This window comes from Mobula birostris, chromosome X (genome assembly GCF_030028105.1).
Source record: "Mobula birostris isolate sMobBir1 chromosome X, sMobBir1.hap1, whole genome shotgun sequence".
NCBI classification, from domain to species: domain Eukaryota; kingdom Metazoa; phylum Chordata; class Chondrichthyes; order Myliobatiformes; family Myliobatidae; genus Mobula; species Mobula birostris.
Window position 1 is genome coordinate 46,492,087 of NC_092402.1, and position 60,948 is coordinate 46,553,034.

At 42.3% G+C, this 60,948-nt stretch overlaps 1 protein-coding gene across 6 annotated transcripts; it reads left to right on the forward strand.

The window, feature by feature from the left end:
- Positions 1-13,618: 13,618 nt before the first annotated feature.
- On the forward strand, positions 13,619-60,212 carry LOC140191400 (gasdermin-A3-like). 6 transcript variants are annotated; one of them, XM_072248791.1, is made up of 11 exons: positions 13,619-13,682; positions 31,431-31,604; positions 38,400-38,616; positions 40,035-40,227; positions 44,822-44,975; positions 46,553-46,661; positions 47,824-47,886; positions 49,164-49,294; positions 51,846-52,020; positions 53,525-53,598; positions 59,470-60,212. In XM_072248791.1, the coding sequence occupies exons 3-11, from the start codon at positions 38,406-38,408 to the stop codon at positions 59,686-59,688; spliced, it is 1,329 nt and encodes a 442-aa protein (XP_072104892.1). In that variant the 5' UTR covers positions 13,619-13,682; positions 31,431-31,604; positions 38,400-38,405; the 3' UTR covers positions 59,689-60,212. The 6 variants fall into 6 exon arrangements, with proteins under 6 accessions (XP_072104892.1, XP_072104893.1, XP_072104891.1 ...); XM_072248790.1 differs by lacking the exon at positions 13,619-13,682 and adding an exon at positions 23,631-23,647; XM_072248792.1 differs by lacking the exon at positions 31,431-31,604 and having other exon boundaries at positions 13,623-13,682.
- The last annotated feature ends 736 nt before the right edge of the window (positions 60,213-60,948 follow it).

The following is a 60,948-nucleotide window of genomic DNA, read 5'->3' on the forward strand; positions in this document are numbered from 1 at the left end:
GTAGCATGCCTATAATTTTTAATTACTTACCCAGTTACAGCGCGGAATAGACTCTTCCAGCCCTTCAAGCTGCGCTGCCCAGCAACCCTCGATTTAACCCGAGCCTAATTACGGGACAATTTACAATGACCTATTAACCTACTAACCATTACGTCTTTGGACTGTGAGAGGAAACCAGGGCACCCAGAGGAAACCCACACAGTGTTGGGGAGAATGTACAGACTCCTTACAGGCAGTGGCAGGAATTGAACCCAGGTAACTGGTGCTGTAAAACGTTGTGCTAACTACTACACATTTGTCTTTGGAATATGGGAGGAAATTGGAGCACCCAGAGGAAACCCACGAGGTCATACAAACATCCGACAGACAGCAGAGGGAGATGAACCTCAATTTCTGGCACTGAGCATTACACTAACCACTATGCTACCCTGCCACCCACCAGTTAACAAATCTGTAATATACCAGGTCACTGCTCAGAATAATGTATACCCTTTTACCTAAGGCTTTGAATGTTACACATAACTTGGAAAGTGGTGGAATCAACTTCCATTGGAACTTTCAAAAGAAAGGAGATTGCTGAGTAAGTTGGAGACTTTATGTGTCAGTTTTAAAAAGCAAGTGGGACCTATTGGGACTTGTCTGCAGAGTGCTAGCATGCTTGGGTTAGTAGTTACTTAGCAAGGGCCAATAAAAAGAAGTGAAGTTTAAGTGGAGCAGCCATTGTGGGAGTGGCCATTGGTGGAGTAGGCAGTGTTAGAGTGGTCAGAATTTGTCTCAACCCGCTTGGGCGAGAACAGGTGCAGGCTGGAACTTAACTTTGAGAAGTTAGAGGTATAACAAGCGTAGGCAAGATGGAAGTTTCGGCTGCTCCTGTGAGATGTGGGATTTCAGGATACCTAACAGTTTCCCTGATGACTACATCTGCAGGAAGTGCATCCAGCTTCAGCTCCTAACTGACAAGGTCAGGGAACTGGAACTGGAGCTGGAGCTGGCTGTACTCAGGACCATTCGCGAGGCTGAAAACCTCATAGATGAGTCTTTTACTGAGGTGCTCACACCCAGAGTGCAGGTTTCAGATAGTAGGTGGCTGACTACCGGAAGTAAAGGGAGTAAGCAGTCAGTGAAGGGTTCCCCCATGGCTATTTCCCTCAGCAACAAGTATAACCCTTTGGATACTGCTGGGCACAGCAGCAGCAGCCAGGCCAGTGGCGCTGTGGCCAGCTCCGAAGCTGCTCTGAGGCTCAGCAGAGAAGGGTAAAGTCAGGAAGAGCGATAATGATAGGAGACTCGATAGCTAAAGGGATGGACAGCAGATTCTGTAGCCACAAGAGAGATGCTGGGATGGTTTGCTGCCTCCCAGGTGCTAGGGTCAAGGATGTCTCAGAGTAGCTGCAGAAGGAAGGTGAGCAGCCAAAGGTCATTGTGCACATTGGCACTAATGACATAGGTAGAAAGGGGGAAGAGGTCCTGCACAGTGAATATGGGGAATTAGAGAAGAGGCTGAAGAACAGGACCTGCAAGGTAGTGATCTCTGGATTACTCCCAGTACAACGTGCTAGTCAGGACAGGAATAGGATGATGGTACAGATGATAGAGTGGCTGAGGAAGTGGTGCATGGGGCAATGTTTCAGATTTCTGGATCTTTTGGGATCTCTTCTGGGGAAGGTATGACATGTACAGAAAGGGTGGGTTACACCTGAACCCAAGGGGGACCAATATCCTAGCGAGAAAGTTTGCTGTTGGGGAGGGTTTAAACAAAGTTGGCAGAGGGAATGGGAATGAGAGTGATAGGGCTAAGGCTGGTGCAGTTGGTATACAAGCCAATGCAGTGTGTAGTGAGACTGTGAGGAAGGACAGGCAAATGATAGAGCAAAATTGCAGTTTGCGAGAAGAGTTAAAGTGTAACATGGGGGCAAAATGGAAAAGAGTGATGAATACAGGACTGAAGGTGTCATATTTCAATGCACGCAGTATATGGAATAAGGTAGATGATCTCGTATTGCAGCTGGAGATTGGCAGGTATGATGTTGTGGGCATCACTGCGTTGTGGCTGAAAGAAGATTATAGCTGGGAGCTGAAGATCAAAGGATGTACATTGTAACATACGAGGATATATGGTGTATTGCTGTAATCCACATCCCGGCTGCTGTTTGGAGGCCTGTATACAACTGCCGTTAGGGTCCTTTTACCCTTGCCATTTCTTAACTCAACCCATAGAGACTCTACACCTTCTGATCCTATGTCATCCCTTTCTAATGATTTAATATTATTTCTTATACACAGGGCCACACCACCCCCTCTGCCTACTAACCTATCTTTCCAATACACCATATATCCTTGTATGTTCAGTTCCCAATGGCACCTATCACTTAGCCAAGTTTCGGAGATGGCCACATCATACTTGCCAATCTGTAGCTGAATTTGAAAATCGTCCATTTTATTTCTTATGCTGTGTGCATTTAGATATAACATTTTCAGTCCAGTACTTGCTTCTTTCTGTTTTAACTGCACCACGCCTCTATTGCCCTGTAACTCATCCCACTGACTGTGATTATACCTCATCTCCTGCCCATCCTTTCTATCATTTCTGTTGCACGCTATTTTTAATTTATTTCTGTTTTCCTCTTCCTCAGCCCTATCACTCCGGTTCCCATTCCCCTACCAAATTAGTTTAAACCCTCCCGAACAGCTCTATTAAACTTGCCTGCTAGGATATTGGACCCCTTTGGGTTCAGGTGTAACCCGTCCTTTTTGTACAGGTCGTACCTCCCCCAGAAGAGGCCCCAGTGATCCAGGAACCCAAATCCCTGCGCCCTACATCAGTCTCCCAGCCATGCATTACTATGCCTGATCATGCTATTCTTGCGCTCGTTAGCATGTGGCGCAGGCAGCAATCCTGAGATTACTGCCCTGGAGGTCCCGCTTTTCAGATTCCAACCTAACTCCCTGAATTCTTTTTTCAGGACTTCCTCCCTTTTTCTACCTATGTCATTGGTACCAACATGTACCAAGACTTCTGGCTATTCGCCCTCTCCCTTCAGAATACTCTGCACCTGATCCAAGACATCCTGTACTCTGGCACCTGGGAGGCAACACACCATGCGGTTATCTCTACCAGGCTGACAGAATCTCCTGTCTGTTCCCCTGACTATGGAATCCCCTATGACTACCGCATTCCTCACTTTCTTCTCTCCCTTCGGCACCACGGAACCAGGCTCAGTGGCAGAGACCTGATCGCCGTGGTCGTCCTCTGTCAGGTCACTCCTCTCAACAGCATCCAAAACAAGATAACAATTACTGAGGGGGATAGCCACAGGGGTGCCCTCTACTGTCTGAGCTCTTTCCATCCCTTCCCTGACAGTCGCCCACTTATCTAACTCCCGCAGACTCGGGGTGACTAACTCCTTGTAGCTCCTATCTATCTCCTGCTCACTTTCCCTAATAAGCTGCAGGTCATCAGCTACAGCTCCAGATTCCCAACACAGTCTCTCAGAAGCTGCAGTTCGGTGCACCTGGCACAAATGTGGCCATCTGGCAGACTGGAAGATTCCCAGGATTCTCACATCTGATACCCAGAGCAATGTACTAACCCTACAGACATGCTCTCTATTCCTCCAAAAAAAAATGCAAGGGAAACAAAATGAAGTTCGCTCAACCACTTACCTCAGCAAAGCCCTACCACTCCGCCTCGGGGCACTCCATCAATGACCGCTCCGCTAGGCGGTGTCTCCCTTTTATGCCTGAAGAATAGGGTTGAGAAGGATAATAATTCAACCATGGTGGAGCAGACTTGATGGGCCAAGTGGCCTAATTTTTCTCTTATGTCTTCTGTTCTCATGGTATCAAACTGGACTAACTAGAATGAGAGTTTTGCAGTAATTGTGCAAACTTGAAGCTGAGAATTCTGTGTGAGGTGGGGACAATTCCTTTTTGTAAGCAATCACATTAGTGCAACTTGTAAATTCTGAGCTCCCAGCTCGATACGTTGAAGAAACCTGATTTGTAGATCTATGTAGAGAAAGCTAGAAACTTGGGTTTAAATTTGATAGTTCTTTTTTATCGATTTTCTGCTGTTCAATGTGTTGAAATATCAATTCAAAACAACATTCGAAGATTCAAAGGTTCATTTATTATTAAAATATGTATGCAGATTACAGCTCTGAAATTCTTCTTCTCCAGATAGCCACAAAACAAGGAAAAACCATGGAAGTCAGCTCAGAGAGAAACAGCAAACCCACCCCCACTGCAAAAAAAGAATGGCAACACAATCATCAACCCCCAAGCCCCTCTCCCCCCGCATGAAACGCAACAAGAGCATCAGCCTCCAAATCCCCCTCCCCCACACAAAAATACAAGAAAGAAAGGGGGAAAACACAAAATATAAAAACTATAATACTGAAAAAATGTTCAAATTCATAAGTACAGAAGACATCAGTAACATCCTCTAACACCATTGACAGAGAGAGACCCAGAGGCCTACCCTCTGGGCTCAGTGATAGTCACACAGAGGGGAGCCCCTCTCTGTCAGCAGATTGATACCACTAGCAATCAGAAGGCAGGCTGTTGGCGCTCGCCTTCCTCATTTGCCTTGATGTTTCAATCTCCCTCATTGCTTTAATCAGAGAATTGGTGAAATGGAGTCAAACATCAGCTCACTCCCGTCGTCCCACAGCCTTTTCACCTCGAGGCTTGTGCTTGCTGCCTCCCAGAATCCTCTCAGAGACAGCCAAGGGCTGGATCATCCAAATGATCATCAAACTGCAAATCACAGCCTCCAACAGTTCCAGAAACACATTCAAGATGAAAAACAAAAGAAGTGAGATAAATAGTTTTGTGGTCTATCTGCTCTGATACGTTATACACATTATATATATTATGTATTATATTCAGGTGCCATCTACCTCATAATGTCCTTGCACCTTATTGTCTGCCTGCACTGCACATTCTCTGTAACTGTAACACTTTATTCTGCACTCTGTTATTGTTTTTCCCCTGTACTCCCTCAGTATACTGATGTGAAATGATCTCTATGGATGACATGCAGAACAAAAGTTTTTCACTTTGTGCAAAGCACATTTATTGTCAAAGAATGTAGAAATTATACATCTGAATAGTTATCTGCTATGGGCAGTCACCATGAAAGAAGCCTGAATTACCCAATTTTAAAAAAGACCAAAAACTACTGCACAGAGAAAGAGAGAGAGAGAAAAAACAGACATCATGCAAACAATGGAAGCAAGCCAACAGCATCGCAAACCAGACTAAGTCCTAGATCTGCAGCCGGAACAGGCCCAAGGCTCGGTCCCAGTCATCACACCAGCAGGGCAGAAACGCACAGCAGAGCTTCAGTTCAGAGCTTCGGTGCCGCAGAGAAAGGAATAAATATATGACGATGGTAAACCAATTACCAGTCACACTTACCACTTCATGTCTCGATGCCAGATCCTCCATGATTTACATCATCAGGTTCTCCCAAAATTCACAAAACTATATTCCCTTAATATGCCCTCAAAACACAGATTGAGTGGCACAGTGACACAGCTAGAAGAGCTATCGTTGCATAGCTCCGGTGATCCTGGTCCACTTCTGATTATTTGTACTATCTGTGTGGAGTTTGCATGATCCCCTGTGACCATATAGGTTTCCTCTGGATTCTCTGGTTTCTTTCCATATTCAGGTTGGTGGGCTATTTGACCACTGTAATTATCCCTAGTGTGTAGGTGCGGGGTAGAATATGGGCAGAGTTGATGGAAGCATGGGGAGAATAAATAAAATGGGATTCATGTAGATCATAAGACCACCATGAATAGGAGCAGAATTAGGCCATTCAGCCCATTGAGTCTGATCTAACATTCTATCATGGCTGATTTATTTTCCCGCTCAACCCCATTTTCCTGTTTTCCCCCCATAACCTTTGATGCCTTTACTAATCAAGAACCCACCAATCCTGCTTTAAACATATGCAATGACTTGGCCTCCACAGCCATTTGTGGCAACGTATTCCACAATTTCACTACCCTCTGACAAAATAAATTCCTCCTTATCCCTGTTCTAAAGGGACGTCCTTCTATTCTGAGTCTGTGCCCTCTAGTCCTAGACTCACCCACTATAGAAAACATCCTCTCCATGCCCACTCTATCTAGGCCTTTCAATATTTTGTATATTTCAATGAGTTCCCTCCTCATTCTTCTAATCTCCAGTAAGTACAGGCCGGAGCCATCAAATGCTGCTCATCCATTAACCCTTGGATTCTTGGGATCATTCTCATAAACCTCCTTTGGACTCTCTCCAATACCAGCATATCCTTTCTTTGATATGAAAATTGGCTGATGATAGGTCCTGACACAATGGGCCAAAGGGCCTGTTTCTATGCTGTATGACTTAGTCTTGATTATCACAGAATCAGCACACTTGTGACAGACTAGTGTGCTATCAGATTGATTATACGACTTATCCAGAGCCTGTTCTATTGATCTAAAGATGCGAGTTCACATTCCACAACAAGGTTTTAAAATTTAAGTTCGAGTACTTAAATAAACTTAAAACTTTAAAAGTGACAGCCATCTGCAAATATGACCATAAAACTACTAGATGTTATTCACTAATGTCTCTCAGGAAAGGAAAACTGCCATTCTTAGGTATACTGCCTGTGATGGGCTCTTAACCACAATCTAATGGACAAGAAATAGCAATGAGAGAAGATATTATTCCATGCAAAATTGCCCTCTGGTGATTTATAGTGTGACATCCCATCAGCCTTGCTTGGCTGACGTGTCAAACCTTCGGGATTACTTGGTGAATTTCAGACTTCAACCTCATCAATATTGCAGGGCTCATGGACAGGAATTCTGCAGTGGAATACAGTCCTTCCTGAGAAGCGAACAAGAAGCCGTGGTGAGATCCAAAAGAGGTTGGATTACAGGAGCCAAGGACACATCTCTTTCAGGAGAAGGATATATTCTGAAAGACCTCTTCGCCACCTGGGACCATGGCACACATTTAATCTCAGCACTGAGCCCAAGTCTTAAGTACTTCAACAAGCTGTTAATGGCGACAGAGAAGCAGAGGTCAGACTAATTTGAATCAAACCTGCCAACAGCTGTTTCGTTCAGTATGTGGAAAACATTCTGCCATCTGTCGCTGTCCAGGACTTTCTGCCTCAATTAAAGTTTGATTCCCCACCTCTCGATGCAGTTTTCGAATTGTCCCTTCTCCAGAGCAGGAGATTAAAACTATTTGTTAACCCTTTGTATACAGGATTATTTTCAAACGGCAATGCCTCGAGAAGGCAGCATCATCCATCATTAAGGAGTTGCATCACTCAGGACAAGCCCTCTTGTCATTGCTACCATCAGTGAGGAGGTACAGGAGCTTGAAGAGCCACATTCAATGTTTTAGGAACAGCTTCTTCCCCTCCACCATCAGATTTATAATGGACAATGAACCAACCCATGAATACTACCTCATTATTTTTGCTCTCTTTCACACTACTTATTTAATTTAAATACACACACACACACACACACACACACACACACACATATATAATTATAATTTATTGCTTCTTCATGTATTGCACTGTACTGCTGTTGCAGAACAACAGATTTGTCATTCTCTGGGTTCAGTATGCCCTTCATCAGTAATCCTTTATACTGAGTGGGTATAGTCATCATACAGTTAGAATCACAGGGTACCATCTCTCTTGCTGTATTCATACCAATCACTGGCTAGTGAACCTTGCATCAGTAAATAGAAATAAAAACCTGCAGATGCTGGAAATCCAAAATAAAACAGAAATTGCTTGACTGACCGTATCTGTAGAGAGAGAAGCAAAGTTAACAGACAAAGAGTTTTTAATTTTGGTTCTCGCACTAGTGTTGACAATGTTACATAATTTTGTTTTAATTCAGTCACAGAATGCCTTTGGAAGAACATATCGCCTGTCTACAATAGGACAGCATGGTAACATAATGGTTAGCGCAACATTGTACAGCACACCAGCTCTAACATCGGGGTTCAATTCCCACTGCTGTCTGTAAGGAGTTTGTACGTACTCCCTGTGGCTGTGTGAGTTTCCTCCGGGTGCTCCAGTTTCCTCCCTCATTCCACATGCGTATGGTTTGGGGTTAGTGAGTTGTGGGCATGCTATGTTGTCACTGGAAATAGGGCCACACTTGTGGGCTGCCTCCAGCACAACCTTTGGACTGTGTTTGTCATTGATTGTCATACATGTGACAAATAAAGCTAATCTTTAAAATCTTTTTTCCTTAATTGTGCAGCCTTTTACAACCCTTTCAGGAATTAATGATAAAACCGTGGATGATCAACAGGCCAGCAATGAAGTTGCGTTGGGATCTTGAAGGGTTCGGGGCTGGAGGAGTTTCCAACGACTGGGAGCACGATACTGGGGAAGAATTTTCAAATGAGAGTGAGGAAAGTCAAAGTCAGATGAAGTAAGGTTTAGTGTCTGTGGTGGCTCTGATCTGGGAGAATGCATGGTTCTCTCTGTTCAGAGGAAAAGGACTAAAACAGAAAATGCTCGAAACTCTCAGCACGTCAGGCAGCATCTGTGGAAAGAGAAAAAGAGGACGTTTCTGATCAAACGTCCTGTTTCAGAACTAACAAAGAGCCCTTGAGTTTAAACATTTCCTGTTTCCCTTTTCACAGATGCTACCTGACCTGCTGAGTGTTTCCAGCATTTTCTGTTTTTATTTCAGATTTCCATCACCTGCAGTTTCTATAGTCCCAGAATAAGGACACCATTCTCAACCCTCACTGTCAAATGCAGTAAAAATGCTGACAGAAGGCAGCTTCAAAATTCGCAGAAGCAACTAAAGAGAGTTCAAACAGAGAACAGCCCATCATCTTGAGCTAATTTCAGCTGCCTTATTATTTGAGACAGCTGCAATGTATTCATTTGAAGCAATCAATGGTACTTCTGATTGTTTTTTTAAAAAAAAGGTCCCACTTTGGAATAAGTAATTTGTAAAACAGCAGGGAATGGATCTTATAATAGTTCTTTATAATCACTGGGATGTTGGAAGCACTTCAGGAATAATGCATAACAGTGGACAATCAGGAAAATAAACTTTTTTTAAAGTTGTTCTTAATTTTATTTGTTGACATTATATTTGGCAGGTCATTACGAACAATGTCAGTACTGTGTGCTATCTGGGCTCACTGGCATTGGTGAACCACTGTGATAGGATGGGTTTTGTCTACATGGAACGGTTTCTGACAGATTTTGTTTTTATGTTGAGCGCCAACTTATTTTGCCACAGTCCTGCTTCTCAGTCACCAGATGAAGCACTGAGAGAGATAGTAAATGTATGTCTTTGCTTCAAGTTCCAAGTTCAAAGTAAATTTATCATCAAAATACATTCTGTATGTCACCATATAGGTACTACCTTGAGATTCATTTTCTTGCAGTAAAGTGTGTCCCTTACTGCACTAGAAGGCTTGTTAAAAGTCTATAGTTTCAATGAAGCATGTTAATGAAACAGTGTTAAAGGTATATTGCCTACTGAAAGCTCGTTAAAGGAGATATGTCAAAAACATATATGTTTATTATTCAACGCTACTTGAATCATAAGATGTAGTGGCAGAAGTAGGCCTTTCAACCCAATGAGTCTGCTCTGCCATTCAGTCATGGCTGATTTATTTCAATCCCATTGTCCTGCCTTCTTCCGGTAACCCTTAACCACCTCCAGCCCTTACCATTCAGAAACCCATCAATTTGTGCCTTAAGTACACCTAATGTCTTGGCCTCCTCAGCCTTCGGTGACAATGACATTGGGTAGGACAGTGCCACTGTTAGTACAAACTCTGTATCACCAGAGGCCTGGGTTTGATCCTGACCTTCTGATTTTGATTGGTTTACAGAGTGGCACAGTAGTGTAGCAGGTAGCATAACGTTTTGCAGTGCCAGCAGTCGTGATTGGGGTTCAATCCTCACAACTGTCTGAAACTGGGTTTCCTCCGGGCACTCTGGTTTCCTCCCACATTCCATAGTAAGTTGTGGGCATGCCACGTTGGTATGTTGGTACCGGAAGTATGGCAACGTTTGCAAGCTTCCCCAACACATCCTCAGACTGTGTTGGTTGTTGACACAAGTTATGTATTTCACTATATGTTTCGCAGTACATGTAACAAATAAACCTATTCTTTAATTAATCTATAATCAATGAATTCTATAGCTTTGCCATTCTCTGGCTGAAAAATTCCTCCTCAGCTCAGTTTTAAACCTTTATTCTGAGGCTGTGCCATTGAATCATAGACTCTCCTACTAAAGGAGGTGCCCTCTACATGTCAATTCTATCCAGGTCTTTCAGTATCTTTCAAAGGATCCAGATGTCATTGGCAAGGCTAAAATTTGGTTGCCATCTCTCAATTCCACTAAAGTGCAGGTCTTGGTAACCTATTTCAGAAGGCATTTAGGTCAAGCACGCTCGTGAGTCTAGAGTCACTGGTAGATGTGATCAGGTAAGTTTGCAAATTTCTTCCCACGAAGGACATTAAAAGAATCTTGTGGGTTTGAGGACTACCTGCTAATTTTGTGGTTACCTTAAGCAACAGTTTGTTTTTTTTTAACTTTGGATCATGTGTCTTACAGGAAGTTTGCAAAAAAATGTTAAAGGCATCACAAGACAGGAATTCAAGACATTTTAATAGATTCAGACAGCACAGAAATGGGCCCTTTGGCCCAACTGGTCCATGCTGACCCAAGCTAATTCCATTGGCCCTTTTTTGGCCCATATCCTAAAACCTTCCTGTCCATGTACCTATCCAACTGTCTTGTAAGTATTATTGTACCTGCCACAACCACTTCCTCTAGCAGCACATTCCTTTTATGTATCATGCTCCATTTATACTGTTTATACAAATAAAATTGCCTCTCAGATTCCTAGTAGATCTTTCCCCTCTCGCATTAAACTTATGCTCTGTAGTTCTTGATTCCCTAACCCTAGGATAAAGACTGAGTGCATTCAGCCTACTGGGGTCCTTCATGATATTATACATCTCTATAAGATCCCCTCTCAATCGTCTATACTACAAGAATAAAGTCCAGACTGTCCAAACTCTCCCTATAACCCCGTCCCTTGAGGTCTGGCAACATCTATGTAAATCTTTCCTATAGCAGGGTGACCAAAACTCAATATAGTGCTTGATGTGGCCTCACCAGTATCTTGTACAATTGCAACATAATATTATTTCAGTTTAGACTGACCACAAGGGATGGAGAGTGCTGTAGCTGTCGCAGCCAGACCCCAGCCTCCTTACTGCTGCTACCACACAAAGTGACTGTTTTCTCACAGTTTAATGCAGACAACTGTGAGTTGTTGCACTTTGGGAGGACAAACCTAGGCAGGACTTACACAGTGAATGGTAGGATACTGAGGAATGTGGTAGAACAGAGCAATCTAGGAATACAGATCCATGCTTCCTTGAAAGTGGCATCACAGTTAGATAGGGCATTGCCCTTCATAAATCAAAATATATAGAGTAGTGGAGATAGGATACTATGTTGAAGTTGTATAAACATTGGTGAGGCAAAATTTGGAGTAGTGTGTGCAGTTCTGGTCACCTACTTACAGGAAAGAGATAAGATCAATAATATTAACGCACATAATGCTGGAGGAACTCAGCAGGCCAGGCAGCATCTAGGAAAAGAGTACAGTTGACACTTCCTTCAGCATCTTGTGTGTGTTCCTCCGATTTCCAGCATCTGCAGATTTTCTCTTTTAATGAGATCAATAAGATCAAAAGAGTTCAGAGAAAAATGTTGCTGGGACTTGAAGACCTGAGTTATAGGCAAAGGTTGAACAGGTCAGAACTTTATTCCCTGGAATATAGCATCGCTTTAAGTGAGAAGCAAAAGAATTAAAAGGAATTGAGGGGCAACTTCTTCCATGCAGAGGGTGGAATGTGAAATGTTCTGTCAAATGAAGTGGCAGAGGTGGTTACAATCGCATCATTTAAAAAAGGGTATATTGTCATCGTGGCTATCCCTCGAGGTCGAGGATGATGGTCTTCGTTCTGAAGAAGTGGCCCACAGAGCGAAGATGCCTGTGCGTGTATTTGTTTAATGTGTACTTGATGTTGCACTCCAAGAAGCACACGATACTTCACAAATCAACCAACTGATTCCAATGGCATGGAAACCACGACGATTGGAGCTGATGGATTTGTTGCAGCCTTCATCCGCCTTCACAGCCGTTGAGTTCAAAGTAACTTCATCCGCCTGTTCCACCGTTGAGGTCTTGGTTGGATTGTTCTTTGTCAGGGACCTCACCCTCGACCTTACCGCCATGGGTGACCCTCCCAGGAGCATAGCTCCAGACGGCATTGCTCTCGGGATCTCAGGACCACACAAGCTTCTCCACCACGACAAGGTGACAATCCACAGAGAAGAGAGGTATATGGACAGGTAAGGCTTAGAAGAAATGAAAAATGGGTCAACACAGGCAAATGGGACTAGCTCAGGTAAGGCAACTTGATCAGCATGGACGATTTGGGCCAAAGGGCCTGTTTCTGTGTGGTATGAGTCTAGCACACTATTCTGGAGATTTTTTTTGTCCTAAAGTTGAAATTAATAACTCAAGAGAGGTGAAACAAAAGAACTTTTTACCAGTGGCATTACATTGTTCTAATATGAGGAAAATGAGAAAATGTTTTATTGCATGGTGTTTGTAAAAGGTTGTAATTCCATTATTTGCTCATAACCCTTGCTGTTTGTCAGTCTTTGTGTGCAGTTTTTCATAAATTCCAGTGTATTTCTTTGTTTTACTGTGATTGTCTGCTAGCAAATGAATCTCAAGGTAGTATATGGTGACATATACGATAATAAATGTATTTTGAACTTTGTTAAAGTGAATGTGTGGAAATTGAAGTAAAACATTTGGGTCTTTTCTAGTCTCCTCTAGCCAAGTAATCTGAAGTGTCCATTCCCTGGGCTAACAAGATGAGGGGGATAGAGGAATAGAACCATAGAGGAACATCACGGCACTGAATGAGGCAATTCGGTCCATCAAATCTGTGCTGATCCAGTCAGAGCATTCTTATCAAACCCTTTCTCCTCCTCTTTCTTTGTAACTCTGTAAATAACTCTGTGTAAATAGTGCTTATTCAATGTACTGAATGCATTGATTAATTTTGCTTTAACCACCCTGACTCTTTAGGGGTGGCACGGTAGTATAGCACAGTTACAGCACCAGCCACCCAGGATCAATTCCCACCGCTGTCTGTAAGGAGTTTGTACTTCTCCTCGTGACCACGTGGGTTTCCTCCCACATTCTAAAGCCCGTACTTGGGAGGTGTGGGTTCATTGGGCCGGTAGGGCCTGTTACCATGCTATATCTCTAAATAAAAAAAAAAACTATATATATAAAACAAAATTGCAATAGCTTTGGAAGGGAAAAAGCATGGGACTATAAGATTCTTTTTCAAAGTTATGACACTTTGAAAAGTGTCAAATTACCTTTAGGGCCAAATTACTCTTTTTCTATTCTGTACAGTTCATATTATCGAAGCCATTGAACTAAAAGTTGCAATCTCCAGTCTGAATTTACACCTACCTTGCGTAAGTCATCTTAACCACTTCCGGTGGAACTTCTGTCTCTTTATATGTGTTGAAAAGAATGTAAATTTTTATCTAAGAATTAGAATGCTTGTCTCCTGTCAAGGTAAGCCTCAACGTCTCTGTTTTAGTGTGATTTGTCCTTCAAATTCTGGCTTTGTTCAAGCAGTTTTTAACATTTTATGATAGATTCTTTTATAATAAAATGATGAATTGTTCTCAGACTGGGAGGGCTGCCCTGCCTGGATGATTAAATGGCTGTAATTTGTTGATTACTGGTAGTTTATATAGAGTTACTTCTGTTCTTTATCACAATATGTTAACCCTGATTTAAAACAGAGTCTGTGCTAAACTGCAGCCAGCCCCTAAGGAAGAAAAGCAGAACGATTAGCAGCATGGTTTGTAAATAGAACATAGAACATGGAACATAGAATAGTACAGCACAGTACAGGCCCTTCGGCCCACAATGTTGTGCCGACCCTTAAACCCTGCCTCCCATATAACCCCCCACCTTAAATTCCTCCATATACCTGTCTAGTAGTCTCTTAAATTTCACTAGTGTATCTGCCTCCACCACTGACTCAGGCAGTGCATTCCATGCACCAACCACTCTCTGAGTCAAAAACCTTCCTCTAATATCCCCCTGGAACTTCCCGCCCCTTACCTTAAAGCTACGTCCTCTTGTTTTGAGCAGTGGTGCCCTGGGGAAGAGGCGCTGGCTGCCCACTCTATCTATTCCTCTTAATATCTTGTACACCTCTATTACGTCTCCTCTCATCCTCCTTCTCTCCAAAGAGTAAAGCCCTAGTTCCCTTAATCTCTGATCATAATGCATATTCTCTAAACCAGGCAGCATCCTGGTAAATCTCCTCTGTACCCTTTCCAATGCTTCCACATCCTTCCTATAGTGAGGCGACCAGAACTGGACACAGTACTCCAAGTGTGGCCTAACCAGAGTTTTCTACAGCTGCATCATTACATCACGACTCTTAAACTCTATCCTTCGACTTATGAAAGCTAACACCCCATAAGCTTTCTTAACTACCCTATCTACCTGCGAGGCAACTTTCAGGGATCTGTGGACATGTACCCCCAGATCCCCCTGCTCCTCCACACTACCAAGTATCCTGCCATTTACTTTGTACTCTGCCTTGGAGTTTGTCCTTCCAAAGTGTACCACCTCACACTTCTCTGGGTTGAACTCCATCTGCCACTTCTCAGCCCACTTCTGCATCCTATCAATGTCTCTCTGCAATCTTCGACAATCCTCTACACTATGCACAACACCACCAACCTTTGTGTCATCTGCAAACTTGCCAACCCACCCTTCTACCCCCACATCCAGGTCGTTAATAAAAATCACGAAAAGTAAGGTCCCAGAACCGATCCTTGTGGGACACCACTAGTCACAACCCTCCACACCGAATGTACTCCCTCCACCACGACCCTCTGCTTTCTGCAGGCAAGCCAATTCTGAATCCACCTGGCCAAACTTCCCTGGATCTCATGCATTCTGACTTTCTGAATAAGCCTACCACGTGGAACCTTGTCAAATGCCTTACTAAAATCCATATAGATCACATCCACTGCGCTACCCTCATCTATATGCCTGGTCACCTCCTCAAAGACCTCTATCAGGCTTGTTAGACATGATCTGCCCTTCACAAAGCCATGCTGACTGTCCCTGATCAGACCATGATTCTCTAAATGCCTATAGATCCTATCTCTAACAATCTTTTCCAACAGCTTTCCCACCACAGACGTAAGGCTCACTGGTCTATAATTACACAGACTATCCCTACTACCTTTTTTGAACAAGGGGACAACATTCACCTCCCTCCAGTCCTCCGTACCATTCCCATGGACAACGAGGACATAAAGATCCTAGCCAGGGGCTCAGCAATCTCTTCCCTCGCCTCATAGAGCAGCCTGGGGAATATTCCGTCAGGCCCCAGGGACCTATCTGTCCTAATATATTTTAACAACTCCAACACCTCCTCTCCCTTAATATGAACATGCTCTAGAACATCAACCTCACTCATATTGTCCTCACCATCAAGTTCCCTCTCATTGGTGAATACCGAAGAAAAGTATTCATTGAGGACCTCGCTCACTTCCACAGCCTCCAGGCACATCTTCCCACCTTTATCTCTAATCGGTCCTACCTTCACTCCTGTCATCCTTTTGTTCTTCACATAATTGAAGAATGACTTGGAATTTTCCTTTACCCTACTCGCCAAGGCCTTCTCATGCCCCCTTCTTGCTCTCCTCAGCCCCTTTTTAAGCTCCTTTCTTGCTACCCTATATTCCTCAATAGACCCATCTGATCCTTGCTTCCTAAACCTCATGTATGCTGCCTTCTTCTACCTGACTAGATTTTCCACCTCCCTTTGCACCTATGGTTCCTTCACCCTACCATTCTTTATCTTCCTCACTGGGACAAATTTATCCCTAACATCCTGCAAGAGATCCCCAAACATCGACCACATGTCCATAGTACATTTCCCACAAAAAACATCATCCCAATTGACACCCGCAAGTTCTAGCCTTATAGCCTCATAATTTGCCCTTCTCCAATCAAAAATTTTCCTGTCCTCTCTGCTTCTGTCCTTTTCCATGATAATGCTAAAGGCCAGGGAGTGGTGGTCACTGACCCCCAGATGCTCACCCACTGAGAGATCTGTGACCTGACCCGGTTCGTTACCTAATACTAGATCTAGTATGGCATTCCCCCTAGTCGGCCTGTCAGCATATTGTGACAGGAATCTGTCCTGGACACACTTAACAAACTCACCGTCTAAACCATTGGAACTAATCAGGTGCCAATCAATATTAGGGAAGTTAAAGTCACCCATGGTAACAACCTGTTACTTTTGCACCTTTCCAAAATCTGCCATCCAATCTGCTCCTCTGTATTTCTGCTGCTACCAGGAGGCCTATAGAATACTCCCAGTAGAGTAACTGCTCCCTTCCTGTTCCTGACTTCCACCCATACTGACTCAAAAGAGGATCCTGCTACATTACCCACCCTTTCTGTAGCTGTAATAGTATCCCTGACCAGTAATGCCACCCCTCCTTCCCTTTTCCCCCCTCTCTATCCCTTTTAAAGCACTGAAATCCAGGAATATTGAGAATCCATTCCTGCCCTCGTGCCAGGCAAGTCTCTGTAATGGCCACTACATCATAATTCCATGTATGTATCCAAGCTCTCAGTTCATCACCTTTGTTCCTGATGCTTCTTGCATTGAAGTACACGCATTTCAGCCCTTCTACCTGACTGCCTTTACACCTGAGCTGCTTGTCTAACTAAATCTGGGTTGACTCATTCACCACTGAAGCTCCTGAGTAGATCTCACAAGTGCTTGTGTGAACTACGTCACCGTGATGAGAGGGTGGCATGGCCGCTTAGGGTAATGCCATACAGAGCACCAACAATCACAAGTCAGGGTAATCAGGTCTGTAAGGAGTTTGTAACCATATGGGTTTCCTCCCATATTCCAAAGACAAATGGTTTAGAGTCAGTGGGTTGTGAGAATGCCATGTTGGTACCAGAAGCATGCCAACACTTGTGATTGCTCTCAACACAGTCCTTGCTGACTTAATTTGTCCCGAACGATGAGCTTCACTATCTGTTTTGATGTACATGTGACAAATAAAGTTAATTATAAAATTTATTATCAGGGTACATATGTGTTACCACATACAACCCAGAGATTCTTTTTCCTACAGACATACTCAGCAAATCTATAGAATAGTAACTATAAACAGGAACAATGAAAAGAGCGAGCGTATAGAAGACAAAACTGTGCAAATGCTTATATAAATAAATAGCAATAGATAATGAGAGCGTGAAAATACAAGATAAAGAGTCCTTAAAATGTGATCATCGGCTGTGAGATGAAGTATTGCAATCACTTGTGTGAACTGCGTCACAGTGACTTTGATAAGGATAAGACCTTCAGATAAAGATAAGTTCTTTAATTTTAAAGAAGAAAAGCAAAATCTTCTTGAAAGATTAGTTTCTCGAAGGAAAGAAGGCTACGGGATTGCTTAGAGTCAGTGGACTGGGCCACGTTCAAGGACTCATCAGAAAATCTGAATGAATACATCACGGCGGTCATGGACTTTATAAAAGCAGTTGAGTGTGTCCCTACAAAATCATTCAGAGTTTTCTCAAACCAGAAGTCCTGGATGAACCATGAGATCCGCAAACTGCTGAGGGCCAGATCATAGACATTCAGGTCTGGTGACCAGCTAAAATACAAGAGGTCCAGGTACAATCTCTGGAAAGACATCTCATGTGTGATGTGTCAATTTTGGACCAAACTTGAATCAATGAGGGATGCTTGACAGCTCTGGCAGGGCTTGAATGCTAGCACCTCCTACAAAGTGAAATCAAGCAACATCAGAGACAGGACTTCGCTCCCAGATGAGCTCAATGCTCACTTTAACCATTAAACTATGGACGCACCATCCCGAACTCCCCCAGTCCCCGATAACCCTGAGACTTCTAATTCTGAGGCCAACATGAGAGCATGCTTTTGGAGTCCACTGAAAGCATCTGGCCCAGACAGGGTACCTGGCCAAGTACTAAAGACCTGTGCTGATCAACTGCTGGAGTGTTCACTGAGATCTTTAACCTCTCGCTTTGGCAGTCTGAGACACCTACCTGCTTCAAGCAGGCTTCGCTATACCAGTGCCTATGGGGAAAGTGGTGACCTGCCTCAATGACTATCATCCAGCAGCACTTGTATCCACTGTGATGAAGTGCTTTGAGAAGTTGGTGATGAAACACATCAACTCCTGCCTGAAAAGTGACTTAGATCTGCTCCAGTTTGCCTACCGTCACAAAAGGTCAACAGCAGATGGCATTTCATTGGCTTTTGACTCAACCCTAGAACATCTGGACAGCTAAGAAGCATACATCAGGATACTCTTTGTTGACTACAGCTCGGCATTCAATACTATCGTCCTCTCAAGACTAATAAGCTTCAAGACCTTTGGCCTCAATACCTCCTTATGCAACTGAGTTCTCAATTTGCTCACTTGCAGACCCCAATCAGTTTGAATTGGCAAAAACACAATCCTCCACAACCTCCATCAGCACAGGTGCACCACAAGGCAGTGTGCTTGGCTCCCTGCTCTACTCGACTTACACCTATGATGGTGTGGCTAAGCACAGCTCCAATGCCATATTTAAGTTTGCTGAAGACACCACTGTCATTGGCTGAATCAAAGGTGGTGATAAATCAGGATATAGGAGGGAGATTGAAAATCTGGCTGAGCGATGGCATAACAACAGCCTCTTACTCAATGTCAGCAAGACCAAGGAGCTGATTATTGACTTTAGGAGGAGGAAACCAGAGATTACAAAGTATTGGCATATCATCTGAAACTTTGATAAAATTTTGTTGATGTGTGGTGTCCTTGAACAGAAAAGCCTACAAAAAGTAGTGAATATGGCCTAGTCCATCACGGGTAAAGCCCTCCCCACCTCTGAGCACATCTACGTGGAGCACTGTCACAGGAAAGAAGCATCCATCATCAAGGACCCCCACCATCCAGGCCGTGCTCTCCTCTCACTGCTGCCATCAGGAAGAAGATACAGGAGCCTCAGGACCTACACCACCAGTTTGAGGAACAATTATCAGCCCTCAACCATCCTGCTCTTGAACCAGGGGGAATAACCATATAACCATATAGCCATATAACAATTACAGCACGGAAACAGGCCATCTTGGCCCTTCTAGTCCGTGCTGAAAGCTTACTCTCACCTAGTCCCACCGACCTGCACTCAGCCCATAACCCTCCATTCCTTTCCTGTCCATATAACTTCACTCATCTTCACTCATCCCATCACTGAACTGTTCCCACAACCTATGGACTCATATTCAAGGACACTTCTCATGTTTGATATTTATTGTGTATTTATTAATTATTATTAATATTATTTTTTTTCTTCCTTTTTGTATTTGCACAGTTTGTTGTCTTGTGCACATTGGTTGTTTGTCTGTCCTGTTGGGTGTGGTCCTTCATTGATTCTATTGTGTACTGCGAATGCCCAGAAGAAAATGAATCTCAGGACTGTATATGGTGACATATATGTACTTTGATAATAAATTTACTTTAACCTTTGAACCTTGAGCATGGTTTGTAAATTGACTGCTTGCCTAACTAAATCCAGATTAACTCATTCACCACTGAAGCTCCCGACTAAATATCACAAGTGCTTGTGTGAACTGAGTCACAGGGACATAAGAGCTTAACAAAAGGAAAAAAAAATGAATTTTATGTCTGCTGAATGCACCATCAATCTACAGGCCATGATACTTAGGGACTTGGGCTATATTATTGTATTTTTTTGTATCTGTATGTTTTTCTGCTAAGATAATTGTATGTGCTATCTGTGCTGTGTGCTGTGTGTGACTGTTGGTTCTGTGCTTTACACCTTGGCCCCAGAGGAATGCTGTTTGTTTGGCTGTTTTCACATGTATGGTTGAATGACAAACTTGAACTTGCTGTACCAGTGCTGATCTATCATCTCTGTGCTACATCCCTGCACTAATCTCACATACCTTGATTCCCTTAACATCTTGAAATCAAAGGATCTTTACCTTGAATGTACTCAGAGACCTGCCCTTCTTCAGTAAAGGTTTACAAAGATTCACTATCCACTGAGTGAGAAATTTCTTCCCAGCTTCGTCTTCCCTTTAGTTTGAGATCTGATGCCTGGTTACATGGAGTCCAGCCAAGGGAAAACATCAAATTCTCATCTGCCTTGTCAAATCCTTTAACAATGGTGGCCACACAGCGCTTGCAAAGGAAAGTGACTTGACAGACGTGAAGAGAGTTCGTCAACAGGAAATGCTGGAGGATATTTAGGCTGCTGTGCAATAGAAATTGATAAGGAAGATAGCTGTGAGGGCTGGTGTATTTAAAGTCATAGAACAATACAACACAGATATACTGTAGGCACTTCACCTAGCAGATTCATGACAATCACAGTGTGCACCCAGCTAGTTCCAGATTCCCGTGTTCGACCCATATCCCTCTAAGTCCCATTCCTCCATGTATCTGTCCAAATGTTTCTTAAATGATACTATCAAACCTGCCTCAACCACTTCCTGTGGCAGCTCATTCCATGTTCTCACCATCCTCGGCATGAAAAAGTTGCTCCTCAGATCACTTTTAAATCTTTTCCCTCTCACCTTAAACCAATTCCCTTTAGTTTTGTACTCCCCTACCCTGGGGAAAAGACTGTAACCATCCACTCATAATTTTAAACATCTCTATAACATCTGTTATTCTCCTATGTTGTAAGGAATAATGACGTAGCCTAACCAACCTCTCCCTATAATTCAGGCCCTCTATTCCTGACAACATTCTCATAAATCTTCTCTGTAGAAGAAGTGTTGATGGTCAAAAAAGTTGGCTGAAGGACCCATTTATGTGCTGTATGCTTCTGGTTCTAATTCACACCATTGGTTTTGTTAACTTACCCATCATTCGTAAACAATCCAAAACATATGAGCTTCCTAGATAATTACTTCCATTTAACTTGGCAGGAGATCCCACAACACACACCAAATCCTTCAGGAAATCAGCAGGTCGGGCAGTGTCTATGCAGGAAATTGAACAGCCAATATTTTGAGCTGAAACCCTGATGCTGCCTGAGCTGCTGAGTTCTTGTTCTTGGGTTGCTTGTGGTGCTCAAGATTTCCTGCATCTGTAGAATCTCTTGTGTCTCCAGGATGCCACAAGGTATTTCTCAAGAGTGTAAACAAAGTAACGAAGATGTGATACCAAGCCTCACGTAGATAATCAGAATGTGAATCAGAATCAAATTTATTATTACTGACATATCTTATGAAATTTGTTGTTTTGCAGCAGCAGTAATGTGCAATACATTGAAATCACTATGCTACAATAAGAAATATAAAAAATAAGTAGTGCAAAAAGAAAGCAAAATAATGAGGTTGGGTTCATGGACTGTTCAGAAATCTGATGGCAGAGGGAAGAAGTCGTTTCTAAAACACAGGGTATCCGTCTTCAGACTCCTATACCTCCTCCCAGATGATAGTAATGAGAATAGGGTATGTCCTGGATGGTGAGGGTTCTTTGTGATGGATGCCGCCTTCTTGAGGTATATCCTTTTGAAGATGTCCTTCATGGTGGAGAGGCTAGTGCCTACAATGGAGCTGGCTGGGTTTGCAACCCTCTACAGGCTTTAACACTCCTGTGCATTTGCACCTCTTTCATCAAAGGCATGGTCAAACGGGTAGGCTTTGTGTTTTCTGAAGAAGGAAAGCGAGTTGAGGTGGACTGGGGATGGAAGGACAGATAGAGTGTTTGGGTATCTGGAGCCACGCTGGCCAGTATCAGGGTGACGGAAATGGGATGGCAAGTGACCAGAACCAGAATGCAAAAATATCAAAAAAGGTGCAGAGATGGAGAAATGTACAGAGGTGAGACCAAAAACAAGGCAAAGACAAGAATAAACCAAGCAATTTCCAGTAAGCAGGTGTGGACAATTGGCAGTGGTGATTATATTAATCACTTCTAGTATAGCGCTCATAAGTATATTTTAGTGGGGTTGCTTCTGGGGCTAATATTTTATCCTTACCTAGACTAATAGCAATTTAAGGTTGATTAGAGCTTTTCAAATGCTTATCTGCTACTATCACTAATGAATTTCTTGACAATAGTATGAATATTCTAGTAAATAATACTAAATTTGAAATGTATCATACAATTATTAATTTTAAATGACACAGTTGCGTTTTCCTGCTGTATATGGAAAAGAAGTTCGGAATATGCAGGAATTCAAGAAGTGCACACACCTTCATAAATTATAGGGTTGGAGTGTGGACTCAGAGACATGATTTGTCTCACCTGGGATCTCTGCAGTTTACACATGAATCTCTTATTTAAAAAAAAATCTCCTGAGCAGAATTATTCAAAACAAGACCAATGGCACCTTTAAAGATTCAACAGTTCCAATATGGTTTGTTCTAAATTTGTCCAAGGGAAAATCAAGAAGCTACAAGGCATGAATTCACACACAAAACCACGGATCCTCCAATGAACTAACATATTCCCCATAATGCCAATGTTACCAGCAACCAGCTACCAGGTTGGGATAATGAGTACCAGGAGTGGAACATGTCACAACCACAGATTCGGCAGCGCAGCAGATACAGCAATTGTGCTCGTGAATGTGCACATGCCGGCTAATTATTATGTCATTGTGATAGTATTTAACCCTATTCATTCCGTCATAGTATTTGTTGAGACACAGCAATGCTTTGCCTGAGCATTCCGCCTTGCCTGAGAAATTGGGCTGTCAAATAGCAGTATTCATTTTATTCTTAGTTGTTCAGCTGCAGTGTAGGCTTCGTTTTCCATTTGAGAGTTTTAGTTAATGGCCCTGTTTGGCCTAGTGTTTGTTGTTTACTTTTCCCTTTAACATTGTTCGCATTGAAGTCTGTGATCTATCGACCCGCTTCAGTGTCTCTCACTCCGCACTTGGGCCATATCCGAACCAGGTGACAACAAGTCTCAACCACCCAAAGATGGACCCAGCGGAGGGAGAGCAGTTGACCTTCGCCATGAGATTCATTAGTCAGAGTGATTCATTGAGGCAACAATGTTCCATTGGAATTCCTATGTATGAACTCTTCTTCTGTCTCCAGGGTGACAGAAGGAACTTGCCAAGTAATGGACTCAACAAAGTTTGAACAGTGATATGTTGACATTGGTGGCTCGAGGAGAGGGTGCCTTCTGTTCTCAGTGCATGTCCTGATTCTACATTCCGAGAGTCCCGAGTCTACATACCGAGCTTCTCTAGTCTACATTGAGTTTCTCCGGTATCCATTCCAAGCTTTTCAAGTCACAAGTACCCAGGTTCCCAGCTCTGTGGTCCCGTGACTCAGGTCTGCATAACAAATGAGCGCTTCAAGCAAGCTTTTCAATTGATTCAACAAATCATCATTCAAGTCAATCGTGTAAATTCTGGAAGAGCCCTACTCCAAAAGCTGATCCCTGGCTGGAGTGTGCAAATACATAAGTAAAGTAAGTCAAGAGTAGTTTTAACCTCTTGATGAAAGTCATGGTACAGACTGGGAAAATTGAACTTTCATGTAGCAAATTAAACAGATCTACAGAGAACCAGCTAGCTTAGCGATGAAAGAAACCTGTTTATGCTGTCTTGATCTGTAAAATTGAGAGCATATCCTAATTGCCTCTGGAAAAATTGTGAAAAATAAAACACTGAGCAAGATTTGAAAAGGTTCCTTCTTTAAGTTTCAAGATTCATGTTGTCAAGGTTTCCCAAGGACTTTTCTCTATGTTCTCAGGGTTTTCTTTTTCCGATCATTTCCAAGGCTTATTTGATGTGTTTAGGGTTTTGCAATGTCCTCCCCACCTCTAGGACTCCCAAGCCTCCCCCTCAGCCCCGCCCGAGGTTTCTTGATCTCTCAGTCTGTTGGGGTTCCCAGGCTCCTCAGGATTCCCCGGGAGAGAGAAACCAGGGAATTGTAGACCGGTAAGCCTGACATCGGTGGTGGGGAAAATGCTAGAGTCAGTTATCAAAGGTGTGATAACAGCACATTTGGAAAGCTGTGAAATCATCGGACAAAGTCAGCATGGATTTGTGAAAGGAAAATCATGTCTGACGAACTTCATTGAATTTTTTGAGGATGTAACTAGTTGAGTGGATAGGGGAGAACCAGTGGATGTGGTATATTTGAATTTTCAAAAGGCTTTTGACAAGGTCCCACACAGGAGATTAGTGTGCAAACTTAAAGCACATGGTATTGGGGGTATGGTATTGATGTGGATTGGTTGGCAGACAGGAAGCAAAGAGTGAGAATAAATGGGACCTTTTCAGAATGGCAGGCAGTGATTAGTGGGGTACCGCAAGGCTCAGTGCTGGGACCCCAGTTGTTTACAATATATATTAATGACTTAGACGAAGGAATTAAATGCAGCATCTCCAAGTTTGCGGATGACATGAAGCTGGGCGGCAGTGTTAGCTGTGAGGAGGATGCTAAGAGGATGCAGGATGACTTGGATAGGTTAGGTGAGTGGGCAAATTCATGGCAGATGCAATTTAATGTGGATAAATGTGAGGTTATCCACTTTGGTGGCAAGAACAGGAAAACAGATTATTATCTGAATGGTGGCCGATTAGGAAAAGGGGAGGTGCAATGAGACCTGGGTGTCATTATACACCAGTCATTGAAAGTGGGCATGCAGGTACAGCAGGCGGTGAAAAAGGCGAATGGTATGCTGGCATTCATAGCAAGAGGATTTGAGTACAGGAGCAGGGAGGTACTACTGCAGTTGTACAAGGCCTTGGTGAGACCACACCTGGAGTATTGTGTGCAGTTTTGGTCCCCTAATCTGAGGAAAGACATTCTTGCCATAGAGGGAGTACAAAGAAGGTTCACCAGATTGATTCCTGGGATGGCAGGACTTTCATATGATGAAAGACTGGATCGACTAGGCTTATACTCTCTGGAATTTAGAAGATTGAGGGGGATCTGATTGAAACGTATAAAATTCTAAAGGGATTGGACAGGCTAGATGCAGGAAGTTTGTTCCCGATGTTGGGGAAGTCCAGAACGAGGGGTCACAGTTTGAGGATAAAGGGGAAGCCTCTTAGGACCGAGATGAAGAAAAACTTCTTCACACAGAGAGTGGTGAATCTGTGGAATTCTCTGCCACAGGAAACAGTTGAGGCCAGTTGATTGGCTATACTTAAGAGGAAGTTAGATATGGCCCTTGTGGCTAAAGGGATCGGGGGTATGGAGATAAGGCAGGTACAGGGTTCTAAGTTGGATGATCAGCCATGATCGTACTGAATGGTGGTGCGGGCTGGAAGGGCCGAATGGCGTACTCCTGCACCTATTTTCTATGTTTCTATGTTTCTATGTCTCTCAGTCTGTTGGGGTCCCAGGCCCCTCAGGATCCCCGGTCTCTCAGTCTGTTGGGGTTCCCAGGCCCCTCAGGATCCCCGGTCTCTCAGTCTGTTGGGGTTCCCAGGCCCCTCAGGATCCCCGGTCTCCCAGTCTGTTGGGGTTCCCAGGCCCCTCAGGATCCCCGGTCTCCCAGTCTGTTGGGGTTCCCAGGCCCCTCAGGATCCCCGGTCTCTCAGTCTATTGGAGTTCCCAGGCCCCTCAGGATCCCCGGTCTCCCAGTCTGTTGGGGTTCCCAGGCCCCTCAGGATCCCCGGTCTCTCAGTCTGTTGAGGTTCCCTGGCCTTCAGTCCACTGACATCTACAAGGAGCACTACCACCAGAAAGTAGCATCCATCATCAAGAACAGCACCAGGTTCAGTTATTACCCTACAATCATCAGTCTTCTGAACCAGAATGGATAACTTCACTCACCTCAGCTTTAAATTGACTCCACAACCTACAGACTCGCTTTCAAGGAGTCTACAACTCATGTTCCCACTATTACAAATTTTATTTGCACGACTTGTCTGTTTTTGCACTTCGGTTGTTTGCCAGTCTTTGTTTATGGTTTGAACAAGTACGTAAGGAGAAGTCAGTTCCACTGCATAAGTTTTAGAAACCGAGAACATGGATTTAAGATGACTGGCAAAGAAACAGTTGATGACAGAAAGTATTATTTTTTTACAGAGTTATGATCTAGAATGTACCTTCATGTTATCAGATAGAAGTAGGTTCAACAGTAACTTCCAAAAGTTAATTAAAGTACTCCAGAGAGAGAGGAAAAAATAAGACAGTGTAGATCTTTGGTAAAAGAGCGTGGGACTAATTGGATGGTTTTATCAATGAGACTGCCTCTTCCCCCATCCTATGAGCCGTTTGTTTTTTGCTCCTTTCATCCAGGCCCAGATCTGACAACAACCGCCATGCTGACTTGGCTGGGAAACCTCTGCAGCCGATCTCCACAGGGAACAACCATGCCTGCCATCCCTTGTCTTTACACTCCTGCATTAAGGGCTGGTACTTCAAGGCCTTTCTCTCGTGGGCCTCTTCCCATCCCTCCTCCCACGGCACAGTCAGCTCAACCAGAATTATTTTCCTGTCTTCGGTTGACCACAGTACAATGTCCGGGCATAGGGTTGTGTGCACCACATCCAGGAACTGCAGCCTCCTTCACACATCGACCCTCATCTCCCAGGACCTGGCTATTAGCAGCAGATTGGGCTTTGGTTGTTTGGTTACGAAATGCCTAGCTCCCTCTTTGATGAAGGTGATGGCCTTCCTCAAATCTGTGCCAGCCGTCCTCTTCTTGCATCTCTCTCACTCTAGTGTGTCAGCAAGAGCCAGAAGCACCTTATCATGGCGCCACCTATACCGTCCTTGAGTTAGAGCTGTTTTACACCCGGACAGTATATGAGCCAGTGTCCCCTTTTGACCACAGAGCTTACAGTTCGGGTCCTCTCTCATCCCCCATGTGTATAGATGTAATGGTGAAGGAAGGGTGTCATACACAGATCGCAAGAGGAAGGAAATACGGAAGGGTTCCAGTCTCCATAACTCTGCCCACGAGATCTTGCACTTAGGCAGATCCCATTTTGTCCAGGCACCCTGGGACCCTTGTTCCATTGCCTTTGACATCTGCTTCTCTTCCTCACGGATCCGTACTTCTGCCTGTACCATGTCTCGCCTGTTCCTTATGCTTGCGTTTCCCCACTGCTGAAAGTGAACTCAGCCAAGGCCTTGCCGCCCGATGCAGGGGTTGCCGATGATATATCCCATCTTCAGAGAACACACTGCCTGCTCCACAGCTGCACTGGCGCCCACTTGCGCCCAGATCTGGTTGTAACACCTGCTTGCTTTACCAAGACGTCATTGGAATCTCTCAAGCTTAATAATGTCTTTCTTATAATGAATCAATCCCAAGCCCTTTGACTTTGGAAGAACTTTGTAATTGGTTATCTAGTTAAGCAGATAAGGGAGAAAGATGATTTGGTGGATGAGATGTGATGGGTGCCGGTGGTTTTTTTGGTAAGCATATACACTGGTATCTATTAGTAGGCTTAATGGCTTCTTTCTGCACCTTCACTTCAATGTGAAAGACATTGATGTCCTTGCAAAATAAATTTACTGCATAATTAAAGACAGTATAGTGATTGATTCAAGGACAAGTTAAAGGCCCTGATTTCAATCATAATTAAAACAATTTGAAATAATGGGCTGTGATCATCTTTCTATTGATATTAAGTAAGGGGACTTGGGGACCTACTGTATTTTCTGAGCTGCTGGCCTAGTAGTGACATCACTGCTTACAGGGCAAAAGCGAATAATGAACTCCAAGGGCTGATGACAACTTTATCAGTTTGACTGAGCGAACATTAAAAAAAACTCCATTGCAATTTCCACAAATTCACTAAAATTCAATGTATTGTAATTATCCTAATACAACCTTAATTCTCTCGGAATGAATTTACCTTGATCCTGTCAGAGAAACATCACCTCTATTGGCATAATTATCCAAGTAAACATTCCCTCGAGACATTGATTCCTTTAGTATGCCAACATACTGAAGGGTTGAGGGAACTTGTTTTTATTGACTTGGCTAAAGCTTTTGACTCATTCAGTCCAATATTAATTGTCAAATTGTCATGTCGGCTTGGGATTAGCAAAGATTTTATTGTTAGTTGTTGACTTGTTTTCTCAATCATCGACTTTTATTGAAATTAGGCAGAGAGGCCACTCTCATTTTGTTCAAGCAGGGCTATCCAATCTGTCCAATTTTGTTTAATTGTACTATGGGTATTTTATTATGTTCATTCGAACAAAATGAGAAGAGTTATTTTTTATTATTGTCCCCAATGTCATTTGGTCTCTGGAACAGAGTTGTATGACCCATTTACGTAGTATAGTGACTTGAAATGCAGAAGCAATGAGTGCAAAAAGTTGGTAGGTATACAAGTTATGGGTTCTAACAGCAATGTTATTACTTCTAACAATGAAAACCTCAACTAGACGGACAAAGTGACAATTAGGCAATCAGTCAGAGTAAAATGTTTTAAATATGACATCTTGTCCTCAAGTCTATTTTCATATTTCAAGCTCTCTGGATTTCTATTGCCTGCCAGCTATGCTGTAAAGTGCTTTGACCATGTAGGTTATAGGATGCCAATTGCAACTTTGGGTATAAATAGGATATGTACGGTACAAGGTATTGGAACTTAGCATCAACCATTATAATCACTGATTATTAATTAAACCTCTGCTCTGTAGCCATTCAAAGAAGACAACCAGAAGTTTTACTTGCCCTTTTTCAGGGTTCAAGAACTGGAGAATCTGACACAGATTTTGAATGAGCAAGTCTGTCCCAATCCCAATATTCCAGCAATAAACACACTTTTCCTCAATGTGTTTCCACAAAAGAATTAATTACTTTATCCTTTCACTAATGAGAACAAGGCCATGGAAACAGTCAGGTAGCATCAAAGAGAAGCAGAGTTAATATTTCAACCTGGAGTCTATTTCTCTTCCCACAGCTGCTACCTGAACTGCCATATATTTCTAGTACATTTGCCCTCCCCTACAAATCACCACAGTCTCTCTATTATAGGAAACTACAGGGGTTCTCTGTAGGTCCTCGGCTCCTCTTATCCAATCAGAACACAGCTAATTTGTACACACACCTGCCTCTGCTCCACATCCCTTCATGGCTTTTGTGGACAGTGTCTGATTTAAAGCTGGAAAGTTCTAGCATCAGTTGCTATTGTTGCTAACTGTGTGCAGAAATGAGTCTAGATAGAAGGCTGAGGGGGTGACCTCATAGGGAGCTTTAACATAGTCAAGAAATTGTATAGGATAGCTTAGGAAATGGTCCTTCCCCTTTGTGGGTTGAAAACAGGTTACAAGTGCAGTGTAGTCTCAAATTAGTCTAATAAGGCTGGCACAGTAGTGTAGCGGTTAGCATAACACGATTACAGTGCCAGTAACCTTGGTTCAATTCTGCTGCTGCCTGTAAGAAGTTTGTATGGTCTCCCCATAAATGGCATGTGTTTCCTCTGGGTGCTCCAGTTTCCTCCCATATTCCAAAGACATAGGGGTTAGTAGGTTAATTGGTTACATAGGTATTGGACGGTGTGGGGTCATTGGGCCAAAAAGGCCTGTTACCATACCATATCTCTAAATAAAAATAAAGACAAGAGAGTTCTCATTTCAAGGTATAGTTCAAAGTGGAACTTGCTTCCACACCACCATTAGATTAGATTAGATTCAACTTTATTGTCATTGTGCCGAGTACAGATACAAAGCCAATGAAATGCATGTAGCATCTGACCAGAAATGCAAAGAATAGTGTTATTTACAATATAACTGTGAATAAAAAGTAAGTGCTACAGCACACAAATATAAAAGTACTGAGACAGTCCAATATGGGTGCAATACTGCTTAGCGCTGTGATGTGAGGTTCAGCAGGGTCACAGCCTCAGGGAAGAAACTCTTCCTGTGCCTGCTGGTGCAGGAGTGGAGGCTCCTGTCGCGCCCACTGGATGGGAGGAGAGTAAAAAGTCCATGGTTAGGGTGAGATGCATCCCTGATAATGCTTTTTGCCCTGCCCAGGCAGCGGTTATGGTAGATGTTCTCAATGGTGGGCAATTGGGTGTCGATACTACCAGATTTCAGAAGTATTCTACTCAGAACTATAGATAACAGCAATACTTTCACAGCTCTCTCTGTAAATTAGGATGTTGTCACTTGCTAAGTGACTGTGATATACCATATTCTGGAATATTGAACTGTGTAATTACATTCGGTGGCTGGAAGTGTCAGTTATTCAGTTGGCAGACATATTTGAACCTATGAAAAGGGGCAGAAGTCGGGCATTCAGCCCTTCAATTCTGCCCCAGCATTCAATGTGATTGTGGCTAATCTGCCCCAAGTCTCATCTCTTTTTCTATGCCAGCTCTCTATAGGCTTCAATTCCTTGATCTTTCAGGGGTGGCACGGTAGTGTAGCAGCTAGTATAACACTTGGCAGCAGCAGCGATTGAAAGGGCAAGGTTCAGTTACTGCCGCTGTCTGTAAGAAGTTTTGTACATTCTTCCCGTGACTGCATGGGTTTCCTCTGGGTGCTCTGGTTTCCTCCCACATTCCAAAAGATGTATGGGCTAGGGTGAATAAGTTAAGGGCATGCTATGTTGGTGCCAGGAGCATGGCAATACTTGTGAGTGTGATGGTATCGGGTTTGCTGACCGCAAAGATTCTAAACTCAAAACAAAGACCTTAAGCCCTTTCGGTTATAAATACCCACTATTTGAGTGGTGAGTCCCTCCTCCCTACCAAGGAGAAGATGCTTCCAGCTAACAAAGTAGTTTAAAACATAGTTCATTTATTTTCAGTGATACACATTTGAATCCACACCGCCTTAAAACACATTTAAAACTCACAGAGGATTTCTTTCTTAAACATTTATTTCCTAATCACAAACCATTTCTAAAACATAAAGTATTTCTTAAACCCAAAAGATAATCCAATAAACTAAAAAGACATACCATGATATGGACAAGCAAGTTGTCCATTGGAGAAACTAAAGCTAGAGGAATGGGTTCTGTTCACCACCATCTTCTTATCACTCTTCTTGATGTTTTTCAACCACTCCTAATAACCCTGAACTGCTCTATATATATATTTATACCCTTTTTCAAACACTTGGGTGAATTCACATGCATACGATATTTCCTCAGGTCCTTTCAACACAAAGTCTAAAAGCATTTTGGAGACATATTTCTTCAGCAACCTACCATTAATACTGTAAAGCCATGAAGATAACTCCCTTAAACAGAAACAACTTTCCAACTGTAAACACATTGTAATTATTGATATGCTAAATAATATTATCCATCTGTTCTGCAGGCTTTCTTGAACCAAGCAATTTAAGAGTCAGCTTGTCTGTTGAAACAACCTGAATGAAATGACCCATTGTCTTCTCCTGCATCTTGAGCAATAATAAAGCAGGTGTGCTGATATCAACCTTACTTCTCCCAGACAGATAATCTACTATCCACAAAGCTTGCTTGCAACATCAAGGTAATTAATGCTTTCCATTTGCATTTCAAAAACTGAAGACTGACTTCCCTTTATGACCAGAAGTTAAACAACTGTTAGTTGGAGGTTTACTTACATCTGTTTGTGATCTTACAAGTAACAGATGCTGTGTTTAGAAAGCAAGATTAACAAACAGCGAAGAAAGAGAAAGAGGCCTACTGGCCAAGGAGTGAATATCCATCACACTAGCGCCCCCAACACATCCTCGGATTGTATTGATTGTTAAAACAAATGCCATATTTCACTGTATGTTTTGATGTTTTGATGTACATGTGACAAATAAAGCTAATTCGTTTCTTACTTTAAAACTATATTACTTCAAACTTAATTACCCAACAATGATCTGGCCTCCAAAACCCTCCAGTCTAGGGAACTCAAGTGATTCACATCTATGTTTATGAATCTTTGTGCAAAGGAGAATTTAGTAGAAGAGCTTTGCCTGAAATGAAGCAACCAGATTGTCATTAGAAGCTATCTGGTTAACAAATGCTGGCACAAGAGAGTGCAGGTGCTGGAATCTGGAGCAACAAACAAGATGCTGGAGGAACTCAGTGGGTCAGACAGCATCATCTTAAAATATCACTATTTCCCTCAACAGAGGCTGCCTGGAGTTCTTCCAGCAATTCGTTTGTGGTTAACTGATGCAAATGAGGGAAATAGATTTGCTAACACCCATGCTATTTTGTATGTGATTCCAGATTCTATTTGACTCCCAGCTGCCATCTAAGTGGGCCAACAAAACACACAGTCCAAGGGCAATTAGAAATGGGTAACAAATAAACTAAAATGGCATACCATGATACAGACAAGTGTATGATGTGATCATGACCAATGAAGTGTGATATGGTTTATTGGTCATGACCACATCCTTGTAAGACTGGCTGTTCACAGGCAATTTTAAAAAGTTCAAAGTTCAAAGTAAACTTATTATCAAAGTACATACTGTGTATGTCACCATATACAACCTTGAGATTCATTTCTTGGCAGGCATTCACTGTGGAACAAAGAAGTATTATAGAATCAATGAACAACTACATACAAACAAAAACTAACGGCCAACCAATGTGCAAAAGAAGACAAACTGTGCAAATAATAAATATTAAATAGATAGAACTGAGAACATGAGTTGTAGAGTCCTTGAAAGTGAGTCCATAGGTTGTGGAATGTGTTCAGATTCAAGATGGGTGAAGTTATCCATGCTGATTCAGAAGTCTGATAGTTGAAGGGTAATAACTGTTCTTGAACTTGGTGGTGTGCGACATAAGGCTCTTGTACTGTACTTCCTTCCTGATGGCAGCAGCAAAAAGAGAGCATGGCCTGGATGGTGGGGGTCTTTGGTGATTGTTGTTGCTTAACACCGGAATCAAAAAATGTAAGACATTAAAGAGTTGGTTTTAGATGGAGAATGATTAAGCACTTATTGTTGAGACCAGTGAAAGAGGTTATGTGTGACAAATGGTTGGGGGAAAGGGGCAATAAGCTTACGTGTAATTGGAAACCATTGAGGATATCTTCTAAAGGCAGTGTCTCAAGAAGGGGCATCCATCATTAAAGACCCTAACCAACCAGGACATGCCCCCTTCACATCACTCTTATTACTGCCATCAAGAAGGAGACACAAGAGCCTGTGAATACACATTCAACGCTTGCAGAATAGGTCCGCACCCTCCACCATCTGATTTTGAACAGTCCATGAACCATGAACACTACCTCACCAATTTGCTCTTTTTTAGCACCATTTAATTATTAGTATATAAACTTCTTACTGTAACTTATAGTAAAATTATGTATTGTATTGCACTGTTAAGTAAGGGAGATCATAAGTTAAAAAAAAGATAACGGGAATGGAGCAAATGACCTCACTCCAAGAGCGCTCCCTGCAGAATCTGCGTATTGCACTGTACTGCTGCTACAAAACAACAATTTTCACGACATATTTCAGTGATAATAAACCTGATTCTGAGGTTAAAATTGCTGGAATGCCTCTGAACAAATTCCACCTGAGGAAAAGACAGCAATCAGCAGTGTTAGCTGTCTTTCTTCTCTTACTAATTCTTCCTGATCAACTTTTACATCATGCATTCAGTTTTCATTGCGTCTTTCCTGGATTCTGTTACAAGAAATCGGTTATATAATTAATCAAGTCTATTCTCCAGATCAAATAAATGTGATGTTGTACACAGTCCTGTAGACTGAGTTCTCTCAGCGTTAATATAAGCCTGTTTGCTGGATCTGATTTGAAAGTCTTCCTTTAGTCTTTTTTTAGGTGATCTATAGGATATTTAATTAGCAATATATACCACTCAACATTAATTGGTACAATATCAATTCAACATCGTCACCTTGTCATGGTGGAGAGGCTGGTGAGTTCCTGAGATTCTGAGAAGGATGATGTCTGTAGCTTAGCCATCTGGTGCTTAGCTCCTGGTAGGGTCACCCATGGCAGTGAGGTCAAGGGAGAGGTTCCAGACAAAGAACGATCCAACTAAGACCTCAACAGTGGAGCTGGTAGAAGATGACGGCACATCACAATGGCAGTGAAGGCAGAGGAAGTGGCCTTGCATTCTATACCACTGGACCCTAAGCCTGATCTGTCAAGGACCGTGTGGTGGTTGCCCATGCATCAGCCTCCCCACGTTAAACAAAGTCATAAGGGAATCCACCCTGACGTGCCAGTTATGTGGATCCCGGATTGGCCTCTACAGCCACCTGAAGACCCACCAATAGACAACCCCTTAGGAGAACATTTTACTTGACTTGAGAGATTATACTACTACTACAATATTTCTAAACAAGGAGAACATATAAAATAATCTTGGCTCCTTTGCCTGTTGCCGGCATGATCTCCAATTCATTTCACTGATTTCAAAGCACCCTACTTTGTGAATCATAAACACAAGAAATTCTACAGGTGCTGGAAATCCAGTGTAACACCCAGAAAATGCAGGAGGAGCTCAGCAGATCGGGTAGCATCTATAGAAGTGAATAAACAGTTGACATTTCGGGCTGAGACCCTTCAACAGGACTGAGGAGGAAGAAGGAAGATGCCAGAACAAAAAGGTATGAGAGGGGAGGGAGGACAAGCAAGAAGGTGATAGGTGAAGCCAGGCAGGTGAAAAAGGTAAAGGGCTGGAGAAGAAGAAATCTGATAGAAGAGGAGAGTGAACCATGGGAGAAAGGGAATAAGGAGGGTCACCAGGGGGAGGTGATAGGCAGGTGAGGAGAAGAGGTAAGAGGCCAGAGTGGGGAACGGAAGCAGAGGGAAGGAGGAAAAAAAATTACCAGAGGGAGAAATCATTGTTCATGCCATCAGCTTTGGAGGCTACCTAGACAGAATATGAGGTGTTGCTCTTCCACCCTGAGAGTGGCCTCATCGTGGCAAAAGAGGAATGATGTCGGAATGAAATGTCAGAATGGGAATGAGGTATGGATTAAAATGGTTGGCCACCAGGAAATTCCACTTTTGGTGGATAGAATGAAGGTGCTCGACGGGGTTATGGAAATCCTGACTTAAAATAGTCAGACTTCACACAAATTCTCTGAGGCTGTAACCTTGGAATAGGACTCAGATCTCTTCAGCAGGAAACAATGCAGGGATCACCCAATCAAAAGCATAAGAGCAAGTAATTGAGTATATTTAAAATAGAGGTTGATAGGTTCCTGGCTAATCAGGGCATCAAAGGTTACAGAGAGAAGGCAGGAGAATGGGGTTGAGAGAGATAATAGATTATCCAAGATGGAATGGATGGTGGAGCAGACTCGATGGGCTGAGTGTTCTAATTCTGCTCATATGTCTTATGGTTTTATGGTCTATTCATTGCACAATAAGGGAAATGACTAACGCTGGTCACTTTCAGAAATTTCTAACAAGATGGCAGCTGCTCTGCCAAAATTTCCACTTTGCAGCTTGTCTGAAAGCATGAGTAACTCATTTTTATGGTTTTGTTTGAATGCCATTGTTGTTGGCTGCTCATTACCTTTGTAATTGCCAAGACTTGTGCTTTCAGATAATGATGCAATGATCCTGTCTAATAGCCAAATATTCATGATATCCAGATACCTCTACACTTGAAACTTAATGCAAAATTGTGGCAGTGGAATGGAATCCTACTACATCACCAAGGATTGGTGGGATTTGCTGCAGAACATCACATTGTATCAAACCAGTTTCTGTGTGAAGTGGAGGGGTAACATTTAACCAAGTGAATTGCTCTAGTAGAAGCTAACATTTCTTTGATGGGCCAAATAGCCTCCTTCCTTACCCTCACAAGTCTATGGTTTCACAATTCCGATTTATTTTGGGAGTGGAGGCACATTTCATTTCACACCAGTTGCAAATCCATTTAAAAAAATCAAAATGAGGTAATTGTTTAAAATCTCAGTGCTCTATGGGCTGCTTTGATTTTAATCAAAGATAGTCCTCCTGCTGGGTTCAGTATTCTTTGAGTTAACTCAGAACATCTTGGGGAAATTTATTAATTTCATCATATGTGCAAAAAAATGGAGCTGTATTCTCTCTGTTCACAGTTTATGAGCCATGATAAACATTACACAATATTTTTCTCCCAATGAACGTCTCTGCTGACTAATAAGAGCTTGCAAAATAATGTTCCTTGAGCTATAACACTGGGAGTTCCTCAATAATCTCATTTATTCAGTTTCTGTGAAAATTTGAGAAGTAGCTCACCATTTGACAGAATTACACAGGAAAGACAAGAGAAACACAAAGACAGTAAGTCTCTGGAATTGAGAATGGTATTTGCAACCCTTGTCACAGAACTGTCTGTATATTTGTGTGTGTTTCGTGTGTTGGTGGGGTGGTCTTTTGTGACAATTGTAGAATTGGTGGGTACAGTACATTAAATAAATGGTAGGAAGCACCTGGAGATTCAGAACATGCTAACTATTAACAAGAGTCAAACAACTAACTACAGCATGTGCTTACAACACATTTGTATATTTACTACAGTGCGTGGGTGAGTGAAACAGAAATTGGAAAGGAAGGGAGTGGTGGATCTGTGTTCTTGGCAATTGAGTAGAATGAGGCTTTAGAATATGAATTTAGAAGAACATTGAAATATATAAGATTCTAAGGAGTCACGACAGGGGATGTTGTAATGTTTCCAATAATGGAAAAGTTTTGAAAGGAGGAGATAAGTTGTGAAATATGTGGAGCACTCATTTAAAATTGAAGTGGGTGAGAATTTCCTTTCACAGAGGGTGAGGAATTGCTGGAGTTCCCTGACCAGGAGAGTTGTGAGGCTAGATCATTGGATGATATTTGAAGAGAAGGCAAACATATTTTGAAAGACCTGGGAATTCAGGGTAATTAGAGAACTACAGCAAAACAAAAAAAAAACTGCTGAAAGAACTCAGTGAGTCGAGCAGCATCTGTGGAGGCAAAAAGATGGTTGAGTCCCTTTATCATGACCTAGGGTGACTTGCCTTCACATGACCCTAGGCCACGTTATGACACCTTAAATGCAAGGTGGTGTTGAGTGGTGTGATACACATGATATAATTCCCTGTTTTCCTGGACTTGGAGAATTACAAACCAGGGTTAACCTGAACAAAGGAAGGAACGGAAAGTCAGATTTAGTCATCTCCTGCATTCTAACTCGATGTGGATGATTCATCTGATATACAGTGGCATGCAAAAGTTTGGGCACCCCGGTCAAAATTTCTGTTACTGTGAATAGCTAAGTGAGTAAAAGATGAACTGATTTCCAAAAGGCATAAAGTTAAAGATGACACATTTCTTTAATATTCTAAGCAAAAAAAATTCTTATTTCCATCTTTTACAGTTTCAAAATAACAAAAAAGGAAAAGGGCCCAAAGCAAAAGTTTGGGCACCCTGCATGGTCAGTACTTAGTAACACCCCCTTTGGCAAGTATCACGGCTTGTAAACGCTTTTTGTAGCCAGCTAAAAGTCTTTCAATTCTTGTTTGGGGGATTTTTGCCCATTCTTCCTTGCAAAAGGCTTCTAGTTCTGTGAGATTCTTGGGCCGCCTTGCATGCACTGCTCTTTTGAAGTCTATCCACAGATTCTCGATGATGTTTAGGTCGGGGGACTGTGAGGGCCATGGCAAAACCTTCAGCTTGCGCCTCTTGAGGTCGTCCATTATGGATTTTGAGGTGTGTTCAGGTTCATTACCCTGTTGTAGAGGCTATCCTCTTCTCTTCTTCAGCTTTTTTACAGACGGTGTGATGTTTGCTTCCAGAATTTGCTGGTATTTAATTGAATTCATTCTTCCCTCTACCAGTAAATGTTCCCCCTGCCACTGGCTGCAACACAAGCCCAAAGCATGATCGATCCACCCCCGTGCTTATCAGTTGGAGAGGGGTTCATTATCCTGTTGTAGAAGCCATCCTCTTTTCCAAACATACCTTTGCTCATTGCGACCAAAAAGTTCTATTTTAACTTCCATCAGTCCACAGAACTTGTTTCCAAAGTGCACCAGGCTCGTTTAAATGTTCCTTTGAACCTTTTGAATAGAACTTTTTGGCTGCAATGAGCAAAGGTATGTTTGGAGAAAAAAGGGTGCAGAATTTCATGAAAAGAACCCCTCTCCAACTGTTAAGCACTGTTAAGCAACTGCTAACCGTTACACTACCCAGCAGCCAATGTATCGATTTTTGCAGTATTTCTTATACTGCAATAGTGACTACATTTCAAAACTATCTCAACAGGTGTACGGTGCTGAAGGATGATGTGACGCAGTGAAAGTGAGATATAATTGCTTTGTTTCTCTAATCAAATCTATCTGTTCTCTCAGTTAAGGATGTTTGGAAAAGCGATGCGGCAACTCATCAAGCAGATTGATTCTGGAGGAGATCTGATCCCAGCAACCAGTGTGTACGACTCGGAGAAGTTTAAACCCCTGTGCCTGGTCTGCAGGAGAACAGGAGGCCCCTTCTGGAGAAAGGCAAAGTACAGTTGCACTGAGTTCAATCTGAAGCAGATTCTGATTGACGATGACAGCTTACCCACAGGTGGGTTTCCTCTTGTTAAGTGTAAACTCATTGACTGCAAAGTTCTATCCCTGAGCCATCCATTCATAACTGGTGAAAACGTGGCACCCAATGTTACATCAGCACCAACTATCATGGCTCATCTACGGTCTCCAAGTTACAGTGGCTCCCAGATAAGCCTCACTTTAAAGCTCTTATTCTTGTTTACCAGTCTATCCAGAATTTCCTCCCCCCTTTTCTCTAACGTAGTATTTTCATGTTGATATGCTGTTACATATCTTGTCATGTTTTTGGATTAGACACGTGCAAACTTAAGCATCAGATCTGTACAGGGCTGCACGGTAGCGTCACGGTTAGCGTAACGCTATTGCAGAGCCAGCAACATGGGTTAAATTCCACTGCTGTCGTTAAGGGGTTTGCATGTTTTCCCCATTGACCATGTGGCTTTCCTCTGGGTGCTCTGGTTTCCTCCCACGGATGTGAGATAGATCCTGAGTTAATATTTAACTGCAGGGAATCCCAATTTATTTTCAACCCTTAGGCAGTTGAAGCTTCAGCCGTGACCCCTAACTCAACAATGACATTTGTGGAACCCGCAACTTTCATTTGTAGTTTGAAAGGCCATAACAATGTTTGGCAGGGACCTAATGAGCCAAATGGCATCCTTCTCTGTCAATGATAATGATTGGTAGAATGCGGCAGAGAAATATTGGACAGAGTGTTGTTCCAATGGGAATGGGAAGAGAGGCATGTGACGGGTGGGGTGGAAAGGTAGCCAGTAAAATCTAAAGGAAGGCCAATCCTAGGCCTTCCCGTTTTTCAGGAATGGGCTGTAAGATGGACAGACATTCTTTCTTGATCAGGGTAGTAACTTAAAGAGAAGAAAGATTGAAGATTAGTTTTATTAGTCACATGTACCTGTACATCAAAACGGCAAACCGTACAGTGAAGTGCATCATTTTGCATCAACGACCAACACAATCCATTGTGCTGGGGCAGTTCGCAAGTGTTACCATACTTCTGGTGCTAACATAGCATCAATTTTAGAAAATCAGGAGCCTGATCTGAAAGTCAATGAGGTAAATTGTCATGAGACTAAATTGAGTGGTAATTGCTCTTTGTGGGTTTGTGCTGGTCCGAGTTTATATGCGTGCAGGATAAGGGCCAGAGGGAGCAGAGAGCTGCTTTGTTTTATCCTTTTTAATGGTGGAGTTTGCAATAGATAAATTCACCTTCTTTTCCTCTCTTCTTTCTCCTCATGCCTCTCTCTTTCTCTCAGGTTCTTCCTTGCATGGTTTCAATGCTGCTTTGTCATCAGTGTTAGTGGGAAAGAGTATCCAGCCAGCAATTCTTCCTTTTACTGCTGAAACAAGATTCAGAAATGGACATTTCTTCATCTTTTCCACATGTTCATAGATGTTTTATTTATTTTCATGCAGTTCAGCAGAATGACATGTCATTCCAGTTCTCAAAGTCCTTAGAAAGGCCAATGAAAGGGGTGGCAATAGTCAATACTGAATCAGTGATTGGAAATGCTGAGATTACAGATGAAGTGTGCACAATCGTTCAGTTGGAAGGAACAAAACAAGTGTACATCAGTGTCTCAGACCTAACTGAGAGCTTGGAAAACAGGTAATGTACAGTAATAAGAATATAGTTAATATAGTCATTTTTGCCAATGTTGCTATAAAGATTATCAATTGTTTCTGAATTGTGGATAACTAAATATGATGGGTGGAAGATATGGCGCACTGTATCAGCCACATACCCATTACAGCCACAGTGTCATAGCTAACTACGTGGTGGCATAGCGGTTAATGCAATAGCTTTACAGTGCCAGCGATCATCGATCGGGGTTCAATTCCCACCACTGTCTGTAAGGAGTACATTCTCTCTGTGACCATGTGGGTTTCCTCTGGGTGTTCAGGTTTCCTCCCACATTCCAAAGGTGTACAGTTAGATTTATAGAATTTTGGGCACCCTATGTTGGTGCCAGAGGAGTGGCGACACTTGCGGGCTGTCCCCAGCATGTTCTTTGACTGTGTTGGCCGTTGACGCAAAATAACGCATTTTTCTGTACGCTTCAATGTTTCTATATATACGTGACAAATAAAGCAGATCTTTAACTAGTTACAGTGGCACGCTGGTTACAGAGCTAGTATCTGGAGTTGTTGACCTGGAGACAAATGTTTGACTCCCATCACATCAGCTCAGGAATTGAAGTTTAACTAATTAAGTGAAAATGGATTATAAATGATGGTGATTTTAAACTACAGCACTATAGTCAAAGTCAGGTGGAAATCTACCAACATTCCTGGTCCAATCTATTTGTCAGCACAAACGAAGATCAAATGGCTCTTAATTAAGACCATACGATACAAAAGCACAATTATGACATTTGGCCCACTGAGTCTGCTCCGCCATTTCATCATAGCTGATCCGTTTTCCCTCTCATCCCCAACCTCCCCATATCCCTTCATGCCCTGACCATCAAGAATCTATCGACCTCTGCCTTAAATATAAATAAAGACTTGGTCTCCACATCTGCCTGTGGGAAAGAATTCCACTGATTCGCTACTCACTGGCTAAAGAAATTCCTCCTCATCTCCATTCTGAAAGGATGCCCCTCTATTCTGAGGCTGTGTCCTCTGGTCTTAGACACTCCCACCATAGGAAGCATCCTCTCCACATCTACTCTCTCAAGGCCTTTCACCATTCGACAGGTTTCAATGAAGTCACCCTTCATTCTTCTGAATTCCAGTGAATACAGGCCTAGAGCTATCAAACACTCTTCATATGACAAGCCGTTTAATCCTGGAATAACTTTCACGAACCTCCTTTGAACCTTCTCCAGTTTCAGCACATCCTTTCTAAGATAAGGGGCCCAAAACTGCTCACAATACTCCAAGTGAGGCCTCACCCGTGCTTTATAAAGTCAACATTACATCCTTGCTTTATATTCTAGTCCTCTTGAAATGAATGTTAACATTGCATTTGCCTGCCTCACTCCAGACTCAACTTGAAAATTAATCTTTAGGGAATCCTGCACAAGGGCTCCCAAATCCCTTTGTACCTCTGGCAGCCAATTAGAAAAGGCTCCCTTTATTCCCACTCTTTGCCTCCTGCCAGTCAACCACTGCTTTATCCATGTTAGAATCTTTCTTGTAATATCATGGACCTGTAGCTTGTTAAGCAGCCTCATCTGCCGCACCGTGTCCAAGTACACAACATCCACCGATTCTCTTTTGTCTATCCTGCTTGTTATTCCTTCAAAGAATTGCAACAGATTTGTCAGGCAAGATTGTCCTTTGAGGAAACCATGCTGACAAAGGCTTATCTTATCATGTACCTCCTTGTACTCTGAGACCTCAGCCTTAATCGACTCCAATCATTGAGGTCAGACTAACTGGCCTATAGTTTCCTTTCTTCTGCCTCTCTCCCTTCTTGAAGAGTGGAGTGACATCTGCATTTTTCCAGTCTTACAGAACCTTCCAGAATCTAGTGATTCTTGAAAGACCATTTACTAATGCCTCCACAATCTCTTCAGTCTCCTCTTTCCGATCTCTGGGGTGTACACCATCTTGTCCAGGTGACTTATCTACCTTCAGACCTTTCAGTTTCCCAAGGACCTTCTCTCTAGTAAAGGTAACTTCACATGCTCCATGACCCCTGACACCAGAACAGTGTCTTTCACATTGAAGGCTGATCCAAAATACTCGTTCAGTTCATCTGCTATTTCCTTGTCCCCCACTACTACCTCTCCAGCATCGTTTTCCAGTGGTCCACTATCCACTATCGGGCAATAAGTGCTGATCTAGCCCAGAAGCCCACATCCCAGGATTTAAATATTATCAAAACAATCAACATCTGGGTAATTTTAGCGGAAATGTGCTGAAATGAAAGCAGAAAATGCTGGAAACAGTTAGCAAGTCAGGAAAGAGAAACAGATAACCTTTCAGGCTGAAGGCACTTTGTCAGAATGTTGCACATATTAAATCGAGCTTTGTGGAATCCTTCAAGAGTTCCTTCTTGGGGGGGAAGTATTATCAAAGTACATACAGTATTTGTCACCATGGGAGAAATCAGTTTCTAAAAGCAGGTGCCAGTCACGATCTTTATAGAATGCTGGAGCAGTACAACACAGAAGCAGTTCATTCAACCTTTCATTCATTTAGAATGGAATTATGTTATTTCCACAGCACTGCCTCTTCTCTATATTCCCTCAACATTCTCTCATTAAATTTTTATTCATTTTTCTTTTGAGATCTTGTATCGAGACTGTGCTTTCCAAATCCAAACTACTTTCTGCATAAATTTTGTCTTTGCTTCTTTTATCAGCCTGCTCATTGGTATTTCGGGCATTGAAAACTTCATTATCAGCTTGGAGCCAACCAATTTTTTGTTCTGCATTGGCAAGATAAAATGTCATTAGATAACAGAATGTAGGTGCACAGGAGCCATCTGGTGGTGTACTCTGTAATGGGCAATGATAAAGCCTGAAATTGTAACTGTAAGTAAGTAGATAGTGATCATATAACGACATTCTTTAGCATCAGTTTAAGCGGAACAGTGACGTGTTAGGTAGGCACGGTAGCGTAGTAATTAGTATAACATTGTTACAGTGCCGGCAACACAGGTTCAGTTCTCACCACTGTCAATTAGGTGCTTGTACGCTGTCCTCGTGACCACATGGGCTTCCTCTGGTTGTTCAGTTTTCCTCGCACAGGCGTATGGGTTAGCAGGTTAATTGAGCACATGGGTGTAATTTGATGGTGAGGGCTCATTGGGCCAGAAGGGCCTGTTACTGTGCTGTATCTCTAAATAAATAACGAAACAACCTGCTTCTTCACAGTCTCAGTGACCCAGGTGCAAACCTAACCCTAGTGACGTCTATGTGAGTTTGCAGATTGTCTCTAAGATGTCTGCTCAGTGAAGCAGGTTGTCAGAGACATCCTGGCTGGTAGGTAAACCCTATACTGTCAAATCACCACTAGTATAAGTGAATGATAGTTGGGTGCAGATGACTGATTTCTATGTAAGAAAATATAAGGAAATGTATCCTTATCTTTCAGAAGAAGGGCCTTAGTGTCGTAAACTTCTTTCAATCTATCCGATGCAAAGACACCACGTACTACGGTGAATGTAACTTTAACTCTATTTATTAGCAAGTTACCAGAGAGAACCCTCCTTAAGCACTCTCTTGGGCTGTTCCGGGGGTCTCTGGCTTCTGAAGCAAATACAGTGCATTGTATACATATGCAGTCATGTACATAGACACAGGTGGGTTCACCCCCTTAGTTTCTGTACAAATGAGTATTGTTTAACTTATTAGCCATAAATTGTTTGTGTAACAGCTTAACTACGCTTATATCTGGGAACAGCCAGACATAGGCTTACCCCTCAGAGTTCCCCACCCTTGAAGCAAGCATTCGTTATGCTTATCTAGCACGCACTATGTTTCTTACAGCAGTTAAGCAAACAATGGTACAAATTGTCCTTAAGCAAGGACTGAAGTTACAGGGTCACATACCAAGAATAATATCACCTGCTCAGCTTATCTTGTAAGAAGCACTTGTGCTTCTATGCTTTTTGTCAAAGTCTTAGCCGCTATGACCCTTACAAAATAGCTAGGGTCACAAGAGGCCTGCAAGATGCTAACTTCTTAACATTATATTACATTAGCATTACAGTTGGTGATGGAGAAAAGAGGTGATGAAAATCATTTGTTCCAGTACCAAATTGTACATGGGGTTCATAAGCTCCAGGAAGGAACTAGGGATTCTGAACAACACGCACAAGCTGCAGGAGACAGGCCAAACCACTGGGAGATCTTGGACCCATTTCTGCACCAAATGGACCCCACCATTAGTTGCAACCTTAACAAAGAAACGACAGTCATCCTGAAAAGACTGATAACTGTGCACAGTCATTGAAGAGCAATACTTCATCTCACACAGCCCACTGTGTCGATGTGGCATCCACTAAACAGTGCAGCATTTTAATTTGAAGATTCAGTCTTTGTTGTGTTCAGATGAAGGAATCTGGTCATTAAGAAATAACTAATAGACAATGATTCCCAGAGGTAGAAGGGTACATTCGGTATCGTCCGAAGAAAGATGAGTTGGTGCCCTTCAGTTGCACTGTACTTGGGGCACCAGGAATTTTGGCATATTAATGGACTGAAAGTTAAGAACTGTATTTGTTCACAATTTGTTTTTCCTTTCAGAAAAGTTAGACGCTCTTGGGACCATATCAAGAACAATTACTCAGGAGACCTCTGCGTAGTGACTGAAGCATTAATATCTGTACAGTCCATCACACTGAAGAAAGTTAATAAAAGAGGATCAGAATTCTACATAACTTTGCCTCTCAACTCCTTGGTAGGAACACTTACCATGGTTAATAAATTAGTTCCTTTCTAATTTGCTGTGAGATTTCTGCACTGTAGTTTCACAGGTAAAATTTTAGAAAATGTTTTCAGATATGAAAAATCTACCTCTCCACACAGCCTTTCTGTACAGTTGAATTATGCATCACACATTACAAGAGCACTTCATGGGAGCGTACTAATGTATCATGAAACTCTGAGACACTGATAGATAAAGGATATGATCAGAAGCTTGATTAAAGAATTGGATTTTAAGGAGGACTCGAAGAAAGGACTTGAGGGAGAGAGACTGAATTCTGTAGTTAAGTGCAGCAAAATAAATCGAAGGTCTGCAGGCAGAGATGGGAAAGTAGGTCTGGTTGGAGCTGTGGTTGAATGGTGTACGTGAATGATTTCTGGATTAGATAAAGATTAGCTTTATGTGTCACATGCAAATCGAAACATCGAAATATACAGTGAATTGCATCGCTTGTGTCAGCGGCCAACACAGTCTGAATATGTGCTGGGGGCAGCCCACAAGTGAAACCATATTTACGGTGCCAACATAGCATGCCCACAACTTACTAACCCTAATGTGGGAGGAAACCAGAGCACCTGGAGGAAAGCCACATGAGCACAAGGAGAATGTACAAACTCCTTATAGATAGTGGTGGGAATCGAGCTCCAATCACTGGTGCTGTAATAGCATTATGCTAACCAATACGCGACTGTACCACCCTTGCAAATTCTCTTGCAAATGATTACTGAGATGGGGAGATCAAAATCAAATGGAGTTTATTATACGCACAAGTACATGTATGCACAGGTGGATAGCATCACATAAGCAGCATTCATAATAAAGACACATTAAACATAAATTATGCACAGCTTTGCAAGTAAGAACACAATTAGAACAAACAAAGATGAAGTCTATTTTAGTGCAGAGCAATCAAGGTGTTGGTTAGGGTTTTGCAGGTTGGTTCAAGAACAAAATGGCTGAAGGGAAGTAGCTGTTCCTGATGCTAGTGCTGTGGGACTTCAGGCTTCTGTACCTCCTGCCCCACAGCAGCTGCGAGAAGATGGTCCAGATGGTGGTGATCTTTGATGGTAGACATTGCTTTCTTGAGGCAACACCTCCTGTAGATACTACCGATGGTGGACAGGGATGTGCCTGTGATGTATTGGGCAGAGTCCACTACTCTCCACATCTTCTTATGTTCCTGCACAGCTGAATTGCATACCAATGAGAAGGTAACAAAGAATTTTGATATAAGTATAGATTTTTGTCCATCTCACTTGACACCACACAATTTCCTCAGACAAGTGACAAAGCGTATGTAAAATACCAGTGGAGAGAAATACCTGGAAAGTTCTTCTTTGACAAAATTGAACCTAATCTAGAACATCACACTGAAAGTAAATATCTGAAATAAGTTTAATACAAAAGATTTATTTTAAAGCAATGATTTCAAACAATTGAGCAAATCGTTTAACTCGCTGAGTTGTGCTCCCTTAGTTTCTGAGTGGTGGGATCCTCTCCTGCTACCTATCTCCCAAGTATTTCACTTCTAAAGACAATATCCTGTTTAGGTGGGTGGAGAATACAACCTTGAGGCAGAAAGTACACTGTGCATTCCTGATGGAGCAGTCCTTGCTTACAAAGTGTGGGACATCACTGTTACTAATGAAGGCATGCTATGTAAGTAATTTTAGAATTGAAATGTTTTACCTTTCTCCCGTGTTCCTGTCTAAGGCCTACCTCAGTGACTTTGCACCAGTCCTCTCCTTCCGGGTGTCAGTAGATTGGCAGACCAATGCCTGGAGCCTCTGGCTGCTGAGAACTTTTGATTAATTTCTCTCTTTGCCACAATAAGAGCTGTAATTGCTATATTATTGTAAAAACAAGATATTCTGCAGATGCTTGAGCAACACACACAAAATGCTGGAGGAACTCAGCAAGTCGGGCAGCATCAGCAAGGTGTGAGGTGTTGCACTTTGGGAGGCCCAACCAAGGTAGGTCTTACACATTGAATGGTAGGACACTGAGGAGTGTGGTAGGAAAAAGGGATCTGGGAACACAGGTCCATATTTCATTGAAAGTGGCGTCACAGGCAGATAGGGGCGTAAAAGAAAGCTTTTGGCACATTGGCCTTCATAAATCAAATTATTGAGTACAGGAATTGGGATGTTATGTTGAAATTGTATTAGACATTGGTGAGGCCTAATTTGGAGTATTGTGTGCAATTTTGATCACCTACCTACAGGAAAGATGTAAATAAGGTTGAAAGAGTTCAGGGAAAATTTACAGAGATGTTGCCAGAACTGGAAGATATGAGTTATAAGGAAAGATTGAATAGTTTAGGTCTTTATTCCTTGGAACATAGAAGATTAAGGGGAGATTTGATAGAAGTATACAAAATTGTGAGGGTAAATGCAAGCAGACTTTTTCCATTGAGGCTGGGTGGAACTACAGCTAGGGGTCATGGGTTAAGGGTGAAAGGTGAAAGGTTGAAGGAGAACATGATGGGAAACTTCTTCTCTCAGAGGGTTGTGAGAGTGTGAAACAAGCTACCAGCACAAGCAGTGCATGTGAGCTCGATTTAAGAGCAGTTTGGATGGGTACATGGATGATAGGGATCTGAAGGGCCTGTTTCTATGCTATACTTTTCTATGATTCTACCTATGGAGGAGAATAAATAGTCAGTGTTTCGCTGGCCTGAAAATCCCAATACTACGAAGGGCTTGCATCAATTTAGGACTTCAACTTGTGGATTAGTCTTATCTTTGATAGCTCTGTTGCCTGAAGCATTTGTATGCTTTGTGTTTTCCTGCAATTCTGCGATTTTTCTTTTTCTTTTTAGGCCTATCAAAACCAAGTATGAAGCGTCAGACAAAGTCGTGGATGTGCCTGGACAGCGCAGATGGTATAGTCTCTGATGGAGTCAGATGGAAATTCTTTAAAGGATAGGCCATGTTTCTGATAGGAGCAAGAATCATAGGTTCATAGTAAATTATAACAAGGCCCTTCAGCCAATTATGTCACTACATCAACCACCCATTTACACTAAGCCTACCTTAGAACATAGAACACAAAAGCACAGTACAGGTCCTTTGGCCCATGATGTTGTGCCGACCATTTAACCCTTCCCTCCTACATAGACCTCCATTTCTCCTTCATCCATGTGCTGATCTATAGAACATCCCTTTCTCCCTGCATTCAATAAATTCACCCTAAATTCTACCATTCAGTTGCACGCACTATGGGCAACTTGCAATGGCCAGTTAACCTGGGAATGAGAGAAAACCTGGCCGGACCAGGTCGGCAGTGCAGGAATTCCCTGAGTGATTCTTACTAAGGGACAGCAGGCTTTTGTATAATCATAGACCTGACCTTAGAATGTGGTGTTACCTCCCTGATTCTTACGTCAATGAAACCACTTTATCTGTTCTATATAACATCTTTAAAAAAAATCTCCCTTTAATCTTCTTGTGTAAAGAGAACACGAAAGAGCAGTAGATTTTTTTTAGTAATCCCATCAACAAGATTTGAAACTGGGCACTGGGGAAGGATCAAATAAAGCCCCTACTTCTGATTTCTCTTGTGGCACTGAAAAATGTGTGTACATGCCTGATTGCATTTTTCTTTCTGCTCCCAAGGACAGAAATTCATTTGCTGATCTTGCAAATCATAGAATATAGAGCAGTACAGCCCAGTACAGGCTCTTTGCCCCAGGATGTTGTGCTGACCTTTTAACCTACTCCAAGATCAATCTAACCCTTCCCTCCCATATAATTCTTCATTTTTCTTTCTTCCATGAGCCTATCTAAGAGTGCCTTATATGCCTCGACCACCAGCTATGACAGCATGTTCCACATACCTATGCTCTCTGTGTTAAAAAAAACTAACTCTGACATCCCTCCTATACTTTCTTCCAACCACTTTAAAATTATGCCCTTCTGTATGAGCATTTCCCACCCTGGGAAAACATCACTGGCTATCTATCTATGCCTCATATCATCTTATACACCTCTGACAATGACCATTTGCTTCGCTAACTGGAATTTAGTGCACATCACGGCTACAGTCCTTGGATGGCTGAAACACTCAATACAACCACAGTGCTGACAGAATGTTTAACAAAATGCCCGCACCACATGAGCACAGCTTCTCCAGAGTTTCACACACTTTTTATTTTTCCAGTTAGTATAGAAAAAAGGTTTGAAATCTGCCGCGAGCTGCAATGTCTCAATGATGGTTTGAAGCAACATCTCCTGGACCTAGTATGCCAAATCATTGAAGACTCCGAACTGCATTCTATTCTGAGTGACGCGGTAAGAGAAGGTTTTTGTTTCAGATATATGGAGTGTGCAGGCCTCTCCTTCACATGTTCTACCAGTCTGTTGTCACCAGTACAATCTTCTATGCTGTGGTGTGCTGGGGCAATGGCATCAACACGGGTGATGCCAACAGGCTCAATAAACTGATTAGACAGGCTGGCTCTGTTATAGGAGTCAATCTGGACATGCTGGAAATTGTGGAAGAACAAAGGACCCTCCAGAAAATCCTGGCAATTCTGGACAATGTCTCTCACCCTCTGCATGCCACCTTGGCTGAATAGAGGAGCACTTTCAATAATAGACTAAGACAACTGTTCTGCTCCAAAGAGCGTTATATGGAGTTATTCTTACCCTCGGCCATTAGGCTCTATAATGAGTCAACGTATAGCTGGGGAAGTGATAACCCCCCTCCTGTTAAATTGTTATTAACCTCTGTTTACCAGAGCTGTGTTTAAAATCTGTTTAGCTCCGTTTACCACACCCTGCTATCGCAGACACCCTCTGCAATACTGACATAACTTCTTATCCGGATGGTGTGTGTGTGCAGCCATTACTGTATAATATTACAGTAATTCTTGCACTACCACCTTATCAATGTGAACTTGAAAATCTTGTAAATCTTTGACTTGTGAATCTTGTACATCTTATTTTTAAGGTAACTTATTCTTTCTTATTTACCTTCTAATATTTGGACAGCCCTTGTAATGCTGCTGTGACACTGTAATTTCCTTTGGGATCAATAAGGAATCTTTGGGATCTGTTTATCTAAGTATCAGCAAAAAAAGATTGACATTAGCTTTGATCCCTTTCCTGGTTTTCATTAATGGTTTATTTGTCCCAAGAGACACAGGAATAGGGAGGATATTAGGAAATACATCCAGTCACTGTCAGGTTGCTTCATGTGGAGAATCTATGAGTAGGGAAGTTGTGTGTAGACAGGATTGGGTTTCTTTGCAATATCCCTCTGATAAAGTGTTGATTTTTCACTGGTCATGAAGAAACCCAGAGAAGAACAGAAGTGAGGCTTTGAAATGTGAGCTGAGCTCTGCTGTAACAGGAAATCATAAACTGCCAGTGCTGGAAACTGAAAATAAAAAACAGAGAATCTTGGATTCGCACACACAAAATGCTGGAGGAACTCAGCATGTCAGGCAGCATCTATGGAAAGGATTAAAGGGTCGACGTTAACGTCAGCTCTTTATTCCTTTCCATAGATGCTGCTTGACCTGCTGGGTTCCTTCAGCGTTTTGTGTGTTACACTGGATTCCCAGCATCTACAGAATTTCTTAGTGCGGAGAACCTTGGAAATCCTCAACGGGTCAGGTAGTTTCTCTGGAAAGAGAACCAGAGTTAACGTCTCAGATGAATGGCCCTCTATCAGAAAATGGAAAGTGAGAAAACAAAGTAGTTTCAATTTGCAGTGTTGGGGAGGTGGGTAGACAGCACAGAGGGAGACGAGAGTTCCCTGGTGAATCTGTTGCTTACGGAGAAGTTGTTTAGTAGATGAATGAAAACAGTTTCAGAGAGTGCATATAAACATTGGGATACGTAAAGGCTGTGAAATGCAAATCACAACTGCTCTCGAGAGGCATGGTAGGGTCGCAGTTAGCGTAACGCTTTGAGGTGCCAGCAGTCTGGGTTTAATTCCTAGTGCTGTCTGTCAGGAATTTGTACCTTCTCCATATGACCACGTGGGTTTTGTCTGGGCATTCTGGTTTCCTCCTGCACTCCAAAGATAAACGGGTTATGGTTAGTATGTTGTGGGCATGCTATGGTGGTGCCAGAGGCATGGAGACACTAAGATGTCCATCCTTTGGAATATAGGGTATCTGACGAATCTGTTTGGGACCTTCCCATCTGCACACCAGCAATTGATATAACCTCTCAGCTGTAGGTGAATTTTGATGTCAGTCTAGAACACCAAGTGAATCAGCTGTGTCTTTCATGAACACCTTCCCACAGGTAATTTCTAAATGTAGTAATTAGTGCTGGGTGATGTCTGTCCATTCCCTTCCTAACTCAGTTGAGTTCAAAGCACAACCACTGTCTCTATGGAGTCAAGCTGATTATTAAACATAGAAGTGAAACTCCTCCTTTCAAAACACAAGCAGTTCAGGGTAAACATATAATGGAGAATTTAATGGATAGGCAGTGGTCACGCCACACCCAATGGAGTCAAACACAGAACTGAAGTTTCTCTTTCCAATTCATCACGGAATTTAGATCCCTCATTTGGCCCAAACGAGCTTTCCCTGAATGGGACTAATTTGTCACTCCTTCTGCCCCTTCACTGATTCATGACTCTTGCGTTATCTGGGAACTGAGCTCGGCAGTTCCCCATCAGTCCCAGTCCTGATCCTCTTTACCACCCAATAAATTTAACTCTTCAGCCTGGCTGTCTGCATACGTGTGTGGGAGGGAGGGAGGAAAGGGGCTTGTCTTCCGTGAATCGCCTTGGGATAATCTTTCTCAGTATACACTGTTTAATTAACAAAACTTTGTGGTGTTAATCACATTTCCTCACTGTCCCTCTTTCAATTCCCAGCTCTCCGATGCTTGTGCTGGAATGGACTATAACCTCTCAGAACTGAACAAACTGGAGGAAGGTAGAAGGGAAATTGGAGAAAATCTCCTGGCAATCTGGAGTGAGGAGCAGTTGAAGAATGCAGCCGAAGACCAGCTTGTTAAGGCCGTCTCCCTTCTCTTAGCAGCTTTGGAAGGTAGGGAGTCAAACCCCATCCTTCTGTGTAGATCAACCTTCCAGCGAATGAACTGTCCCTGTATGTACCAGAGTCTTTATCAAAGAGAGTACGGGAGTTGCATGTGGTGCTGTCATGAGTATGTTCTGAGACCAGAGGCCTAGACTGATCTCCCACAGATCGTGACCTCAAATCGTACCATGATAAATCAGGTTCAAAAATAAAAGCAGAACTGCTGAATTGGTATTAAGAGTTCACTGAGGGGAAAACAACTTGTGACTACAATTATGCACCAATATAGTTGATGTTTAACCGTCTGTTGAAGTATCCAAGCAAGCAGCCCAAATGTATGAAGGTGCTGCCACCCTTTGGTCATGAGATATTGTCAAAAGAAAGTAGCAGTTGACTTGCCCATGACTCCCCAGCCCATAAATAAATAAAAATACCTTTTAGATTATCCAATTTCCACAGCAATGACAATGTCCAATTAATATGTTTTTAGCTCAGTGATAAGTGTTAATCAGGACACCCAGGATGACTCCCCTGTTAATGAAAATATGACTGGATTTCATTGCATTTACACTGCCCTAGAGAGCAAGAATTTAGTGAAATGTGTTGAAAAATTCTGCATATCTACTTTAATGTACAGATCAGTCAGTAGGTTGTGGCTCTAACTGCTCAGTAATATGCTCTGCCCTCGCATTATCTAAGAAAATGGTACTCCTCCTACCTTGAGATCTTGTAAACCCTGCAATCTTATCTTCTGGTTGTGAACTCTGTTGTCCCCACTCAGTATCCACCCTCCATGAGCTCCTCCTTCCAATAGGCTTCTTTGGGCAAGTGATTTCCTATCCGACAGGGAAGCGATTAATGTCTCATCTGAAAGAAAGCACCTCTGGCAACATAATTCCCCACTCCCACACGTGGAGCAGATATTCTGCTCAAAGCTTTGAATGGGTGGGTTCAACTCCTGACTCTAGGCTGCATGACAATTTTTCTTAGAGTCATGAGGGTCATACAGTATCAAAGCAGGCTTTTCAGCCAAATTCATCCATCCCAATCCCAACTGTGTTGGCTATTGAGCTGGTCCCATCGAAACTTGCCCTCTAAACTTCTCCTATCCATGCACATATCTAGATGCTTTTAAATGTTTCTAATCACTATTTCTGGCAACTCATTCCAAATATGCAACATCCTTTGAGTGAAGAAGAGGCCCTTGATGTCCCTTGTTTTTAGCATTTCCTCTCTGGGAAAAAGACTATGTGCTGTGCCTCTCATGATCTTATTACCTATATCGGGTTATCCTTTAAACTCCTGCATTCCAGGAATGAAAATCCTTGTCTATGTGACCACTCTTTGCAACTCAGGCCCCCAAGTCCAGGAAACACCTTGGTAAATACTTTCTGCTCTCTTTCTAGTTTAATAACATCTTTCCTATTGCTAGGGTGATCAAAACCATACACAATATTCCAAGCGCAGCCTCACTAATGTCTTACATAACTGCTACATAAAATTCTTATTTCAGATCTGCCACCAGCAACATTGCGACTGTTAATGCAAAGTTTGAAGATACAGATTCTGTCTCAGCAACTCACATTGGTAAGATGGCTGCTAATACCATAAAGGGATGGGAATTTGAATAATGATACCTGGATAAAGGATAGAGCAAAGCTGGATTTTAATTGTATTGGAAAATCATCATAATTTATAAGGAATATTGGCAATTAAAACTGGAAATATTAGATATAAAAAGAAAATTAAGTTTGGGACATACACAGTGATGCTAGAAAGCCTTTGAATCCTGTAGCATTTTCTCTATTTCTGCATAAGTATGGCCTAAAATGTAAGTCCTAAAACTAGATAAAGAGAACCCAATTAAATAAATAACACAAAAACATGAAACTTGTTCATTTATCTATTCATTGAGGAAAATGATCCAATATACATATATTTGTTTGAAAAAGTATGTGAACCTTTGCTTTCAGTAACTGGTGTGACCCCCTTGTACAGCAATAACTTTGACCAAACATTTCTGGTAAATGTTGATCAGTCCTGCACATCAACTTGGAGGAATTTTAGGCCATTCCTCCTTATAAAACTGCTTCGACTCTGGGATGTTGATGGGCCTTCTTGCATGAACTGCTTGCTTCAGGTCCTTCCACAACATTTCTATAGGATTAAGGTCAGGACATTGACTCGGCCATTCCAAAACATGAATTTTCTTATTCATAAACCATTCTGTTGTTGAATTACTCTTGTCTTTCAGATCATTGTCTTGTTGCATTATCCAATTTCTATTAAGCTTCAGGTGATGGACTGCTACCCTGATATTCTCCTGTAAAGTGCCTTGATATAATTGTGAATTCATTGTCCCCTCATTGATTGCAAGCTGCCCAGGCCCTGAGGCAGCAAAGCAGCCCCAAACCATGATGCTCCTTCCACCATGCTTCACAGTTGGGATGAGGCTTTGGTGTTGGTGTGTAGTGTCCTTTTTTCTCCAAACATAGCAATGTGCATTTCTACCAAAAAGTTCAACTTTTGTCTCATCTGCCCACAGAACATTGTCCCAGAAGTATTGTAGAACATCCAGGGACCTGGTCATATTTATGCAGAAATAGATAAAATTCTGCAGGGTTCACAAACTTTCTAGCACCACTGTATACAGAAAAGTGCTGGGAAAAAGCCTGCAATATCATGATGGATCCCACCCACCTTGCTCAAGGACTGGTTGTCCCACTCCCACTGTTTGCCCTACGGAGGAGGCTACACAGCATCCATGCCAGGACCAATAGACTCAAAAGCAGTTACTTTCCCCAAGCAGTAAAACTGAGCAACACCTCCACCCACTAACCCACCTTTCCACACCACTAACCACTACTACTTAATCATTTCCTGTCAGTCACCTTATGTACCAACACTCCTGTGCCAAGTGTCACTTTATGGACATACAATCAATCAATGTACATAAGCTATCTTATGTATTTATATTTATTGTGTTTTTTATTATTGTGCTTGTTATCTTATTGTCTTTTTTTGCGCTGCATCGGATCGGGAGTAATAATCATTTCATTCTCCTTTATACTCGGGTACTGAAAAGTGACAACAAACATCTTGAATCTTGAATTGATTCCAGAATTGCAGTTTAAGGAACTTTTATAAAATTTGAATTAGTTATGTTGAGGAGAACAGAATCAGTGAATGAATTCCATCTGGATATCTGATTATCTGGGAATGCAGTTTCAAGGAAAATGTGGGCTGGGCGGAATTAAACTGTAACTAATAAAATAAGCATTATTAGTATTTATGATTAGTAATATTTTAACATTGCTATTAAAATTTATTTAGTATATTGAAAATATTTAAATATTTTAGTTAAATAATTTTGCTTTTTTAACTAAATATTTTATGTTTAGTTAAATATTTTCAGTTTTAATCATTGATATTCCCTTTAAATAATAATGATTTTCAATACCATTAAAACAATTAAGATTGAAATCAATCTTATTGGAATCGATGTGAAAGGTGAGGGGAGTAATGGATTAAAAGTATTATATATGAATGCATGAAGTATAAGAAATAAAGTGGATGAGCTTGAGGCTCAGTTGGAAATTGGCAAGTGTGATGTTGTGGGAATAACAGAGACATGGCTGCAAGAGGACCAGAGCTGGGAAATGAATATTCAGGGATATACATCCTATCGAAAGGACAGGCAGTTGGGCAGAGGGGGTGAGGTGGCTCTGTTGGTGAGAATGAAATTCAGTCCCTTGCGAGGGGCGACTTAGAATCAGGAGATGTAGGGTAAGTATGGATAGAACTGAGAAATTGTAAGGGCAAAAAGACTCGAATGGGAGTCATCTACAGGCCCCCAAACAGTAGCCTGGATATAGGGTGCAAGTTGAATCAAGAGTTAAAATTGGCATGTGGCAAAGGTTGTTATGGGGGATTTCAACATGCAGGTAGACTGGGAAAATCAGGTTGGTACTGGACCCCAAGAAAGGGAGTTCGGGGAGTGCCTCCGAAATTGATTCTTAGAGCAGCTTGTACTGGAACCTACCAGGGAGAAGGCAATTCTGGATTTAGTGTTGTGTAATGAACCGGATTTGATAAGGGAACTCGAGGTAAAGGAGCCATTAGGAGGTAGTGACCATAATATGATAAGTTTTAATCTACAATTTGAGAAGGAGAAGGGAAAATCGGAAGTGTCAGTATTACAGTTGAACAAAGGGAACTATGGAGCTATGAGGGAGTTGCTGGCCAAAGTTGACTGGAAAGATACCCTAGCAGGGATGACAGTGGAACAGCAATGGCAGGTATTTCTGGGAATAATACAGACGGTGCAGGATCAGTTCATTCCAAAGAGGAAGAAAGATTCTAAGGGGAGTAAAGGCGACTGTGGCTGACAAGGGAAGTCAAGGACAGTATAAAAATAAAAGAGAAGAAGTATAACATAGCAAAGATAAGCGGGAAGCCAGAGGATTGGGAAATTTTTAAAGAGCAACAGAGGATAACTAAAATGGCAATACGGGGAGAAAAGATGAGATATGAAGGCAATCTAGCCAAGAATATAAAGGAGGATAGTAAAAGCTTCTTTAGGTATGTGAAGAGGAAAAAATTAGTTAAGACCAAAGTTGGGCCCTTGAAGACAGAAACGGGTGAATTTATTATGGGGAACAAGGAAATGGCAGACGAGCTGAACAGGTACTTTGGATCTGTCTTCACTAGGGAAGACACAAACAATCTCCCAGATGTAATAGTGGCCAGAGGACCTAGGGTAACGGAGGAACTGAAGAAAATTCACATAAGGCAGAAAATGGTGTTGGATAGACTGATGGGACTGAAGGCTGATAAATCCCCAGGGCCTGATGGTCTGCACCCCAGGGTACTTAAGGAGGTGGCTCTAGAAATCGTGGACGCATTGGTAATCATTTTCCAATGTTCTATAGATTCAGGATCATTTCCTGAGGACTGGAGGGTAGCTAATGTTATCCCACTTTTTAAGAAAGGAGGGAGAGAGAAAACAGGGAATTATAGACCAGTTAGTCTGACATCAGTGGTGGGGAAGATGCTGGAGTCAATTATAAAGGATGAAATAGCGGCACATTTGGATTGCAGTAACAGGTTTGGTCCGAATAAGCATGGATTTACAAAGGGGAAATCATGCTTGACTAATCTTCTGGAATTTTTTGAGGATGTAACTATGAAAATGGACATGGGAAAGCCAGTGGATGTAGTGTACCTGGACTTTCAGAAAGCCTTTGATAAAGTCCCACATTGGAGATTAGTGGGCAAAATTATAGCACATAGTATTGGGGGTAGGGTATTGACATGGATAGAAAATTGGTTGGCAGACAGGAAACAGAGAGTAGGGATTAATGGGTCCCTTTCAGAATGGCAGGCGGTGACTAGTGGGGTACCACAAGGCTTGGTGCTGGGACCGCAGCTATTTACAATATACATTAATGGTTTAGATGAGGGATTAAAAGAAACATTAGCAAATTTGCAGATGACACAAAGCTGGGTGGCAGTGTGAAATGTGCAGAGGATGTTGTGATAATGCAGGATGACTTGGACAGGTTGGGTGAGTGGGCAGATGCATGGCCGATGCAGTTTAATGTGGATAAGTGTGAGGTTATCCACTTTGGTGGCAAGAACAGGAAGGCAGATTACTATTTGAATGGTGTCAAGTTAGGAAAAGGGGAAGTACAACAAGATCTAGGTATCCTTGTTCATCAGTCGCTGAAAGTAAACATGCAGGTACAGCAGGCAGTGAAGAAAGCTAATGGCATGTTGGCCTTCATAACAAGGGGAGTTGAGTATAGGAGCAAAGAGGTCCTTCTGCGGTTGTACAGGGCCCTGGTGAGACCACACCTGGAGTATTGTGTGCAGTTTTGGTCTCCAAATTTGAGGAAGGACATTCTTGCTACTGAGGGAGTGCAGCATAGGTTCACGAGGTTAATTCCCAGGATGGCGGGACTGTCATATGTTGAAAGATTGGAGAGACTGGGCTTGTATACACTGGAATTTAGAAGAATGAGAGGGGATCTGATTGAAACATATAAGATTATTAAGGGATTGGACACGCTAGGAGCAGGAAACATATTCCCGATGTTGGAGGAATCCAGAACCAAAGACCACAATTTGAGAATAAGGGGTAGGCCTTTTAGAACAGAGTTGAGGAAAAACTTTTTCACCCAGCAAGTTGTGGATCTGTGGAATGCTCTGCCTCAGAAGGCAGTGGAGGCCAATTCTCTCGATGCTTTCAAGAAAGAGTTAGGTAGAGCTCTTAATGGTAGCAGAGTCAAGGGATATGGGGAGAAGGCAGGAACAGGGTACTGATTGTGGATGATCAGCCATGATCACAGTGAATGGCAGTGCTGGCTCAAAGGGCCGAATGGCCTACTCCTGTACCTAATGTCTATTGTCAATTGAATCTAAAATTTGGGCTGGAATGATATCCTGGAAATTTAAATTCAACAGCTTGAGTAGTTTTATAACCATGAATTGAGTCTGCTCACAGCATGTAATCCTGAATGATGTGTGATCAGGAGTTAACTTCTAACCTCTAACCTCTAAAAGCAAGCAGCAATGGCATCTCTCACACAAAGATCTAAACTGGTATTTGGCTGTGGCGAGGTTCAGTGTGTACAGTTTTTGTGAAGGGAGAGGTACTTGTTTGCATCCTTAATTGATTCTAATACAGTCTCCCAGTACTGCAGCCTGTCCTTCCTTTATATGGAACAAAAAAGGTAATATGCTTTCACTTACTTGCTCCATGATTTTGCCTGTACAATCGTTATAACCTCCTCAAGCCCCACAATCCTCCAGCATTTCTATGCAACTCCATTTAAAGGTTAGTTTTCTTTGTTGCATGTACATCGAAACATACGGTGAAGTATGTTGCTTTGCGTCAACACAGTCTAAGATATGCTGGCAGGGAAGGGGGTGCCCAGCCCGCAAGTGTCGCCATGCTTATGGTGCCAGCATAGCACGCCCACAACTTGTTAACACCAACTCGTACTGTATGTCTTTGAAATGTGGGAGCACCCGGACAAAACACACAGTCACAGGGAAGAATGTACAAACTTTTTACAGACAGCAGTGGGAATTGAACCCTGATCTTAGAGCTGCCACTCTAAAGCATTACCCTCACTCCTACACTACCATGCCTCCCCTCCATCGCTACTTTATTCCCAGCATCACTACATCCCTGCATTGCCGCATCCCTACTTTAATCACTGGTGTCCAGGCCTTCAGCTCCCAAGATCCCTTCCTGAACTCCTCCATTTCTTTAACTTAACGTCCTCTTTTAGGACATTTCTTAAACAGCTTACTGCCATTAGTCCTAACATCTTCCTGATTGGTCTCAAATTTTGCTTGATGGTTCTTCATTATAGCACCTTGGGATATTTTATTCTGTTAAAGTTGCTATGCTCAGCCAACTTATTGTTGTACCTGGTTGTATTTCTGAAGGTCACCGCTATCCTCAAGGGTCTAGAACACAGCCAAGCTGACCAGATAATGAAAGTGGAGACTGAAAGTTTCACGGAAGATGCGTTTGGAATAACTGCAGACTTACTGAATGAAATTGGGCTTCACCTGGAGAGAGACAATGTCCAGAAGAAGGGGGAACTGTATCTCTGTGAACTGTCCATTGCTTTGTGCTGTCTAGATTTACTGAACAGCCGATGAGGGAACGAGTCACATCCAAACAACATTGAATAATCTGTCTCACATCAGTATTTTATCCAAGATCAAGTATGATCATAAACTTCTGGGTTAATTTTTACTTCATTCACCAAATACTAGAAATATCCAAAAATAATAAAGAAGAGTGAAAAAGACAGATCAAATTTTCTAGTTAATCTTCTGAAAGATTTATCTGAATGTCAATTGTGTTTGCCACACAATGCTGTTTTGCTTATAAATTCCTCATTATCAATTGATTTGCATGGTATGACCAACAACTCTTATGCTATAATGCTAACTTTAAACCACTTGTAGATTTGTTATAATACCTGTGTGACATTTTCACTTCATTCTTCCAATGTATGTACATAACTATTATAAGAATGGCACTGAGGAGTTCTCCCTATGACAACACATGACTGCTCAGAACAATCCTCACTGATTTGAATTGACGCAAATGATACCTTTCACTGTGTGTTTCAATGTTTCAATGTACATGTGGCAAATAAAGCTAATCTTTAAGCAGGCGTTGAACTTACAGATCTGAATGGATGGTAACAAAACAACATACCTCTGACCCTCTGTTTGATTTTTATTACACTACTGAAGTTCTATTTTATAATGCTAACTATTAAGTTGAAATTCAGATTCAAATTCAAGTTTATCATCACCTGCTTGTACTGTACATACTGTATATACAACCAATGAAACAGTGTTCCTCCAGACTCACAGCACAGGTAAACAGTAAACAGCTCACTGTCCCAGTGATGAGACTTCAGTAGTGGCAGGGTATTCATTAGTCTCACAGACTGAGGAAAGTAACTATTACCCAGTCTGGCAGTCCTAGTCCTGCTGCTTCTATATGTACTTCATGACTGTAGTGGGTCAAAGAGATTGTGGGACGGGTGGTGAGGACCCTCAGCAATGCTTTGGGTGCTCTATCTGCAACGCTCCCAGTAAATGTCACAAATAGGGATGAGGGAGACCCTGATGATCATCTTGGAGGTTTTTACTGTTCTCTGTAGGGTCTTGCAGTCCAATGTCTTGCAGCTTCCCTACCACACAATGATGCAGCCAGACAGGACACTCTTGATGGCACTCCTGTAGGACATTGCTAGAATGTGGGCAGGGGGCCTTGACCGCCTCACTCTCCTCAGAAAGTGTAGGTGCTGCAGTGCCTCCTTGACTAGTGAGGAGGTGCTGTGGGTCCAGGTTACATCACTATTTTGCTCCCTTTTTGTGCTTCTTATTTATTTTTAATAT

What these genes read in the sequence shown, in the direction of transcription:
- LOC140191400 (XM_072248788.1), top strand. Translation starts at nt 37,675, where the DNA reads ATGATGTTTAGGTCGGGGGACTGTGAGGGCCATGGCAAAACCTTCAGC. An exon ending in CTTTGCCTCTCAACTCCTTG is followed by an intron (nt 44,976 to 46,552) that starts GTAGGAACACTT and finishes TATCCTGTTTAG; the next exon opens with GTGGGTGGAGAATACAACCT. An exon ending in GTGCCTGGACAGCGCAGATG is followed by an intron (nt 47,887 to 49,163) that starts GTATAGTCTCTG and finishes TTATTTTTCCAG; the next exon opens with TTAGTATAGAAAAAAGGTTT.